This window comes from Lolium rigidum, chromosome 3 (genome assembly GCF_022539505.1).
Source record: "Lolium rigidum isolate FL_2022 chromosome 3, APGP_CSIRO_Lrig_0.1, whole genome shotgun sequence".
NCBI classification, from domain to species: Eukaryota; Viridiplantae; Streptophyta; class Magnoliopsida; order Poales; family Poaceae; genus Lolium; species Lolium rigidum.
In genome coordinates this window covers 46,636,414-46,705,248 of record NC_061510.1, presented here as the reverse complement: position 1 = coordinate 46,705,248, position 68,835 = coordinate 46,636,414, and the positions used below count along the sequence as shown (strand labels likewise).

The 68,835-nt window shown below is 45.3% G+C and overlaps 9 protein-coding genes across 12 annotated transcripts in view; 6 read left to right on the top strand and 3 right to left on the bottom strand.

Annotated features, from left to right (window-relative positions):
• LOC124694778 overlaps window positions 1–3,591 on the top strand; it is a gene marked incomplete at its 3' end in the record, with an annotated part of 4,395 nt that extends 804 nt beyond the window's left edge. Inside the window, exons 2-3 of the mRNA XM_047227728.1 lie at window positions 106–192; window positions 2,812–3,591. Coding sequence (XP_047083684.1) covers window positions 106–192; window positions 2,812–3,591 — 867 coding nt within the window. The remainder of the gene's footprint in view (window positions 1–105; window positions 193–2,811) is intronic.
• A 3-nt stretch (window positions 3,592–3,594) lies between these two features.
• On the top strand, window positions 3,595–6,545 carry LOC124694777. Its single transcript, XM_047227727.1, has 3 exons — window positions 3,595–4,093; window positions 5,709–6,167; window positions 6,538–6,545. Exons 1-3 carry the CDS (start codon window positions 3,595–3,597, stop codon window positions 6,543–6,545), a joined length of 966 nt encoding a protein of 321 aa, XP_047083683.1.
• An 11,132-nt stretch (window positions 6,546–17,677) lies between these two features.
• Window positions 17,678–22,000, top strand: LOC124701537 (pentatricopeptide repeat-containing protein At5g15280, mitochondrial-like). 3 transcript variants are annotated; one of them, XM_047233617.1, is made up of 3 exons: window positions 17,678–17,872; window positions 17,956–18,990; window positions 19,347–22,000. In XM_047233617.1, exon 3 carries the CDS (start codon window positions 19,397–19,399, stop codon window positions 21,737–21,739), a length of 2,343 nt encoding a protein of 780 aa, XP_047089573.1. In that variant the 5' UTR covers window positions 17,678–17,872; window positions 17,956–18,990; window positions 19,347–19,396; the 3' UTR covers window positions 21,740–22,000. The 3 variants fall into 3 exon arrangements, with proteins under 3 accessions (XP_047089573.1, XP_047089572.1, XP_047089574.1); XM_047233616.1 differs by having other exon boundaries at window positions 19,239–22,000; XM_047233618.1 differs by having other exon boundaries at window positions 19,239–19,458.
• Window positions 22,001–22,014: 14 nt separating this feature from the next.
• LOC124701540 lies at window positions 22,015–27,201 on the top strand. Of its 2 annotated transcripts, none has more exons than XM_047233619.1 (7): window positions 22,015–22,119; window positions 22,766–23,075; window positions 23,211–24,698; window positions 24,825–24,909; window positions 24,994–25,156; window positions 26,032–26,448; window positions 26,557–27,201. In XM_047233619.1, exons 3-6 carry the CDS (start codon window positions 23,224–23,226, stop codon window positions 26,391–26,393), a joined length of 2,085 nt encoding a protein of 694 aa, XP_047089575.1. In that variant the 5' UTR covers window positions 22,015–22,119; window positions 22,766–23,075; window positions 23,211–23,223; the 3' UTR covers window positions 26,394–26,448; window positions 26,557–27,201. The 2 variants fall into 2 exon arrangements, with proteins under 2 accessions (XP_047089575.1, XP_047089576.1); XM_047233620.1 differs by having other exon boundaries at window positions 26,032–26,460.
• A 1,475-nt stretch (window positions 27,202–28,676) lies between these two features.
• LOC124695945 (pentatricopeptide repeat-containing protein At5g15300-like) lies at window positions 28,677–30,375 on the bottom strand. The gene has a single exon (XM_047228746.1). It carries the CDS (start codon window positions 30,373–30,375, stop codon window positions 28,780–28,782), a length of 1,596 nt encoding a protein of 531 aa, XP_047084702.1. The 3' UTR covers window positions 28,677–28,779.
• Window positions 30,376–38,570: 8,195 nt separating this feature from the next.
• LOC124695926 lies at window positions 38,571–40,130 on the top strand. The gene is made up of 3 exons (XM_047228729.1): window positions 38,571–38,908; window positions 39,025–39,111; window positions 39,404–40,130. The coding sequence occupies exons 1-3, from the start codon at window positions 38,642–38,644 to the stop codon at window positions 39,857–39,859; spliced, it is 810 nt and encodes a 269-aa protein (XP_047084685.1). The 5' UTR covers window positions 38,571–38,641; the 3' UTR covers window positions 39,860–40,130.
• A 201-nt stretch (window positions 40,131–40,331) lies between these two features.
• Window positions 40,332–42,840, bottom strand: LOC124695924. The gene is made up of 5 exons (XM_047228727.1): window positions 42,498–42,840; window positions 41,734–41,833; window positions 41,520–41,643; window positions 40,819–40,902; window positions 40,332–40,741 (listed from the first exon to the last, which is right to left on the bottom strand). The coding sequence occupies exons 1-5, from the start codon at window positions 42,838–42,840 to the stop codon at window positions 40,619–40,621; spliced, it is 774 nt and encodes a 257-aa protein (XP_047084683.1). The 3' UTR covers window positions 40,332–40,618.
• Window positions 42,841–52,016: 9,176 nt separating this feature from the next.
• LOC124695923 (embryonic protein DC-8-like) lies at window positions 52,017–53,412 on the top strand. The gene is made up of 2 exons (XM_047228724.1): window positions 52,017–52,284; window positions 52,375–53,412. The coding sequence occupies exons 1-2, from the start codon at window positions 52,017–52,019 to the stop codon at window positions 53,271–53,273; spliced, it is 1,167 nt and encodes a 388-aa protein (XP_047084680.1). The 3' UTR covers window positions 53,274–53,412.
• Window positions 53,400–57,110, bottom strand: LOC124695922 (major facilitator superfamily domain-containing protein 12-like). Its single transcript, XM_047228723.1, has 9 exons — window positions 56,950–57,110; window positions 56,799–56,868; window positions 56,482–56,678; window positions 56,325–56,400; window positions 55,847–55,930; window positions 54,726–54,805; window positions 54,509–54,635; window positions 54,304–54,363; window positions 53,400–54,194 (listed from the first exon to the last, which is right to left on the bottom strand). Exons 1-9 carry the CDS (start codon window positions 57,108–57,110, stop codon window positions 53,676–53,678), a joined length of 1,374 nt encoding a protein of 457 aa, XP_047084679.1. The 3' UTR covers window positions 53,400–53,675.
• Window positions 57,111–68,835: the final 11,725 nt, after the last annotated feature.

The following is a 68,835-nucleotide window of genomic DNA, read 5'->3' as shown; positions in this document are numbered from 1 at the left end:
GTCACGTACAGATCAAGCCCTGGACGTTGGTCCAGTGGGCCCATCCCTTTAACGTTAAGTTTTGACTTTTCTCTGTTAACTGAAAATGACTGTCGAACCTGACAGATCAACCAACAAGTCCTATTGGTTGGTTCACCTAGTGTGAACTTTGCTGATCAGGCCCTAGCATTGCCAGAGCAGTTTGCGAACCAGGTAATCAGAGATTTGTTGTGAGCCAAGAGGCCTTGGGCACCAAACCCCTCTTGCTTAACTAGGTAATTTAATCCCTTGCAGGCCACTAAGTACTTTGCCCGGGGAAGTAGTTCCAGATCAACTAATGTTTTGATGAAGCTGCTTCCAGCTTTTACTTGTTTGATTTGGATTGCTAGAAATGAAATGTTTGATTTGGATTTCTAAGTTGACTTGTATTCGCATTAACACATACGAGTATGTTCGAGAATAAGTTAGTTTCTTTTTGTTTGGAGCAAAGAAGTTAGAGAAATTGATGGGTTATCGTGAGTATTAAAATTTCTAGTTTACCAACCATCATATTTTACCATGTCTACTATATTTGTTTCTACAATTTCTAGTTTTTTTTTGCATCTTTTACCAGTTCTATTTTCTTTAGGGGAATCTTTTACCAGTTCTGGTTTGCACAAAGTAATCTTTCACCTCTTCTGCTTGATTCTGTTGAGACGTTTATGTAACACATGAAGTCATGAACACTAAACACACAATTGACTATGTTGATAGGTATGTAGAGTTTTTCTTTCCATTTCCCTGCCTAACTAGACAGCCATTATATATATAGTTCCCTGTAGTTGTGTGATGATGTATGTTTTGCCGGCTGCTTATGTGTTGCAAATCAGCCCTCACAGGTAGGAATTAGGGCAACCTAGTTAGAGCTTTATTGATCAGGCCCTACCATTGTCAAGGGAAGGTGGCAAAGTAGTAAGGGATCAGAGCTTTGGTGTGAGCCAAGAGGTATCGTGTATCCAAACCTCCTTGTGGTGTTTTTGGTAGAGTAAGAATAAACTACTCCCATGCAGGCCACTAAACACTTACCCAAGGGAAAGGGATGATTTCGTTGCTGTGTCTCCAATACTGTAGTAGTTTCAGACCGAGATCATGTTCTCAACTTTTCATGTGGATGGTTCCTATTATTGCTTAGTTGATTTGGGCATCTACAATTGAAATATTATCTTCTACTTATCAGATCATCTTATGAAGCGTTGTCTTGTTATGGTGCAGCATGGGGGCGGTTGTCGACCTCGGAGTAAGCTTCACACCCAGGCGTTAGTGCTAAAACAATATAATCAAATGGTGTCAAGATGATGGATCTGATTATTTTTACTTCCCAGATAGAATGTGAATGAATTTCGGTGTCTTCTGTTGCTGCTTGTGTTGGACAGTTTGGTTAGGGTGGATGTGCTATTGTTCTACTTATCTTTGTGCCAAAACTTGAGTCTGTTCATCTCACCGTGTGCAACTCAAACTTACAGTCAGCAGAAACTTTAATGATCAGTTGATGGTTTGGTGGCATTAATTGGTGCAAATGTTGGGGTTACAGTGTACCATCTCTGTGTGCATTATGCTTACACTATTATGAGGTGTTTCCAGGTTATGAACATGCCGCTAAATGCTGGCGCAACCATAACAAGAATACCGTTGACAATATGCTTTTTTAAGCAGCTGTTTCGTGGAACTCAAACTGTCTTTCGGGACCGGTTGATGGTTTTGTGACACAATGCAAATCGCTTCTATATCCTTTGCTGATAGAGTGGATGCTCTTGTTTGGAAACTGCATTTTTTCTGAGGTTTACCATATACAATGTTCATAATCGCATAGGCTTCACTTTCAAGAAAACGGAGCATGATTTAGGTATCAAGTGTGAGTCTAAGTCCCACTTCTTCTTTGAATGCTATGTGGCCAAGTTGTGCTGGCCCGAACTTTTCTAAAATATTTCACATTAATTTTGCAAAAGAGTATGAACATGTTGCTAAACGCTGGCTCAGCAATAACAAGAATACTACTGTTGTTATGGTGCAGCATGGGGGCAGTTGCTGACCTTGGAGTAAGCTTCATTCGCAGTAGTTGGTTCTAAGAATGATGGGATCTCTTTACTTTTTTTTGCAGGTAAAATAACCGTCCTATTTTTTGTGGGTAGATCTCCTTACTTCTGATGCCCAGGAAGAATTTGAAGCAAACTTTGGTGTGTTCCTATGCTGCTTGTGGTGGTAGTAAGATTATGTTGATTCCGCTTTTGTTCTATTAACTTGAGTTTGTTCGTCTGAGTTGGGTGCAACTCAAAACTGTCATTCTGGAGAAACGTTTATTTACTTGAGGCGGCTAGTCTTGTGAAGGCGGATGCACACTTTTTGTAATTGTGTTTGCGGTAGAACTCCAGTTCGTCCGTCTGAATTTTGTGCAAGTGAAACTGTCTGTTGGGAGAAATCACGATAATCGGTTGATGGTTTGCTGGCATTGATTGGTGAAAATTGCTCATGTTCAATACGTTTGCCGATAAAAGTGGATGCTATCCTCTTTAATACACAATCTTCTGGGATTTAAAAAGTAAAATTTCTCTATAGAGTAATACATTTTGTGGCAATCTATAATCCTCACCAAGTTTCATGTGTTTCGGTGGCTCCTAGCACAATTTGATAGGGTTGCAAGGAAGAGCCCGCATACAGGTATTCTAAAATTCAACCTAGTAGAATTTTATTTGAGATTATTACATGTTTGATTTTTGATATACCTATACACGGTTTGCGGGGTGTCCGCTTTGCAACCTTACACAATAAGCATGTGCATGTGTTTCCCCGGCCCAGCCCAGCCCATTCGTGTGGGCCATAGTTGGCGACTGGCTCATCACTCCAAAACTCCACCACGCCGCGGCGGCGCTCCTCCTCGACTTCCAACTCGCCCCCAAATCCCTCGACCAAATCCCCAATTCCAGCGACGCCGGCCGAATCCTGCTCGCCATGTGCCTGCCGCCTCCGCCGCAAAGCAGCCCCGGCTCGCCGCCGGAGCTGGTCGACGACGTCATGCGAGATATCTTCCTGCTCATACCGGCGGACGACCCCAAGAGCCTCGTCCGCGCCGCCGCCGTCTGCACGCGCTGGCAAAGCATCCTATCCGACGTCGTCTTCACCCGTGAGTACCGCACGCTCCACGGGACGCCGCCCATGCTGGGCTTCCTCCACAACACGATCCATACGAGGAGAGACGAGAGGAACAAACAGTACTTCGTTCCCACCACCTCCTTCCGCCCGCCGGCCTGCCACGAGCGCCGCCGTCTGCGCGCCCTCGACTCCCGGCACGGCCTTGTCCTCTTCCACACCTCTAAAAGCGGAGAGGACTTCGTTATCTGGGACCCCGTCACCAAAGACTGGTGGAGAATCAAGGCCAGCGACGAGTGCTCCCACATCATTTCGCATGAGCATGACCAGGATGACGAGGGCATGCAGTGGAACGCTGCGGTGCTCTGTGCCAAGGACCAATGTGACCACGTCTACTGCCATGGCGGCCCTTTCCGAGTGGCTCTTGTGGGCTCCGACGAGGAACACACCTTTGCTTCCGTCTACTCATCCGAGACTCAGAAGTGGGGCCATATGATCTCCATTGAGGAACCGAATGCCATCATGAAGTCGGGGCACATTGCTGTTCTGGGGGATAAGGTCTATTTCCAATGCCAGTATGAAGATATTATTGCGGAGTACAACATCGGCGAGCAAATAATATCAGTGTTTGATCAGCCGGATGAAGACGAGGATAAGCACCTGCCGTATGCTCCCCTCGTGGGGGTGGAGGACGGCATGCTGCTATTTTCGTATGTTCTGGAGCCTAGACTCTACCTATGGTCAATGGAGGCTGGCCCCAACAGAGCTGAGAACTGGGCAAGACGTAGTGTCATCGAGCTCGATCCGTTGCTCCCGCCTCCCGCGCTCTTGGATGTGTCGGTAGTTGGTTTTGCAGAAGGTGTTGGTGCCATCTTTCTGGATACCAAGGCCGGGTTGTACACAATTGAGCTCAATTCAGGCCAAAGCAAGAAGGTACACAGAAAGACATCTGGCGAAAAAGTCATGCCCTACATGAGCTTCTACACTAGAGGTACCATCTAGCATCGTACTGCTTTTAAATATGCATATGAAACATGAACGCTAAACACACCATTGACTGCCTTTGACTATAAGTATGTAAAGTTTTTATTTTCATTTTTCTGCATAAACAGATATATATGTATAGTTCCCAGTAACTGTGTGGTGCTGTATGTTTTGCTGGCTGTTCTAGTATATATATATGCTCTGCTAATTAGGCCTCACAGACAGTTTAACCTAGTCAGAGCTTTGCTGATCAGGACCTACTATTGTCAACAACAGTTAAAGTAGTTAAGTGATCAGAGCTTTGGTGTGAAGCAAGAGGTATCCGGCATCCAAACCTTCTTGTGGTGTTTTGGGTAGAATAAGAATAGCCTAGTCCCATGCAGGCTAGTAACACTTACCCAAGCGAAAGAGATGATTTCATTGCTGTCTTTCCCAACACTCTAGTACTAGTTCCAGATTGAATCATGTTGTCATGTGCATGCTTCCTGTTATTGCTTAGTTGATTTGGACATCTTTTCTAGGGCAAAGTGTGCCCCTCTTCTACTTATCAGATCATCTTATGAAGCATTGTCTTACTACGGTGCAGCATGAAGGCGGTTGCCGACCTTGGAGTAAGCTTAACGCGCTGGTGTTAGTGCTACGACTATGCAATCAAATGCTGTCAAGACCGATGGATCTGGTTACTTTTGCTGCCCAGGTAGAATGTGAAGTGAACTTTGGTGTCTTTTGGTTCTGATTGTGTTGGACAGTTTGGTTTGGGTGGATGTGATTTTCGTATGCTTCTCCTTGTACAAAGATTTTGTGTCCGTTTGGCTGAACTGCGAGCAACTGGAAATAACATTTTCGTATGCTTCTCCTTATACAAAGGTTTTGTTTCATGAATTGGTGAAAATTGCTAGTTCTATATATTTTGCTGATAGAGAGGATGCTATTGTTTGGAAATGCACTTTTATGGGGTTTACAATGTACAATCTCTCTGTGCAGCAATAAATTTCAGGGCGGTTTGACAGGTTTACAGTAGGGACAATGTGGCTAAGAGACAGGCCATTAGTCATCAAACATGCTTTTTTGTGATGAGCCTGCGCCTGTGGTCAAGCTGTGATGGTCCAGAGAACCAACATGTTGCAGGCAGTCTGGCCCAACGATAACAAGAATACTGTTGCTAATATGTTTTGGCAGCTCTTTTGTGGAACTCTCTCGTAGTGATCATGTCTTTAGTAAAACAACCTGGAGTGGAATGAAGGGCTTGTGGCAAGAACTGGCTTATTCACCTGAACCGCGCTCAATTCGAACTGGCTTTCATGAGACTTTTCTTTACCCTTCTTTCAGGAGACATTTTAATGATCAGGTCATGGTTTTGTTGCATGAATTGCTACAAATTACTTGTTTTGTATATTTTGCGGATAGAGGGGATGCTATTGTCTGGAAAATGCACTTTTCTGGGGTTTACAATGTACAATCTCTTTGTGCGGTAATAAATATCTGGTGGGGTCTGACATGTTAACAATAGAGACAATGTGGCTAAGAAACAGAGCACCCACCGTGAACCACCCTACCCTACGGAGATCACTCAATCTCCCATTTCATCTCTACCGCGTCCTCCTGCCCGCTTGCATTTGAAGACCGCAGCTACTGTCACATTCTCGACTCCTGGCATGGACTCGGCCTCTTTTACACCCCCAAGGAGCACGCGGACTTCACTATCTACAACCTCGTCACCAACCGCGAGTGGGAAATTCAAGCAGACCACAAGTTCTCGGACATCATACGGTCAAATGAGTCGAAGTACTGGTATGAATTGGACGAGGGCTTATCCTGGAATGCCGCAGTGCTCTGCGCCAAGGACCGGTGTGACCACCTCGACTGCCATGGCGGCCCTTTCCTAGTGGCCTTTGTGGGCTCCGACTTGAAACGCGGGTTAACCATCGCATCTGTCTACTCGTCAGAGACTGGCAAGTGGAGCGACATGATTTCCGTTAAGCAACAAGATGTCATCAAGCCAACAGGGCACAGTGCTGTTGTGGGAAATAAGGTCTATTTCCTCTGTAAGCAGGACTTCAAAATCATTGAATATGACCTGGGTGAGCGAGAACTATCGGTGATCTGTGTACCATGTTGGCCCAATGCAGACGTTGTGGGGGTGGACGATGGAATGCTGCTGTTTGCGACTGTGCTCAAGCATAGACTCTACCTATTATCGGTGGAGGCTAGTCCCAACAGAGTTGGGAGATGGGCACGACGCAGGGCCATCAAGCATAGTGTAGAAGAGTTATTGGAGATTGCACAGCACCAATAGGGCCAGCTGCTCATATATATATATAGGCGGACACATGTACAATTACAGGTACAACCCTGAGAAAACACGGGGACCTATATCTATACAATATGCTACTCAACACATAGATTCAAGTCTGCTCGTTTTTTCTTCTTTTATTTTTCTATTTTATGCAGAGATGTAGGCCCGAGGCCCCCATCATTTAAGCCTTATATTATTCAGATGTTGAGCCATGCTCTAGTCCTGGATAATTGTAGGCATCCATGAATAGCTGGGTATGTTCCTGCTATATTGTCTTTGGTATTTGATGAAAGCTAGATTTTTGTTAAAGTAGTGTAGAGTTTGCTTTAGGCATATTAACTAGGCAGCTAACCAGGTAACTTCATGGTGTTAATGTAGCTCGCACTATATGTTTGACTGGCTGCTCTAGCATATATACTGTGACGATCAGGTTTTGTTGTACCCGGTCGGAGTTTTGCTGATCAGGCCCTAGTATTACTAGGCTTATAGTTTTTTTTCGAGAAAACGCAAAGAAGATTTTTGCGTTTCATTTCATTGAAGAGATAGTACTAGGCTAATAGTATCGCCTAAAGCAGTCCACTAAGGCACTAAACCACTTACCCAAATGGAAGAAATGTTTTTGTTGGTGTGTCCCTCCGACATGGATGCTTCCTGCCATTTCTTGGTTGATTTGGACTGCTAGAACTAAAATTATTTCGAACTCACTATATCATCTCATGAAGCCTTCTTTTGGGTAGGAAAACCTAGTCCAAATGGAAAGAGATGTTTTTGTTGTTTTGTACCTCAACATGGATGCGCTTCCTATTGCTCAGTTGATTTGGACAGCTAGAAGTTGAATGATTCGGAACTCGGTCATATTATCTTATGAAGCCTTGTCTCTTATGGTGCAGCATGGGGGCGGTTGCCAGCTGGTGATGAAGCTTCACACCAAGTTGTTGGTACTACAACGATATAACCTGATGGGTCTGTCTACTTTTGCTGTCCAGGAAGAAGAATTTGAAGTGAACCTCTGTCTGTGTTGATAGTTTGGCGGATGCGCTGCTGTTCTATGTGACTAAATTTGAGTTCGTTTGTCTGAACTGTGTGTACTGTAAGTCTGTAAACCAGTAGAGCATTTTTGTTTCACCTGGCAACACGAGATGGGCAACACATAAGGTTGCGTGCATTTGCGTAGCTGAGATGGCTAAAGCGTCATGTCACGTCGATATCGATTGGCAGGGAGTTGTTGTTCAGAAAAAACTCAAACAAAGCAAATAAATGTCTCTCATTTGATCACCGTGGCATGTATGTTCCTATGGGTGTCATGTCGAACTAATTGTCAATGAACAAGTGGTCATTTGTAGTTTGGTACCGTGACAGGACTGAAAGAGTGCAGAAGCAAGGCACTCACTGTGTTTTGTATTCATTTTCAGTTGCTGTGCTTCATTTTTTTCCCATTTGTATGTTCCTATGTGTTTTATATTCTGTTGGTACTGAGACAAGATCATCCATGAGAATAATAATAGTTCTGAGACAACACACTATCAGTACCTACTAGCATAATAATAATAGTGTGTTGCTGCTACTGAGACAAGATCATCCATGATAAACACATGCGCAATAGGAACAGACACTTTCATAGTGTGTTCGACGACAATTATGTGCGCTAGGTGTTTGTGTCCCAGCTGAGGATGATGATTAGAAGCCCCAACCATCTCTCTCACAACTTTCTCGTATGACGACTGGCCCTCCGTGGCACCTTGATGCGTGCAGTTGACACACGTCCGTTGGGAACCCCAAGAGGAAGGTGTGATGCAGACAGTAGCAAGTTTTCCCTCAGAAAGAAACCAAGGTTTATCGAACCAGGAGGAGCCAAGAAGCACGTTGAAGGTTGATGGCGGCGAAGTGTAGTGCGGCGCAACACCGGTGATTCCGGCGCCAACGTGGAACCTCGCACAACACAACCAAAGTACTTTGCCCCAACATAACGGTGGAGGTTGTCAATCTCACCGGCTTGCTTGTGAACAAAGGATTAACCGTATTGTGTGGAAGATGATTGTTTGCGAAGAACAGTAAAGAACAAGTATTGCGATAGATTGTATTTCAGATGTAAAGAATAGACCGGGGTCCACGAGTTCACTAGCGGTGTCTCTCCCATAAGATAAATAGCATGTTGGGTGAACAAATTACAGTTGGGCAATTGACAAATAAAGAAGGCATAACAATGCACATACAAATATCATGATGAGTACTATGAGATTTAATCGGGGCATTACGACAAAGTACATAGACCGCCATCCGACATGCATCTATGCCTAAAAAGTCCACTTTCGGGTTATCATCCGAACCCCTTCCGGTATTAAGTTGCAAGCAACGGATAATTGCATTAAGTATGGTGCGTAATGTAATCAACACAAATATCCTTAGACAAAGCATCGATGTTTTATCCCTAGTGGCAACGAGCACATCCACAACCTTAGAACTTTACGTCACATCGTCCCAGATTTAATGGAGGCATGAACCCACTATCGAGCATAAATACTCCCTCTTGGAGTCACAAGTATCAACATGGCCAGAGCCTCTACTAGCAACGGAGAGCATGCAAGAACATAAACAACATATATGATAGATTGATAATCAACTTGACATAGTATTCAATATCCATCGGATCCCAACAAACACAACATGTAGGATTACAAAGAAACGATCTTGATCATGATAGGCAGCTCACAAGATCGAGCATGATAGCACAATTAGGAGAAGACGACCATCTAGCTACTGCTATGGACCCATGGTCCAGGGGTGAACTACTCACACATCAATCCGGAGGCGATCATGGCGATGAAGAGTCCTCCGGGAGATGATTCCCCTCTCCGGCGGGGTGCCGGAGGCGATCTCCTCGAATCCCCCGAGATGGGATTGGCGGCGGCTGCATCTCCGGAAGGTTTTCCGTATCGTGGCTCTCGGTGCATCGGGGTTTCGCGACGAAGGCTTTAAGTAGGCGGAAGGGTAGGTCGGGGGCGTCACGAGGGACCCACACAATAGGCCGGCGCGGCCGCGGGCTGGGCCGCACCGCCCTAGCGTGTGGCCGCCTCGTGGCCCCACTTCTTATCCTCTTCGGTCTTCCGGAAGCTTCGTGTGAAAATAGGACCCCGGGCGTTGATTTCGTCCAATTCCGAGAATATTTCCTTACTAGGATTTCTGAAACCAAAAACAGCGAGAAAACAACAAGCGGCTCTTCGGTATCTTGTCAATAGGTTAGTGCCGGAAAATGCATAATAATGACATATAATGTGTATAAAACATGTGAGTATCATCATAAAAATAGCATGGAACATAAGAAATTATAGATACGTTTGGGACGTATCAAGCATCCCCAAGCTTAGTTCCTACTCGCCCTCGAGTAGGTAAACGATAACAAAGATAATTTCTGAAGTGACATGCTATCATAATCTTGATCAATACTATTGTAAAGCACATGAGATGAATGCAGCGATTCGAAGCAAGATGAAGATAATGAGTAAACAAATGAATCATATAGCAAAGACTTTTCATGAATAGTACTTTCAAGACAAGCATCAATAAGTCTTGCATAACAGTTAACTCATAAGCAATAAGTTCAAAGTAAAGGCATTGAAGCAACACAAAGGAAGATATAAGTTTCAGTGGTTGCTTTCAACTTCAACATGTATATCTCATGGATAATTGTCAACACAAAGTAATATAACAAGTGCAATAGGTAAACATGTAAGAATCAATGCACACAGTTGATACAAGTGTTTGCTTCTAGGATAGAAAGAATAGGTAAACTGACTCAACAATAAAGTAGAAGATAGGCCCTTCGCAGAGGGAAGCATTGATTACTATTTTTGTGCTAGAGCTTTTTATTTTGAAAACAAGAAACAATTTTGTCAACGGTAGTAATAAATCATATGAGTTATGTATAAGACATCTTATAAGTTGCAAGCCTCATGCATAGTATACTAATAGTGCTCGCACCTTGTCCTAATTAGCTTGGGTTAACACGAATTATCATTGCATAACATATGTTTCAACCAAGTGTCACAAAGGGGTACCTCTATGCCGCCTGTACAAGGGTCTAAGGAGAAGGTTCGCATTGGATTTCTCGCTTTTGATCATTCTCAACTTAGACACCCATACCGGGACAACATAGACAACAGATAATGGACTCCTCTTTAATGCTTAAGCATTCAACAACAGTTAATATTCTCATAAGAGATTGAGGTTTTATGTCCAAACTAAAACTTCCACCATGAATCATGGCTTTAGTTAGCGGCCCAATATTCTTCTCTAACAGTATGCATACTCAAACCATTTGATCATGATAAATCACCCTTACTTCAGACAAGACGAACATGCATAGCAACTCACATGATATTCAACAAAGGAGAAATAGTTGATGGCGTCCCCAGGAACATGGTTATCGCTCAACAAGCAACTTATAAGAAATAAGATACATAAGTACATATTCAATACCACAATAGTTTTTAAGCTATTTTTCTCATGAGCTATATATTGCAAAGACAAAGAATGAAATTTTAAAGGTAGCACTCAAGCAATTTACTTTGGAATGGCGGAGAAATACCATGTAGTAGGTAGGTATGGTGGACATAAATGGCATAGTTTTTGGCTCAAGGATTTTGGATGCACGAGAAGTAATCCCTCTCAATACAAGGCTTAGGCTAGCAAGGTTGTTTGGAGCAAACACAAGTATGAACCGGCACAGCAAAACTTACATAAGAACATATTGCAAGCATTATAAGACTCTACACTGTCTTCCTTGTTGTTCAAACCCTCACCAGAAAATATCTAGACTTTAGAGAGACCAATCATGGAAACCAAATGTCAACAAGCTCTACGGTATTTCTTCATTAATAGGTGCAAAGTACATGATGCAAGAGCTTAAACATGATCTATATGAGCACAACAATTGCCAATTATCAAATTATTCAAGACATTATACCAATTACCACATGTAGCATTTTCTGTTTCCAACCATATAACAATTAACGAAGCAGTTTCAACCTTCGCCATGAACATTAAGAATAAAGCTAAGAACATATGTGTTCATATGCAACAGCGGAGTGTGTCTCTCTCCCACACAATGAATGCTAGGATCCAATTTTATTCAAACAAAACAAAAACAAGAACATAAAGACGCTCCAAGTAAAGCACATAAGATGTGACGGAATAAAAATATAGTTTCACTAGAGGTGACCTGATAATTTGTCGATGAAGAAGGGGATTCCTTGGGCATCCCCAAGCTTAGATGCTTGAGTCTTCTTGAAATATGCAGGGATGAACCACGGGGGCATCCCCAAGCTTAGAGTTTTCACTCTCCTTGATCATATTGTATCATCCTCCTCTCTTGATCCTTGAAAACTTCCTCCACATCAAACTCAAAACAAACTCATTAGAGGATTAGTGCATAATCAAAAATTCACATATTCAGAGGTGAAATAATCATTCTTAACACTTCTGGACATTGCACAAAGCTACTGAAAGTTAATGTAATAAAGAAATCCATCAAACATAGCAAAACATGCAATGCCAAATAAAAGGCAGAATATGTCAAAACAGAACAGTCTGTAAAGACGAATTTTTCTGGGGCACTAAACTTGCTCAGATGAAAATGCTCAAATTGAATGAAAGTTGCGTACATATCTGAGGATCACTCACGTAAATTGGCAGATTTTTCTGAGTTACCTACAGAGAATACTACTCAAATTCGTGATAGCAAGAAATCTGTTTCTGCGCAGTAATCCAAATCTAGTATGAACCTTACTATCAAAGACTTTACTTGGCACAACAACACAATAAAATAAAGATAAGGAGAGGTTGCTACAGTAGTAACAACTTTCAAGACTCAAATATAAAACAAAAGTGCAGAAGTAAAATAATGGGTTGTCTCCCATAAGCGCTTTTATTTAACGCCTTTCAGCTAGGCGCAGAAAGTGTGAATCAAGTATTATCAAGAGACGAAGCATCAACATCATAATTTGTTCTAATGATAGAATCAAAAGGTAACTTCATTCTCTTTCTAGAGAAGTGTTCCATACCTTTCTTGAGAGGAAATTGATATTTAATATTACCTTCCTTCATATCAATAATAGCACCAACAGTTCGAAGAAAAGGTCTTCCCAAAATAATGGGACAAGATGCATTGCATTCAATATCCAAGACAACAAAATCAACGGGGACAAGGTTATTGTTAACCATAATGCGAACATTATCAATCCTCCCCAAAGGTTTCTTTGTAGAATTATCAGCAAGATTAACATCCAAATAACAATTTTTCAATGGTGGCAAGTCAAGCATATCATAGATTTTCTTAGGCATAACAGAAATACTTGCACCAAGATCACATAAAGAATTACAATCAAAATCATTGACCTTCATCTTATGATGGGCTCCCAGCCATCTTCTAACTTCCTAGGAATAGAAGTTTCAAGTTTTAATTTATCTTCTCTAGCTTTTATGATAGCATTTGTAATATGTTTTTATAGCACTAGCATTAGGACTTCTAGCAAGTTTTTGTAAGAAATTTATAACTTCAGAGATGTGACAATCATCAAAATCTAAACCATTATGATCTAAAGCAATGGGATCATTGTCCCCAATATTTTGAAAAATTTCAGCAGTTTTATCACAAGCAATTTCACCAGTTTTAGCAGTTTCAGGCAGTTTTTCACACTTTGCATTAGGAGTAGAAACATTGCCAACACCAATTATTTTACCATTGATAGTAGGAGGTGTAGCAACATGTGAGGCATTAGCATTACTAGTGGTGGTAATAGTCCAAACTTTAGCTACATTATTCTCTTTAGCATTTTCTTCCTTTTCCCACCTAGCACGCAATTCGGCCATCAATCTAATATTCTCATTAATTCTAACTTGGATGGCGTTTGCTGTAGCAAATGACTTAATATCTTTATTTTCATTAGGCATAACTTTCGATTTCAAAAGATCAACATCAGCAACAAGACTATCAACCTTAGAAGCAAGAATATCAATTTTACCAAGCTTTTCTTCAATAGATTTGTTAAAAGCAGTTTGTGTACTAATAAATTCTTTAAGCATGGCTTCAAGACCAGAGGGTGCATTCCTATTATTGTTGTAAGAATTGCCATAAAAATTACCATAACCATTACTATTATTAGAAGGATATGGCCTATAGTTGTTACTAGAATTATTCCTATAAGCATTGTTGTTGAAATTATTATTTTTAATGAAGTTCACATCAACATGTTCTTCTTGAGCAACCAATGAAGCCAAAGGAATACTATTAGGATCAACATTAGATCTACCATTCACAAGCATAGACATAATAGCATCAATCTTATCACTCAAGGAGGAGGTTTCTTCAACGGAGTTTACCTTCTTACCTTGTGGAGCTCTTTCCGTGTGCCATTCAGAGTAATTAATCATCATATCATCAAGAAGCTTTGTTGCGGCGCCTAGAGTGATGGACATAAAAGTACCTCCAGCAGCTGAATCCAATAGGTTCCGCGAAGAAAAATTCAATCCTGCATAAAAGGTTTGGATGATCATCCAAGTAGTCAGTCCATGGGTAGGACAATTTTTAACCAAAGATTTCATTCTTTCCCATGCTTGAGCAACATGCTCATTATCCAATTTCTTAAAATTCATTATGCTACTTCTCAAAGATATAATTTTAGCAGGAGGATAATATCTACCAATGAAAGCATCCTTACATTTAGTCCATGAATCAATACTATTCTTAGGCAAAGATAGCAACCAATCTTTAGCTCTTCCTCTTAAGGAGAAAGGAAACAATTTTAATTTTATAATGTCACCATCTACATCCTTATATTTTTGCATTCAAAGTTCAACAAAATTATTAAGATGGGCAGCAGCATCATCAGAACTAACACCAGAAAATTGCTCTCTCATAACAAGATTCAGTAAAGCAGGTTTAATTTCAAAGAATTCTGCTGTAGTAGCAGGTGGAGCAATAAGTGTGCATAGGAAATCATTATGATTTGTGCTAGTGAAGTCACACAACTTAGTATTCTCAGGGTACCCATTTTAGCAATAGTAAATAAAACAAACTAGATAAAATAAATGCGAGTAACTAATTTTTTTGTGTTTTTAATATGGAGAACGCAAACAAGATAGTAAATAAAGTAATGCAAGTAACTAATTTTGTTTTGTTTTTTGATATAAGAAAGCAAACAAAGCAGAAAATAAAATAAAGTAAAGCAAGACAAAAACAAAGTAAAGAGATTGGAAGTGAGAGACGCCCCTTGCAGCGTGTCTTGATCTCCCCGGCAACGGCGCCAGAAAACGTGCTTGATACGCGTACATCACGCGTCCGTTGGGAACCCCAAGAGGAAGGTGTGATGCGTACAACAGCAAGTTTTCCCTCAGTAAGAAACCAAGGTTATCGAACCAGTAGGAGTCAAGAAGCACGTGAAGGTTGTTGGTGGCGGAATGTAGTGCGGCGCAACACCAGGGATTCCGGCGCCAACGTGGAACCTGCACAACACAATCAAAGTACTTTGCCCCAACGTAACAGTGAGGTTATCAATCTCACCGGCTTGCTGTAAACAAAGGATTAGATGTATAGTGTGGAAGATGATGTTTGCGAAGAACAGTAGAACAAGTATTGCAGTAGATTGTATTCGATGTAAAAGAATGGACCGGGGTCCACAGTTCACTAGTGGTGTCTCTCCAATAAGAATAAGCATGTTGGGTGAACAAATTACAGTTGGGCAATTGACAAATAAGGAGGGCATGACAATGCACATACATATCATGATGAGTAGTGTGAAATTCAATTGGGCATTACGACAAAGTACATAGACCGCTATCCAGCATGCATCTATGCCTAAAAAGTCCACCTTCGGGTTAGCATCCGCACCCCTTCCAGTATTAAGTTGCAAACAACAGACAATTGCATTAAGTATGGTGTGTAATGTAATCAAAACAAATATCCTTAGACAAAGCATTGATGTTTTATCCCTAGTGGCAACAGTACATCCACAACCTTAGAACTTTCTGTCACTGTCCCAGATTAAATGGAGGCATGAACCCACTATCGAGCATAAATACTCCCTCTTGGAGTTACAAGTATCAACTTGGCCAGAGCCTCTACTAGCAACGGAGAGCATGCAAGATCATAAACAACACATAGATGATAGATTGATAATCAACATAACATAGTATTCCATATTCATCGGATCCCAACAAACGCAACATGTAGCATTACAAATAGATGATCTTGATCATGTTAGGCAGCTCACAAGATCCAACAATGATAGCACATGAGGAGAAGACGACCATCTAGCTACTGCTATGGACCCATAGTCCAGGGGTGAACTACTCACACATCAATCCGGAGGCGATCATGGCGATGAAGAGTCCTCCGGGAGATGATTCCCCTCTCCGGCAGGGTGCCGGAGGCGATCTCCTGAATCCCCCGAGATGGGATTGGCGGCGGCGGCGTCTCTGGAAGGTTTTCCGTATCGTGGCTCTCGGTACTGGGGCATTCGCGACGAAGGCTTTAAGTAGGCGGAAGGGTAGGTCAGGAGGCGACGCGAGGGCCCCACACAACAGGGCGGCGCGACCCCACCCTTGGCCGCGCGGCCCTGGCGTGGCGTCACCTCGTCGCCCCACTTCGTAATCCTTTCGATCTTCTGGAAGCTTCGTGGAAAAATAAGACCCTGGGCGTTGATTTCGTCCAATTCCGAGAATATTTCCTTTGTAGGATTTCTGAAACCAAAAACAGCAGAAAACAACAAGCGGCTCTTCGGCATCTTGTCAATAGGTTAGTGCTTGGAAAATGCACAAATATGACATAAAGTGTGTATAAAACATGTGAGTATCATCATAAAAGTAGCATGGAACATAAGAAATTATAGATACGTTTGAGACGTATCATGACCTCAACATCTTCTCATCTAGGAATGCCACGTGGACCACCGGGACTTGGACCTGTTCATTGTATCTCACAAGATGATCGCGCTTCGAGGAGGCATGGGAGGATGGCTTGACCTCTGGCGTGGTATCATCGTTAACAACATTCTTGAGGAGGACCTTTTTATCTATTTCATCTCACTATCCAAGCTTGAACACAACTTGGCTCGGAAGAGTGAGCCGAAGCCGATACGGGATATCACGTGCTACAAGCCTACAACGGTTTTACCAAGTTGTCTGAGATGGAGCATGTTTATAGAAGGTTGTTAATCAATCCGCATCCATACCGTAAAATGAGATGTCTAATTTTTTTCTAAAGTATAACTATATATATAATCTATTGAGAACTGTAACATTATATAGGTATAATTTAAAAAGTATGTCATGATGTTTCTAATGACATTGATTTGGCTTAGTAGATGTTCAGAGTTTTTTTCCATCTCAGCTAAGTGAGGGATCCAAGCCCCCCAAACTCTTTCTTTTGGGTGAATAGCCCCCAATCAGCTATATGGTATTTATTGTGACCCTCATAATTATCACATAGGAAGTGAACCATCTAAGAATTAATCAAATAAATAGCACATTTAGAAAATTTAATAACACTTAGAAAATATAGAGGGATACTTGCTAGCACACTTCTAACCAGCTCCAACTTGACAACATGGTTTAGAAGTCTACCTCTACATCTAGAGGCTTTTTTCATGACCTTGTCAATAATAGGTTGTAGATCTTCTTTTCTTAGCTTACTATGGTGCAAAGACACCCCTAAATATTGCAATGGGAAATTCCCCAGCTTGCAACTCAAAGTTTGAGCAAACATGTGAGCCTCTTCCTCCCCAACATTTATAGGGACCACATCACACATGTGGAAGTTTATGTGCATCCGAGATAATTGTTCAAAACGGGATAATATCCACTTTAGATTAATTGCAGAGTTGATATTGTTTTCCAAGAAAAGGAGTGTGTCATCAGCATATTTGCATCACTAATGAAGTAATGATCCCAGATATTTTTTTTGAGGGGATTTAAGGGGAAGTAATGATCCCAGATGTATTCATATTTTGCATTAATCCAGCAATCTGCGTGCGGGTTTTGTCAGTTTTGGATTGGGCTTTCCTGCTGGGCCTTGTTATCTGAATCCTCGCCTACCTAGGCCCAGCGGCTCGGGGGCATCCGGCAGCAGCTCACTGCCTACTCCGGCGAGGATCACCGCGCGCCTCCGCCGTCTTCTCACCCGCCCCACGTTCCCTCTTCCGGCTGCCCACGACTGAGACAAGCTCCGCTGGCCGGGCCCACCACTCGTTCCCGGGCGGCGCAATCGGCGCGCTGCCGTCAACCCTCTCCCCGGCGTCTCACCCCGCCCAATCTGACTTGCCTGCCCGTCTCCGGAGAATACGGAGTGAAGAGGAAGGAGACGCGCTAATGGGTTCGCCTTCCAGCGCCGGTGGGTGAGCGATGCGGCAGACCCAACCGCGCGCGACGTATAGGTAGGGATCACATGTGGAAGGCATGCCAGTTACGCCGAGCAATCCATCTATGGTGCCGTCCAAGGTGCGTGAGACAGAGCTTCTAGCTCCAGAAATGCATTGATGTTTATGCTTGAATACTAACTTTGTTTTGTTAACCAATTCCAGTGCGAACGTGGGGCGAGAGTCCAGGATTGGAGACAGAGGTTACACCAATAATGTTCCTGAACTGAACTCCGACAAAAGGAGCTTGTTGAAAGGTGAATGCTACTACACATTGGGGAAGAAGGAAGGTACCTCTCTGTGCAATTCAGCCATCGCCGGCGCTTCAGAGGAAGCTGGATTTAATGTTGAGCGTGAAACTGGGGAAAAGTGTGAAGCTGATGTACATTCGGCAGCGAAATTGTTCTCGGGTATTGGGAAATTAGTTATATCCAAGTGCTCATTCATTTTTGACAGTGGAAGAGACACCTTTGATGGGAATTGTAGCTTGCAAGATGTTCTTAAGCATGGTCTCTGGCTCTCACCGGAGACCCTCCGCAGGTTCTGGCGTGCTTCACAGCTGAAGCCTGAAGATTTTCTTGACATTTTGGTCGGTTTTGGACATGGTGCTGCAGAAGTTAGAAACTCGAGATTTCTATGGAACTTGTACAGGTGGGCTTCGTGGCAGAGTAAGGACTTCCGGCATCTTCCAAGGTCCAATGACATGATGGTGTCAATACTTGCGCATGCTCAGATGCTCAGCCAAGCTGAATCATTGCTTCTCTTGCTGGACGAGAACAAGGCTCTGACCGATGCGAGCGATCTGTTCAGTCAGGTCATCCAGGCGTTTTCAGAAGCTGGCCACCTCGACAAATCAGTGGCACTTTTTGATCATGCAAGGCATAAGTGTTTGATACCTTCAGCCTCGTGCTATCAAGTACTTCTAAATCTTATGGTCAGAAGGTCAAAACAGGAGCTAGTTGTAAGAGTATATTTGGACATGCTTGAAGTTGGATTAGGTTCTTGTACGGAAAGAGATATTCTTGATTTTGCTATCAGTGCTTTAGTCAAGAGAGACAAATTCTTACAAGCTATTGGTATAATTCGGCAGTTAAAGAGTTTGAACATCGAAATAAGCAAGGGATCATTGTTAACTGTTGCAAAAGAATTTTGCAAGAAAAAGGACACTGGAGATATGATGAATTTCTTGGAAGAATGGAGGTATTTACCTGAGCCGCGTCTTTGCAATAGAATGCTTGCGTCTGTTTGCAAAAATCTTGGTACTGATGAGGCATGGTTTGTCTTCCAGAGACTAGAAGCTTTAGGATTTACCCCAGATGCTACAACCTTTGGAATTTTCATATGCCATAGCTGTAGAGAAATGAAACTCAAAGCTGCATTCCTCTATTTATCTGAGTGCTTTTCTAGACATATTGAACCTAAAGTTTGTGCTTATAATGCTATTATAGGTGGTGTTTTCACAGAGGGACTGTACAGACATGCAAATTATATCCTTGAAGACATGATCGAAAGAAAAATAATGCCCGAACTTCTAACATATAAGATAATTCTGGCAGGATATTGCAAGTATAGGCAATTCGATGATATAGAAGAAATCTTGAGAATTATGAAAGTCAATGGTGTAAATGGTCTTCCCTCTGGAAACTGTGCACTCTCTAAAGCCTTATTCTTTCTGGGGCTGGACCACTTAGGAGTGAAGGTCAAGAGAGATAATGCCACTGGCTTTCCGAAAGCTGAGTTTTTTGATTCAGTAGGCAATGGTCTGTATTTAGACACCGACTCTAAAAGGTTTGAGACTTCGTTGGCGCAGATTCTTGATAATGCTTTTTACTCAGATATTAGCCCAGAGATAGTCAGTGCTTGTCAGCAAGGTGATGTTGCAAGTGCTCTTCTGGTGAAAGATGAAGCTTTTCAACAGGGACATGAAATTTCACCAGCTAGCTGCTCAGAACTAATAAAGTCCTTGTGCGTTAGCCCTGCACATGTTATGGATGTTATTGACCTAATGGAGGAAATGCCTTATACATTTGATAAACTGGATGCTCAAACTCTAAATTTAGTCATCCAAACATTGAGTACGAATGATATGTCAGCTTGTGCAAGATTGGTTTTGGACAGGTTATTCAGAAGAGGCTTGCCAGTTAATCAAGATACTTATACTTATTTGCTTACAGGCTTCTGCACAGAAAGGAACATAATGGGGTTTTGGGAATGTTGGAATGTTGCAACAAAGTTTAATTGGTCACCAGACAGCAAGGATGTGATGCCCCTTATTAGCCACTTGTGCAAATGGGGAGTAATTGAGGAAGCTTTGGAGCTTATAAGCTTGTTGCCTGATTGCTATCCTAATTTGTTCCTAAGTGCATATTGTGCACTTCTCAAAGAGTTATGCAGAACTGGTTACACTACCATTGGATGTGCGATGCTGGAGGCACTCCTAGAGAAGGATGTCGTTGTGGGTCGCTCACTAATTTATAGTGTGACAGAGGGCTTCCTAAAGGAGCAGAAGACTGCTGAATCTATTGGACTGTATGACATGTGCCTTAACAAAATCAAAATGTCAGATGTGTTTACCCGCCAATTTCCATTCTCTTCGCTAGCATGCTTTGATGCAGAACGATGCATGGACTTGGTACAGTCTATGATGAAAATGGAACGTTCTGATGTCTCAGCTTGCAGTTGCATTGTGAACGAATTACTGCATACAGGAAAAGTAAGTCAGGCAATGTCGGTTGTTCAAGCCTCCACTTTGGGAAAGAAATTAAGTGACAAATTGCTAAATTCCACCCTTCAATCATATTGTTGTCTAAACAGTTGGAGAAAGGTTGATGCAGTTATTTCTATAATGCTAAAGATACACGCTAGCATTTCTATTTCTAGCTACCGCTTTCTTGTCCGCAGAATGTGTGAGCAAAGTCAGTTTTCTAGTGCGTTATGCCTTAAGGAGCTAATCCAACAGAATGACAAGTCAACGGAACTTATTTTATACAATATTCTGATGTTCTGCCTTTTTCAGAGAAGAAACAGCTTGCAGGTTCATGATTTATTGAAGGATATGAAACGTAACGGTATTTCTCCAGACAAAATCACATATGACTTTCTTGTCTATGGGTTTAACAAGTCTGGAGACACCGATCGTTCAGTTAGTGTGCTTGATGCTTGCATTGCGCAGGGATTAACACCAAGCAACCGCAGTCTCAGAATAGTACTGAATCACTATTGCAAGTTAGGGAACCTTGAGAAATCAATAGAATTGTTTCATCTGATTGAGGGGAGGGGATGGAAGCATGGTTTAGTGATTGAGATGACTGTCATTTCAGCACTTCTTTCGTCTGGAAGATACTCTGAAGCAAAATCATATCTGAACAAACTGAGCAGAAGTGCACTAATTATATCTGACATCACTTTTGATGCCCTAATCAAGGAATTCTGTGGACAGGGAGACTTGGAAATGTCTGTTAATCTGATAAATAAAACGTTAAAGAATGGTAGACTTCCAAGTGAAGCTAGTTACAGCTCTGTTATATACAGGCTCTGTGTATTGAAAGAATTTGATCAGGCTCTTGATTTTCTTGCTGAGATGCAGTTGGAAAATCTAAAACCAAGTGAGATCTCATGTGATGTGCTCATGCGTGGCCTGTGTGCCATGGGAAGAACAACTGATGCTAAGAAGATTTTGGAAATACTAATGACCTTTGGTTCCGCACCATCCTTTGGCATGTATAGAACTGTTTTTGATAACTACTCTAGGTGTAACAATACACTGGAAGCCGCAAAACTTCTGCATGACATGCAGCAAGCAGGACACACACCGAAGTTTGAGATGCAATGGTCTGTGATAAGCAATTTAAGCAGCACTGGTAGGAAGACTGAAGGATATGAACAACCTATTTTATCAAACCTTATTTCTTCCAGTGAGTTCCCCATTAAGAATAATAGGAGGAAATGATTCTTGTATGCAAATATATATCCAATGCTGATTGGAAGGAGATGATTAATGACAGCCATCCTACGAAGAACCCCAAGGCAGCAGTGGCACTGCTCCTGCGACCGCACAGCGTCTACCATCTCGTGCGGTTTGGCTGGTGTAGCCGCTGCTTCTTGCAGTAGTAACCACTGGCCCTGGCCATCTGTTTTTTGCAGAAAAATTCTACCAATTTGTGTGCAGTATAACCTTGTTGGCTTCCTGAATGATAAATGGGTTAGATTATCCAAGTCTACAGCAAATGACACAAAGTTCTTTCTGTTCATCTCAGTTGACCCTAAGAAATTGAGTCCTGGATGCACCCCGACCATTTGACATTACCTTTGTTGACAATACACAAAAAGGTATGATCACACACAGTCAATGTGTTGTTTGAGTGAAGTTTAAGATTTATTTGTCTCAGTGTGTATTTTGCAGTAGTTTTTGATATGCAATGCACTATCATAAGAAAATTATGCTAGTTTCTTACATAATATTGCTGACCAAGCAACAAATTCTCTTAAACAAATCTGCCTCATGAGGTAGTCTCCTTTCCAAAATAATGGGGTTTATGTACCTTATTCATTATTAAGCTAGAAAATGATCAATACTGTGTATCTTAACCAAAATGAATACTGCCATAAGTGTGTTATCAATCATAAAACAAAGGAAATTGGTGCCTCCCTTGGGATTTAAATAACAAACCGGACATGGGATCTTTCAGACACTTGGCAATATAGAAACATGTAGCTAGTGGGTTTTAATCGGTACACCTTGAAACAATGGTCTCCGTCCTCGACAAACTACTCTGGATTACTCTGACATCAAAAGGACTTTATCATTTTCCTACCAGTATAATCTTTCCAGACATCATTATTTTTTGTAGTTTAACCATCTCAAAGAAAGTAAAAGTTCCACCATTTTATCTTGCAACTTCTAAATAACAACAAAAGCTCACATGCTAATCAATTACTGAGTGGTAAATTACATTGATTGCCTTTTCTGGTACAGCTTCGGTTCTCTGCCGACTAGTTGAAGCAACTATTTCTGGGAGGAAGTGTTTTCCTTTGATCACATTGTGGGTTCCACGCACGTGGCCTGGAGCCTGCAAGATACACTGGTTGCAATTTCGTCCAAGCAGAATCAGATCCTTCTGAAAGTCGTTCAAGTTTGTTTCAACGAAAATCAAGTGTGGAATTAGCCAACCCCAACTTGCTTGGAAAAATGTTTTGTTGTTGTTCTTGTTGTTGAAGATGGAGTGTGGAATGAAGCGGCAGCTATGTACGCAGATTGTTTTGCTACAACAGCGATGATTGGAAAGGTTTGTAATCTAAAGATGCTCCACCTTTTTTTTTTCCAAACTATTCTGGGTTATGTAATAACTATTATTTATTTGAGTTTAAGTATTTCGTAAAAAAAAGTGGCTCTAATAGTTCTTGGTTTTTCATGATCGTAGGCTGGCGACGGTTATGGTGAAGCTATGGAGGGTTCTGTACGTGAAAACCTATATAGTACAGTATTTATCAATTTCCTGTGTCCTCGGAAGAAAAAAGTCCCCAGATCCGATCTCCAACGAAGCAACTATCATGGAGGGTTCCATCCAGCCCCCTACCGTTGATGCCGAAGCAACCAGCGCCGCCACACCCAACCCCGCCGTCGATGCCGCCCCCCTCTATCCCGGCTGGGTTCTCCTCGAGAAGGAGGCCTACGACGACAAGTGCGAGAACGGCACAACCGCTGAAGCCAAAACGATCGCCGGCCTCACGGTCAAAGTTACCTTCTTCCTCGCGGACCCGCCGGCTGTCTCCCGCTTTTGCGTCTATGGCCCCGAACTCGAGCACGAGGATTACCGCTTCCTGCCAAGGGTTGTTTTCTCGGAGAAACATCTCCTTCTCCTCCACATCCAATTCGGCCGCCGCCCTGGTAGCGCCGTCCGCGAGCCTCCTCCTCATCCCGCCCAATACTTCGTCTATTGGGCTGCACATGGCCAGCCGTCCCTTACACCGATCCCGGCTACTCGTCGGCCTGCTGGCAGCATTGCATCGTTTCCCATTGTCTTGCCGTTCAACAAAGAACACGAACACGGGGATTTCCTTGTCGCTGATCTAGCTATCACGCCGACCCGTGGGCACTATGTCCTCCACACCTTCTCGTCCAAGAACAACCAGTGGACCACCACGCCGTTGCAGTTGCAGGCACCTCCTCCCATGACAGACGACCTGCCCAGTCTACCCCACAAGGCGATCGCGCTCGGAGCGGGCGCCATAGGCTGGATCGACCTCTCGCGAGGCATCCTCGTCTGCAACGTGTTTGACCCGGACCCTGTTCTCCGTTTCATCCCGCTGCCAAAGCCTGAATTTGACCTGCGCCGGAGAGGTGACCCGCAGCGCATCCGTGACGTCACCTGCTGCAATGGGTTTATAAAGTTCGTCGAGATGGAGCAATATCCCAGACCCGATTGCAATATCGAGAGGAACTTCAAGACGACCAAGGATCTCGACACCCAACACGTCCTCTATGATTCGGACCTCTTCTTACGAAGCTTTCAGGATCTAACGGAGGAGCCCATCATCCCCCTCACCTGGAAGATCCGGACATGTTTCAGGCACATGTCTTGGAACCTTTGGTGCAAAGCGCACCCTACTCTCCATGTTGATGACATCTCGGTCAACGACCCCAGTTACTACATGGATTTGCCTGAGCTGTGGGATTTCAGCGCTGCAAAATTCACGCTGAGGAATCTCACAGCAGTTCGCCCAACGCTCAGCGTTCACGGTGGCGAGCTTGTCTACCTTGTGTTGAAGAAGGTAGGGGCTGATGATAACAAGGCATGGGTGGCTGGTGTTGATCTTCGGAACAAGACGCTGGAAGTACTGTCTTCTAGTTTCTGCGGGAGGCCCTTCCTTGCATGTACATTCTCTGGATATCTGAATACAACTCCAAGGTATCTCTACACGATGACATGAATCTCTCAAACTAACTGTATTTTTTTTTCTAAACTTCTGCTAGTTTTTTTTTTAACCTAATAATGGCATTTCACATCGTTGCTTTCTCGTTACTTTTCCTCAAGGTCATGTGCCCCAGAAGATGGCTGTGGCCAGAATTGTCCACTGAATCGTTATCTTAGGCAGGGGAATATTATTCAAAACAACCCGGTAAGCGGTAGTCATCTTTATGCGACAATTTTCAGTATCTATTCTAAATGATTTAATTTAACTATGTCTGTACGGCGACTCCAGCTGACAATGCAGACCAAGGGTGGCTACTCTAGGAGTTCCATTGATGAACACGACAATGGCGTGCACCCAGTCAACAGCTACATATTCCAGCCACAGCTCGTTGTACCGCTGCCGCACGGTTTTCCACAAACACAGCAAAACAATTGCACCCCATCAAGATCAGGTAATAACATTTTCCACGCTCGTGACATGCTGCTTTCCTTTTCTTTACCCTTTCGTTTACTGAAGATATTTAACCCAAAAATATCAGAAGTTATCAAACATTAGTCTTTTATAGTTTGATGTCATCATTTAGGAAAATGTGCAAAAGATTTTACCACCATGGTGGCACGCATGGATTACAGCTGCCAATGTTACCATTAAGATACTAAGCTGATCAAAATTGCATGTACATATAATGTTTCACACTCTTGGAGAGCTCCTCTTGTTGTTGAGGCCTGAAATTTAACAGAACTTCCAGTAAAGGGTTGTGTGTAATGATAGAGGACCATTTCTTCAAGTTGTGACTTATGTAGCCCTCTTCAAGTTGTTAGTTATAAACGGTCCTGTAAACTTAAAAATTATTCACCAGTCAAATCTGTAACAGGTAGGAGCTTCTCTTTAGCATCATTATCGAAAGGGATAGAATTGAAGCAACTATATGCGTTAGAAACTGCATCCTTTTTTTGACATGCACAACAAATAAGATATACCGTCCTATAAACTAAAAAGAACGCTGGGAATGTGGGAAAAATTATTGAACTTAAAAATATAGCTAATCAAAAGTTTGTTTCAGCTCTTCTTGAAAGCGAAAGATAAACCCTTCGTTCCATAATTCTTATCGTGGTTTTAGTTCGAACGTAAACTACGATAAGAATTATGGAACGGTGGGAGTATTAAAGGAGAGAGTGGAAACTGTAAATTAAGTCCATGTGGTAAAGCTGAATTTAACCTTCTGCAAACGTGAGGAACAGGTCACCAGCTGGTGATTTCCAGAGCGTTACTTTGGTTCTATTGGATGTAGTATACATTCTTGATTAATAACATTGTTTGGTGAAGGATATGTTGGCCAACCATGGCTGGTAATGCCGATGGGCAATCGCTTCCAGCCGCAGATGCCTCCGGAGTTGACGTCCCCGGATGTGCCCTTCAACACACTGATGCCTCGGATGCCGATGGATGACCGCTTCCTGTCACAGATGCCTCCGACGCCAGTGTCCCTGGCTGTGCCCTTCAACACACTGATGCCTCGGGTGCCGATGGATGCCCGCTTTCTGTCACAGATGCCTCCTGTGCCATCGTCCATGGCTGTGCCCTTCAACACACTGATGCCTCGGGTGCTGATGGATAACCCCTTCCTGTCACAGATGCCTCCGGTGCCAACTTACCAGGCTGCTCATCATAGTCCCATAAGATATTAGGTCCTGGATGCATCCGAGCCAATTGACATCACCTTTGTGGACATTACACAAAAAGGTACATAAAAAGGTACATATATGTTTGCTTACAACATATTTTTGCTTCTATCGATTCTACCATGGAGCAAGTAAATGATATGCATGCGTGTGCTCTTTTACCTTGCAGTGTAGGGTCTTACAAGCTCTGCTGCTAGGGGTAAAGAAGTGCAGCAAGAGTACTTCCACGCCAGCACCTTGAAGGAACCATCAGGACCATTGCTCTTGGATCAGTGATGAGACAAACCAGCACCAACCCAATGGTTCTTCAGAGCCGTCGACATCCTTCATCTGGAAAAGACAGAAACAAATGAACAAAATCAGCATCTTCATCGAATGCTGAAGAACTGGATCATTTGAAAAGAAAACATACATAACCTAGTGTGCACAAGCTTTTCAAGAGCTTGGCATCTTTGTGCCATGAAATGGCAATGGCTCATGATAATGTGTTTATTTATAGCTAAAGAAACATTGTTACACAAGCATAAGGTACCTCAGCCTACCTACACAGCCCCTTTCATCTCCCTCATTGTTCAAAGGTCAATCCAAAGTGCCCATAGGGAAAGCCAGATGTGTCGTTCCTTGTGACAATTTCTGGACATGCTAGGAGCTTTATTCCCCTAGTTGCCAATATTTAGGCTATAGTTTGGTGTTTCTTACACTCGATGCCTTTTTTTCTTGAGGTGGTGGGGTTTTTCTTCAAGGTGGGGAAGCTGGTGTTTATCTGGATATCAAGTGGCCTTCTGTTAACTAGACTCTGCACCTTTTGTGTCAGACTGAAATACTGTGTATGTGTAAATCATGTTTTTTTACATTTTCTGCAATTCTACTTTTCCAGATTCCTTTAACCTCTGCTGCTTCTATCTATCCATCTCTTGGAATTTGTCATGGGACGAGTATGGCCTGGTCTGCATCATGGTGCTTGATTTCAATTCGCATAGGTACCTAAACATCGGTTTTTGCCTGACTGACAGCATGTACTTTCAGATTTTGCATATGAACTAACCAGCAAATGTAGATGTAGTACCATTTACTGTAAGCAACCTGAGTGTAAGAGAAATAAGGGATCCATGATGAAAATTTCTACATATATGAATGATGTCTAAGTCAACATAAATTTTGTTCTCCATTAAGGAACTAAATACTCCCTCCGTCTCAGGGCTTGCGCGTATCACTAAATCGTAAATTTAAACATGGTAATACAAGATATACATTATGAAACAAATATCATTAGAAAGCTCACATGTTCTACTTTCTAATACGGAGTAACATAATTTTAATGTTACAATTGATATTATGTTGACCAAATTAACAACCTTGAAATACGTGCAATCCCTATGAATTGGGATGGAGTCACGGAGGTAGTAATTGCTTTATCATACCCTTTTTATAGTCGTAGCTGGGATGTGGCGGAGGAAGGAGAGTGGCTTGGCTGTGGCCATGAGCACCAATTTTATTTTTCAATATATAAAATAAGAACATTTTAAGTTAAAACATAGCAAATGACAACTACTTCCATTCCATATTAGTTGTCGCTGATTTAGTTCAACTTTATAGAGGGAGTAACCATACTTCTAGTACTAAAGGAAATAAAGTTATGAATAGTTAACAGTTCTGTGATAAATGTAGAGCGCAAAATTGCTCGAGAATAACTACTGCCAAAAAGATTATTTGCAATTTGCTTCAGCCCATCGCAGTTGTTTCTCTCAACTGAGCAGATGGATAATGCATGCATGATCCTTGCCCCAATTTGGTTCAGCTCGCTCAAGAATTAATCGTTCCTTGCAGAAGCACCAATTGTTCACAACCCAGTGCAGGGATCTGTGGCAGCTCTTCCTTTGTATTGCTCAGGATGTCATTTTCGATATCATATCAACACGGCTAAGTTGAATTCAAGGTATGCAAGCTGATGCCTGAATTTGTTTTGGTCATGATACAAACAGATGACAACGCGAAGGATCTGTAGCCGATAGCCAGTGGAGCACGTATTGTCTTTACCGTGTCATCTCCATGTGTTGAGGTCCATGAAATAATTGTTTTTCGGAGTGTTAACACCACTCCGGTGAAAATTAAGTACATCATCCACTTAGAAGTCACTGTCCAACATTGTTTTGCATTGAATTGATAGTTTCAGCTAGCCTTTTCAGCTGCATATAAGCAAAGGCAACCTTCAGTAACGTCTTGGAAGGCTCTAGCCAATTTGCTAATTTAGCATGACAATAACATTCAAGTTAGCATCTTTCCTGTCACCTGCAGATGCATCCACATCTCAAATTTTATCAGTGCTCGATGCTCAGTTTCTGACACAGAAGCTGGGAGCTAAAAATCCTTTCAGTCAGCGATGTGATTCCAACTACCGGAAGGACTGCATTGCATCCTTGGCGCTGCCATCTACAACCGTGCGGCCAGCCTCCTTGTTGACACCGCTGTCATCCATTAACTTCCTCATCTTCTCCGACTCTAGCCATTCCCCGGCTGAAGCATAGATGTTCGAGAGGAGCACATAATCCCCACTGTCATCACTCCTTGCCTTCAGCAATTGTCTGTTTGCGTGCTCAGCCAGTTCGATCTCACCATGAACCCTACAAGCCCCAAGAAGAGTCCTCCATATGACAGAATTAGGCTCGACCTTCATGGTGTCAATGAACTCAAATGCTTCTTTCAGAAGCCCCGCGCGACCCAGCATGTCAACCATGCAACCGTAGTGCTTGACATTGGGCTCAATCCTGTACTGCTGTTGCATCAAGTTGAAGTACTCACGTCCCTTGTCAACCATCCCACCGTGGCTGCATGCTATAAGGACAGCGACAAAGGTGATCTCATCAGGCCTGACTTTCTCTTTCAACATTTTCTTGAATAGATCTATGGACTCAGGGACATGGCCATGCAGTGCCAATCCTCCTATGATCGAGTTCCAAGTTGAGACATCCTTATCTCGCATCACCCAGAACACCTCCAGTGCACTCTTCATGCTTCCGCATTTTGCGTACATGTCAATCAGCGCATTTCCCAGGACGACAGTAAAACCAGTTCTGGAAAACTTGTCTGAAAGAGAGGAATGCAACCTTCGGCCAACATCTAGATCACCTGAGTTGGCACAAGCTGACAGCAGGCTGAGCATTGTGACGACATCAGGCTTTTCGCCCATACTTTGCATCTGCTCAAACAGTTCCATGGCATTCATGTGCGAGCCACAGCCCACATACCCAGAAATCATGGCGTTCCAGGACACGACATCACGGTCAGGTACCCGGTCGAACAGCTCCCTTGCTTGTGCCATCTCCCCCCGCTTTGCATAGGCGGTAATCATCACGTTCCAAGACACAAGGTCCTTCACAGAACACTCTTCGAACAGCTCCCGGGCAGCACTGATGTTCCCTCTCCTAGCACAGCCGGTAATCATCGCCGACCAGGCCACGGCATCCTCGCGCGCCCTGCGGTCAAACAGAGCACCCGCAATTTCCAGCTCTCCACAACTGGCGTGCATGCCGATGAGCGCGTTCTTGACGAACGCGTCGGACTGGCATCCGAGCTTCACAACGTGGGCGTGCAACTGCGCCCCGGTGCCACCGGCGCCCATGGCAGTGCACGCCCGGAGCACGAAGGGGAACGTGATCTTGTCTGGCCTCACGCCGTCGCCGCCGCGCCGGTTCATACGCGCGAAGAGGGAGACAGCGTCTCGGGGCGCGGCAGTGTGCGCGGCGCCGCGGATGAGGGTGTTGTACATGAAGAGGTCCGGGTGAGGGATTTGGTCGAACACGAGGTAGGCGTGGGCGATGGCACCGCGAACAGCGACGGCGGACGCGAAGATGAGCTCACGGAGCGCGGAGGGGTCCGAGAGGAAGCCCCGGAGGACCAGGAGGGCGTGGACCTGCTTGATTTGCCGGAGGCTGCGGCAGCGCCGCCAGAGCGGCGGCTGCCGGCGCTGAGTGCTCGACTTCCGCAGCATCTGCGTGTCAAAGCGCGACAGAGCGCGGCGAGAAGAGTGCACTTTTCCCTAAGCTAGCTGGTACCTACTGTACCTCCGATAGATTAGGACTTATAAATTTGCTCAAAAGTCAAAACTTACAAAGTTTGACCAAGTATAAATAAGAAAATATAAATAAACTTCTAAATACAACGTAAACAAATATGTAACTTATAAATTTTAAAGTGAACCTGCCGCTATCTATCTGGTATCGTAAATTTCTAGTTTTATCTAGTACCAAACTTAGAGAATGTTTTAGCTCTTCGCATATTCACCTACAGTACATGTATCTAGTCCACTCTTTTTTTTTTTGAAATATGTAAGTGCTTAGATTTACTAATTATAATGTGTATCTAACTCACTTTGAAATGACCAAAACATCTTATATTTGTGAACGCACGGAGTAGTTATGTTCATATTAACAAAAGGTTGGATCACTTATTTCTCAATGGAGAGAATAATTGTTCGTTGGTGGAAATGTTAGCGTTCATGCATCAATAGGAACAGAAATGCAAGGTTGCTGGCTCTCTCCTCACGTTAGCATCAGGACGAGCGAGATGTGGAGGGCACCCGCGCGAGTGTTTTTTTTTTGAGAAACACAATACAAACACATTTATATAGACTTCTTTTTGAAATAGGGAAAGCCCTAGCCTCTGCATCAATCGATGCATACAACTTTTTATTATATTGTTATAAAACTAAGTTGCACAAAGCGTTACAAATCATGGATCACTCAAAGTCTTTAAAAAAACAAGCCAAAGAAATGAACGAGAGCACTAGACAAGATCTTCATGTGAGTCACCTCTCAAAACGCCAGCCGCACCGGTTGAATAAATCCTGTACTACCGTCGCTAAACGGTTGCACACAATATCTATGTCCCAACGCACATCCTCCGGCTGGAGATAGGACCACGTATGGATTCAGTAGGTAGCCAAAGGAATAACCTGCATAAAATATGAGAAACTTTTTTTTGTTAATGCTAACATCGTTGCGGACCGTCCATACAACCCATAACAAGGTGCGCACACCAACTCTAATGTGTCCCTTATCTTTCTTTGCAACTCCATTTAACCAATTACCAAACAAATTTGTGACATTTGTTGGTGGAGGAATATTAAAAGTCATGTATACAAACGCCACACTATTTTAACAAAAGGACACAAAAAGAAAAGATGGCGTATTGTCTCATCTTGATCACAAAAACAACATTTAGAGCAATCCTGCCAATTTCGTTTTTTCAGATTATCCTTAGTAAGAATCACCTTCTTATTAAAATTCTGATTTTAAGTGGGATATTAACTTTCCAAATGTATTTCTTAAAAAAAAGCGGTATGACCATCAAGTAGGTGAAGATACATGGACTTGACAGTAAAAATGTCAGATGAAGTAAGTTTCCATCAAAATTTATCAGAGCTGAACCCTCATAAGTCTCAAAACTAGATGAACCCATCTATCCCATTGATCACCCAATAAAACCCTCCTAAAACATATGTTTAACGGAGTTGAACCGATAACATTAGCCACCGACACGTTAGGATGATTAACTATACAATATAACGATGGGTATTGATCACAAATCGGCCTATCCCCTAGCCAATTATCTTCCCAAAAGCGAGTATTCTGACCATTACCTAATTTCACCGAGCCTCTCATGAAAAAAAAAATCATATTTTACATTCATCAACCCTTTCCAAAATGTGGAATCCGTCGGTTTTGCTGAAACCTGGGATAAATTTTTCAATCTTAAGTACTTATTTTGTAGGAGTTCTTGCCAGACACCTTGTTCATTCATATAAGTTTAAATAGCCATTTTCTAAGCAGGCTCTTATTTTTTAATTCCAACACCTCAATTCCAATACCACCTTGATCCTTTTGTCTAGATTATATCCCATTCGTGAGTCTATACTTTTTCTTATGGCCATCACTTTGCCAAAAAAAGGGGATTTTAAAAAAGCTAGTTTTTTCCTAACCCCACTGGAATCTCTAAGAACGATAAGATAAACATTGGCAAACTCATAAGAATAGAATTTATGAGAATTAAACGATCTCCATCTCTTTAGCTTTTCCAAAACAAAAAAATTCACTCTTATGAAAATTTATTTTGAGCCCGGATAACTGCTAAAAAATGGCTCCTTATTAAGAGCTTTATCTAAATCACGCTCCATGAAAAGAATGGTATCATCAACATATTGTAAAACAGAAACGCATACACCACATGCATAGGCGTACACTCTACCCTGACGAAATCATCATAGCCGCCTCGCTATCAATGAGAACGTCGCCTTCCACTAAAAAATATTTATCAAACCTAGGATATAAGCTGTGAGTCTGTGATGGACTCAAGGTACAATCACCCTCGTAACCAGCCCAATCTCAGGTTGATTCTCTGGCCCCGCGCTAGCTCGTCAGTCCCGTCATGCACTGGCGGAGAAGATGACCAGAGTTGGGCAGTTTCCCCGGTCGGCCTGGCACGATCAGAAACTTTCCGGATATACACTACGTTTCAGATAACAAGACCCAGGAAGGAAGCCCGATAGGAATCAAATCCAAACTCCTATCGCATCGATCGCGCACCGCCATCCCTGACCCATAAAATCGCTTCGATCGAATCTACAGAAGCGCCCGCCCGTCGGCAGCACCGATCGCCATGGCGTCTCCTCTTCTTCCCGCGGCCACACGCGCTCGCTATCCATCCTGGGTTCTCCTCGACACGAACGCCTACTTCGACGAAGGAGTCAACTCCACCACCGCCCACGCCGTCACGCGCGCCGGCAACGCCGTCCGGGTCACCTTCTGCCTCGCATCCCCGCCGTTCGTCTCCCACATCTGCCTTTCCAGGTACTACTGCCCCGGGCTGGTGGGAGCCAAGGTTGTATCCTCGGCCAAGGATCTCGTCCTCCTCCGCTTCGGCTCCGCCGAGTACTTCGTCTACCAGGCCACGGGCAACAACCCGTCGTCGCTCAGACCGATCCCATCCATTCATCCGGGTGTCGACTCTCCCCCCTGCATTTTACCGTGCGACGACGACGACGGAGAATTCTTCGTCGCCGATCTCTCCGATGAGCTGGGCCCCGAGCGCTACGTCCTCGACGTCTTCTCGTCCAAGACCAACAAATGGGTCACCAGGCCGTTGCAGCTGCAGGCGTCTCCAGCCATGACAGAGAACATTCCAAGGCAACACGACAAGGTGGTCGCGCTTGGGGGAGGCGCGGTGGGCTGGATCGACCTCTGGCGGGGCATCATCGTGTGCGACGACGTGCTCGACGAGAACCCTGTTCTCCGCGTCGTCCCGCTTCCGAAGCCTGGATTCGGTTTCGACCGGCGCCGAGGGACAGGGACGGGTCACAAGGAGGAGGTACGGGATGTTACCTTCTGCGGCGGTTTCATCAAGCTCGTCGAGGTAGACTACCGTTTCAAAGAAGTTCTTGTTAATGGCAATGCCAATAAGAACAGTTTCAAGACTACGTATGATCTTGACGCTCTAGACACTATCTATGATTCAGAGCTCCTTCTCCAGGAGGGAGAGTTTGCGCCCACTGAGGATGAGGAATACGCAGTCCTTGATGGTTGGAAGATTCGAACGTGTTATAGACATATCTCGTGGGACTACTGGCGCAAGGGCCACGTTGTGGACGCTGATGACATCACCGTCTGCAACCCAGAGCATTGTAAGATGTTGCCTCAGTTGTGGGATCTTAGTGCTGGAAGATCGGCATTGAGGAACCTGGTGGTATCCTACCCGACGCTCAGCACTCGGGGGGATGATGTAGTCTACTTGATGTCTAAGTTAAAGATTAATGATCAGAGCGCTTGGATGGTTGGTGTTGACCTTGGGAAGAAGACGGTGGAAGTAGTGGAGAATATTGTCGATTATTTCCAACCTCCATTCCTCTCATGTTCATTCTCTGAATATCTGAATACAACCCCAAGGAATGTGTTGTAATAACTTGTAAAGGATGCTCGGCACTTCATGCAGAGGAGTGAAATTTATCAGATATCATGAATTAAGTAATTAACCTTAATTATAATTTCCTTATAGAGAAAACAAATTTCATTTATACTCATGACTCAAGTTGGCTAATTTTGACTGACAGACTTCAAAGACTAAATCCTTCCAATTTTTTTGAGTAGTCTCTAAACTCTTTTGTTTGCCTCATTTCGAGCTAATTGAATTTGATCCATTATTTTGATTCAGTTTTGTTGTTGAGATAATTAAAAATTGTGTATCCAACATTGTATATCAAATTGTATGTGTGTTGAAAAATCTAGATGCGTACATTTATTTGACCATCAATTTTATGAGAATAACTTGTTTTCACTGCGATAGAAAATAAAGTTACCGTCGGGGCAACGGCCAATCTCTTCCAATCCAATGTCGATGCTGCTCAACATCGACGATCTCCTCCAGCCTCTCTCCACCGAGGCTGGCCCCACCAACTACGAGGCCTCTACCTCGCAGCGCGCTCCACTCATACCCTTCTCGCCCCTCGTCCAGTGGCGCCCCTAGCACCCGGGAAGTACTACAACCACATTGGCTTTCACACAACATAACCCACTCACCACGAGCTTACCTCGCCCCGTACTTCGCCACCCTCCTTCTGCCAGGGCCGGTCCAATTTAAATTTGGACCGTGTGCAAGTTCAATAAATAAAATTTATATTAAAAATGTATACTATTCTATAACTTGTTTTATTATACTACAATTTTAATAATCTAGTGACTTCATTACACATTTAGCACACATAATTAAATATAAAATGTTAATAATATTAATTGTGTTGTTTTTTATTGCAATTACATTTATTATTCTACTTTCATCAGGCTAAACATATGTATTTTGTATGAAAAACTTTGTTATTTGTGGTATATAAACATTGACAAATTAAATTGTATGCATCCTTCTTTTTTTCATCTACATTAGTATTTATATAAATATCTTTAATAGTGTGGTGGATAATATATTGGGTAAGTCCTAACAAATATTTTAATAGGTACTAGTGGATTTTTAGTGTACAATTTTGTTAGAAAATGTACAGAAATTTCTAGATTATAAATTGGACCGTTTTCTTACTGTCTATCGGGTTTTTGTGATTCGACTTTTTTTATAAGGTTCAATTATAATCTAACAATGCATGCATTATATATACCAATATTAAAAATTTCTAATCCTCAACTATCATAAAAAATATTATAAGTTCTCCAAATTTCTCGTACATAAGACTTGAATTGCTAGGATCGTCATGATGCATTCCGTATACTCCGTCCATGCCAAAACGTAGTGCGTACAAAAAAAATTAAAAAGTCAAATGATATAAAGTTTGACCATTTATATAGGAAAAAATATTAACATCTAGAATACCAAATCAATACCATTAGATTCGTCACGGTGTATATTTTTATTTGGTATATATTTGGTATGGTAGACATAGATAGTTTTCTTAATAAAGTTGGTCAAAATTAGCATCATTTAACTTTTTTAAAAAGGTATATGCACTACATTATAGCATGGAGGGAGTACCCAACTGCTAGTCATGTCGTTTATGCAAAAAAATAAATGCATAATATTTTAAATAAAAATGTAATTACCATTGTTTTAATTACAACGAGGCGAGTTTCCATTGGAAAGACTAACGATACAACTAATATCAGGTTTGCTCCAATATGATACAAGGTTTGTTGTGCGGACTTACTTCTACAAACAAACAAATCATTTTCATATATTAATATCACTCCGATCCATAATGTAAGCCACTTTATCAAATTGAGCTGAAATAGTTTGCTAAGACGGCTTACATTATGAAACAAGGGAATAGGTTGTTGGAGACGATAGATATAATAGTATAATGATAATAATTATGAGAATACTTTACTTGGGATTTAGCCATGAGTCTGGCTGAATCTTGGCTGGACGTCCATATGTTCACTATAATTCACTATAGTAAAGTTGAGCATATCAAACTTCATGCACTAGCCAATGCAGCTAAAAGTCGAAACTGATGAAAAGGGTTAGGTAATCCACTTATACATATCAACACCCCTTCTTACTTGTGACTGGGAGAAGATAAGAGAAAGTCATCACGTGGAAAGAAGAATAGCACACATATAAATAATCGTATAAGTGGTAAACATAGGGGTTGGCAAATAATGCGAAAGCGAGGACTCGAACTTGAGACCCTGGGCTCTGATACCATGTTAAGCTTCATGCACTAGCCAACACAACAAAAAGTCTAAACTTATGTAAAGGGCTAGGCAATCCACTTATACATAACAAAAGAGTGTAAGCTCCTCTTCAATGTGTTGACACTATATGTGATAAAAGAAGAGGATCACACTACTAGGAAAAAGGTTATAGGCCCCGAGCTACCACCAATGCGCCCAAAAAGTGGTCCGTCGGCGCTATATATATTACCGCAGGGGCACCAATATTTAGGGTGTCGATGCTGTTGAAATGCCATCGGCGGATCAAAAAACTGGTGCGCCGGGGGTAAGGATCGTCCAGATCCGAGCTAGGAAAAAAATTTGGGCCTCACATACCAACCGGCGCACCACTATCTTTGTGCGCCGACGATAATTGAATATCACCAGCGCACTACTATGTTGGTGCGCTAGCAGTAAGTAAGGCCCAGATTTTGCACCCCCTCTGTATGGATCGCCTTTTCTGTTTTGAAAAAAAAAGAAAAATGATAGAAATTTCAAATTTCAAAATCATGTCCATGTGTTATGTGTTCTACTTGTTACGAAAATTAACAAATATGAATTTAGATTTTTTTTGCAAAATAGCACCATATTTTGCAAAATTTTGCATACGGCCTCTGATAAAAAAGATTATATAAAAATGTATCTACGATTGTTTACTGATTGTTTTGATTCCTCAAAATCAGAAAGAAAACTGAGTTTTCTCAAGTTTTAGATTTTGCTGCGACTTTTTTTTGAAAAAGGAGGCACTTACCGCCGGAGCATCACCAAAATGATGCGTCGGTGGTAACCATCGCTTTGTAACCAGCCGGCGCACCCCTTCTCCTCCTCCTTTTCCACTTCCCCCTTCTCCTCTTCCAACTCCTCCTTCCTCTTCCTCCCTCCGGCGACCACCTTCTCGAACCCCCTCCGGCGACCACCTACACCTCCATCCCTCTGGCAAGCTACTCCGGGGACCGCGTGAAAAGGCAACAACTCGTATATAGTCCAATTTGGTGTATTATGGCTAGCATGTACAGCAGAGAAGCTGACCATGATAGTTGTGTCTCAGATATTGTTGGGCATGGTCTGTAACTCTGTATCAGTAGGATGCAGCAACATCAAAATCCGCTGGAGTCTTTCTTTGGATATTTTCTGAACTCAACAGTAAACTAGGCACTTGGATGAAAAGTTGCATACCATTTCCAGCGGAGTCATCCGATGAATTATGACAGCTCACCCGCAGCGCTACATACTCCTTCCGATCTGTTTCAATCGACGCGGATACCACATACTACTGCACAACCCTGCGTCGATTTAATCGGATCAAAGGTAGGAGTAGAACGTATTGACTGTAGACGAGATGCTTGTTTGTTACTACTAGCAATTTTACCGTATAGATTTTCTAAGAAAAGAAATAGCTTTACTATAGACTTGTACTGGCGTAGAAAGAATACCGAGCACAGACGTGTATTTTGGGTCGATGCTTGCTCGGCCGTGGCGTGCGTGTCTATTTTGTGCGGCTGTCCTGTTGTTGCTTACGTGCACGCTTCTCAGCTTTGGTTTCGCCTTGTCTAGCTACCCCCGTTTATACCTCCAAAAAAGAGGTCAATTTTATGTGAAAATACGAGACGCGAAGATTGTACTGAACCTCTGCAAGTTGCTAGAGCATAGTTACACAGTTAAATATTCACGTAGTTCCAATTGAAATGGAAAACGTAGCCCTTTCCTTCTTTCTTTCTTTCTTTCTTAATTAATTGAAATAGGAGCAAAGTCTTTGACCTCGTTTCAAAAGAAAAAAATGAAATGGAAACTAAAGCCCAGGAGTTGAATCCTCTTTGCTGTAACAAACAGCCGAGAGAAACTTGGGAAACTCTTTTGCCTGGAAGAAACGGCCGGGCCGAGCCTGTAGGGCCTACCCGGACTCTGTTGCCCTTACTTGCAAGACTGCTCAACTCCGCTTCATGCCTCGTGGAGTCGTTTACTTATTGGCACGGCGATCTGAAAATGCAGTAAAGCTCACACAAGTAACACAACTCCCAGGCCTGAAAAAAGGAGCAGAAGAGCCAGGGGATGACTTCGCTAAGCATCGCAGGCTGCAGTGGCATCAAGGTGACACCACTCAGATCAGTAGGGGAGCGATCAAGGCCAAGATCAGGAAATGGTTTTCTCCTGAATGTCTCCTCCTCCTCCACGTCGTCGTCACGAGCGATCACAACTTGCTCTCTGAAGCCTCCACCTTCCTACGGCGGCAAGGCGAAGGGGAAGATCAATCCCAGAGATCTCTTCACCTTCTCCTACAGGTTCAACACCGACATCCCCATGGGCGAAACTCCAGGGGTAAGTTGCTTGTGTGGTCGAAGCTTTGGACATTTAGTTTTATAAGTGCTACGCTTTGGAAGTTTGGTACGCCCTTTTTGCCAGGTGATCTGATTCCCTTGACGTTCTTTGTGCAGGCGTCCATCGATGAGTACCTCATGAACAGGCCCAGGATCGTCGGAGCCGTGTTCCCCGATAAGCGGAAGCGAACCAAACTTAACGATGTGAGTCATCTCACCATTTCTCCCCCCTGATTTTGTTTCTGAAGCTGTGAACTGAAACGAGCAAGAACATTATTCCGACGTCAGAATTTTTTCAGTGATCCACTGTTATACTAGTTTGCTTTTAATTGCCGGTGCTGAAGCGTGTAATTTTCAGTGACAACAACCTGTCACCCTTCTTTTGCCGGCAACTACCTAGGAGAACAGTTTCAGTGCACGATCCACGTGAACGTTGAACACCAATATTACACGCAACTCTAACGCACAACTGTTACACTGATCATCCTTTTCACAGGAGGAGTGGAGCGTGCAGCTGATCCCCATCCAGTTCCTCTTCCTGTCAGCCTGTCCGGTGATCGCCATCCGCTTCGTGAGCAGGTCCGGCGGGAAGGGGTACCCGCCGCACGTCCCCGTCCGCGCCACCAGCCTCCTCCTCATGGAGGTCACGGACTACAGGCTGGAGGGGCTGCAGAGGGACGCCATGCCGTCGCACATGGCGGTGACGGTGCGGGGCACGCTGTACCCGCAGCCGGAGGGGCGCCGGAGCCTCAAGGGCCACGTCGAGATGAGCGTCGGCTTCAACCTGCCCCCCGTCCTCGCGCTCGTCCCGGAGCCCATCATCCGCGGCGTCGCCGACACCGTGCTCAGGCAGCTCGCGCAGCAGATGAAGCACGACTTCGACACCGGACTCGCTGCGGACTTCAAGAAGTACCGTAGGGAGAAGCTCACCGAGAAGAGGACCGAACACTGATTCATGAACTTTCTTTCTGCATTTTCTTTCCTTTTGGGTGCCGTTGGCTGCCCGGTAACAAGTACAGTAGTGAATTGATGTTGATGGCAGTAGTTCATGCAAAAGATTCTTTGGAGCTCGCCGCATGATCAACGGACTGCGGAAGCATCTTGTTAGTCGTTCGGAGCGATGGCATGATCGAGAAGATAATAACTTAGGATCCAAGTGCTGTAAATTAGTATGTACATAATGATGTATAACATGAATATTCAGTTATACAAAGATTTGCTGGTCTCAGGCTAAGTTCCGTGTTTACTGTCAAACTTGTCATCATTCCTTCCTGGCTAACCGGGAAGCCTAGTTCACACAAATTTATTTTTTCAAAGTAGAAACTTCAGTCATCACACGTTTTTCCGAATCTATCTAGTCATCAAGACAGTTGCAACATCAGTGTATTGTACTGTAACCAGCACGACGACAACAGGATGAGGAGTATAGTAACTTGGTATCCTCATTTATTCACTGTAAACAATTTAAATAGTTACAAGAATATTCAGTATTACAGAGATTGCTAATCTCAGGCTAATGTATGTTCTTACTGTCAGACTTGACTTCCACACCCTCTTGGCTATGAATAAATCTATGTACCAATCTTTTTTATATCTCTCATTTTTTGAATTGAATCTATGTACCATGTAGTATATACAATGCCTAGGGCATTTGTTTCAACAGCTAGATTGAATACAATTAACATATATACACCATATGTATCCAAATATCCTAGTCTTCCAGTGACCGGTTTCTCGCCCTCAAGTCACGCTCAAGGCTTTGAGGCGTTGGAGGAGTCCTTCCACGACGGAAAAGGACAGCAAGAGCTTTCATTTGACGGCAGAGATTGAAGACCTACAAACAAGTACAGGTATGATTAGTTGTCAACCACATTATGGTATTTATGAAGATCATATCGTTTGTTATCTTACTGATGAAGCCTCTATTTCTGCAATTCCCTCGCATCCCTGTAGAAGGTCACAGTAGTTTACAGCATCATCCTCGTCTTCAAACACCTGTAAGAAAAGAGGGTCATGGGTCAGAAAAATATACAAAGGAGACAGTTATGTGAGAATTTGCAGAAAGCTGGTCATCAACAAGATAGAAACAGAAGAGCAAACTATTCAGAATGCACCATAAGCAGTAGAAAAATAGAACCATCCAATGCAAATCAACACCCCCCCTATGGTCTTCATTACTTGATCAGAGACGCCGCAATTAGGATTTCAATGCAACATTTATCGGTATGGTACATAGTATAGTATGGTAGGCTGGAATCATTAACAGAGTCTGTAAGAAAATGATTGCCAATGCTATAGTCCTTTTTAGACTGCTCAATTTTGCTTTGCCCTTTTGGTCCTTCAAATAGATTAATTGTACTAAGGTATATCAATAGAGATCCTTGCAGTCATGAACGGTATGCATACAGGCACCCTTCGTTGGAATATATATATACATATAGTGATGCACTATGGTTATCCTAATCTACTTGGGCAGTCCTTTGTCCTGATTCATTGCCCACATTTACTTGTTCAGAAGTTACACTCTCCCATTAACCATAGGAATTAAAAAAGAAAGACACTTGGCTGACTCTCAAGAATATGTGCACGCAATGTTTACTAACTATACTCACCAGTACTCCCTCTGTAACATCTTCAACAAGCATACTAAACTTGGAGCCAGAGTACTTTGATTTAGTCCCAACTCCTGAACTCCCTCCCTTTGAGAAAAGCATTCCAAGTTCCTGTTCGACTTCACTGCAGAAAATAAAGAAATGAAGAGACCATGTACACAATAATCACAACTGCCCAATTATACCTGTTATGTTAGCAGAAAAAAATTCTGACCTGCGGTTCCTGCGTGTTTTCATTGTCCATAGTTGGTTGTCTCTTCTCGCCAGCACATAGACAGGCTTGGGTTGTTCTCTCCAAGGGTTTGTCTCCAACACTGAGCCATCATGAGAACAGTTACTTAAGTTTTGAACTTGCGTATCCAAAGGGGCATTTACAGTTAGATCATCACAAGAATGACTTCGAAAATCATAAGAACCAGGCCATTTCCAGTGGACCTTATAGTGTTATTATTAGTGGGCATGAGTGCATCATAACCTTTCAGTTATATAGCCATTTAACCACTGAGTCTAGTTTGCAGGCTCCAGAAAGCAGAATAAGCACAACCCTAGGATGCAAGGCCTATACGAAACTGCACCCATCTAAGCCAAAACATGAGGATACAGTTGATAATCGCGTATACACATGGACATGGTCATACTTATTCCCACTCAATCCCCCTCCCACGTAAAACTGCACATCGCCCGAAACACGGCAGGCGTGAGCGTACAAGCCTCACACAGCAGTTGCTTTGCTGACCTTGAGCTCATTCCTACACGCAATTGTCCCGTACACACAAAGATCGCACCCTTGGACACTCGGGTGTTTAGACTAGGCATTCCATCGAACACTACGCGCGCTCGCGCTTAGGAATCTAAACCTCCAATCACCATTCACCTGGTATTCATTTAGGACGCTAAAGCTAAACCCTAAGCAAATCAAGCCAAGATGAACACGATCCAGTGTTCCAGGAACAGGACCAAGGTGTAAAGGACTTTTACCGTCGTAGGCGAGGGCGTCGAGCGACTCCATGAGGTGGCGCCGCATGCCGTAGGCGCGGGAGGAGACTTGGCGCAGCAGCTCGCCCGAGGTCCCGGGGATGCCGCCGTCCATCCCCATGGCCCTCTCCACCTCCTGCTCCTCCTCGTCCTCGTCCTCGTCGCCTCCCTCCGGAGACGGCGGAGGCGGAGGCCTGGACGAGGCGGCGGCCACGACCGCGCGGCGGTGCGTGGCGGCGAGGCGGGGCCGGGGGGCAGGGAAGGAGAGGAGGTTGCTCCCCAGGGTTGTGGCCGCCGGCGCCGGCGTCGGCGGCAGCGGCGGGAGCGACGGCAAGGTAGCTGCCATTTTTACGGCCTACCGGAGCAGAGGACGGTGAGAGAGGTTCGGGAGAAAGCAAGTGGAACGTGGAGACGGCACGGCAGCTCCGGAGTCTTCGTGTTGTGTTGTGGAGATTTTTCTACCGCGGTGGCTGTGTCCGGCACGTTGTTGGGTCGGGGTGGTGACGTGCCACGACTTGCGACCGGCCGCGGCTGTGTGATGGCTACGATCCAGCCGTCCACGTTGTCTTGGACCAATTTTTTGGTTGGACGTGCGCGGCCGCACGAGGGGTTTAACCGGAGTTGGTTGTGTTTTCCATAGGTTTAGCGTGTGCGGCACTATTTGGTCAATTTCTATTTTTACAATTAGCACGTACCATATATATTACACTTCTATTGATCTTCAAAATTTGAAAGAGTCATGTTTTTTTTTTGACCAAGAGTCATGTTGTATTCTACGATAGAAAATAAAAAAACTATGCCGTCTAACACTCGTACTGTATTGTTCACTATGTTAATTTCCAAGGTTTGAGGAGTCGCTACACGGTGAGAGATGGATAGGTCACAATGCTCACAAATCAAGCTCTCGAATAACCATTTTAATGTGCAACTATCGACAACAAGACAAAGAGATATATAATTGCAGAGCATGAAAACCATTAACTAAAACGAACTGTGTACAACCAACATCACCAAGTATATTAGTTCCGGCATGATACAACAATCTTCTCCAGGCATCACCCACGTGGAGAAGCACCGTCGCGTTTGGGAGGAGAAACACGGAACTCATCTGGTAATACACATACAAGGTTAATACAAAATTGAAAAATGTTTTCGTTAAAAAATATAGTGCCTAGTTTTATACAGCAACTGATTGGTGAATGTAATCATGCTCATGCTGCAGTAACACAACTAGTGTAGCACTTTGCATCTGTTTAGAAATTAGACGCCAAAAATATCATTATCACAATGTGTAATAATTTGTCACTAACTCGCGGAGTTGGTAGCAATAGGTCGAAGGCTGAATCTGGCTATTGTTAGTAGTCAATTGGCATATACAATGGAACAAGTTCTTTGGATGCTATGTATGATGAATGCTTACACATAGGCTTATGTTTTGAAAAGATAAATCGAGTTATGGTGTTTATGAGCTCTAAAAATGGATATTAATGATCCTCCAAACATAAACGGGTTAGCTACTTCTACGGTTCCTATCCATTCGATGATTTTCTATCTAAAAGGTAGTCGTCCACCGAATAACAGAATTTGCTCAGTTAGCGAGTTGATGTTAAGTCCAACCAGTACACCTAAATTCAAAGTATGTCGCAATTGTTGGTGTCCAAGTAATAAATACCATATTATTACTCATATTTTGTTATTTCTGGGATTCTCCAAAGCCTCTTGATCAGAAACTTAGTACCCTTGTACGATTTTCCGAGCAATGGGGACCATGGAGGTTTTGATGTAGATGTTGTGAGAACTACTTTTTGGAGATGAAGTATGTAGGGCCCCAAATTTTGCAGGTTCCATTGAGCCTGCAATTGGGGTGATGACTTTGCTTCTTGGTCCTACTAAAAAATTAGAGTTCACACAGATCAAACTACAATTTGGGGAGAACCTATATGATTGTATGCAAAGAAGAAGCATCTCGAGCATAGTGCTAGACTTATTCAAACCGGTTTAAAATAGATGGATGGTGACCAATTCTTCAATTCCGCAATGGCAGTTGCCACTGATAGGTATATGGTGTTTATTAGTGGTAATGTAGCTTTATTCTCTATTTCTTCCAAATTTTTGTGCGGATGACGTCATGATGGATCAAATGGGAGCGTGATTGGTTGATCCAGGCTGAAGCACTCCTTGTTGGGTCTGCATTGTCCCATGTGCCCAAGAATTAAGAGGAATTCAAAATATCATCCTCGCCTTAGACCCTCCTTATGTGATTTTTTTTGCATCAAATCCCCTTTCATGGACCATTTGGTGTCGTGGTGGTTCGGTACATGAAAGCTTTGGCAATAGAGCTTTCTTCTATGGTTTTTGATCATATTAATCGTTTGATCAATGATTCAATACATACGTGTTAGCGCGTAGAGCCAAATATTATGTTCTTATGGACATGGATTGTGAGACATATGGTACATGGGGTTAGAGATCAGTGAGTTCCATGTCCGACGGGCTCACATGTCAATGGCCCCACGGCAAGGTACCACATGTACAAAGAGTTGATTCATATTTTTTGCAATCTCGGCTCAGACAGTATCGAGGACACTCTTTGTAATGATTGAATTGATCAATAAATGCTGAATTATCTCAAAATAATGCAACTACACATCCTCCCTTTGAGACTAAAAATATCAGGAGTCACCACATAAAAAAGGACACATGGAAGCTTTTAGCTCAAAATAATTTGGCGAAGCCACACTTTACTTTTTATTTTTATTTTTAAGAGTAAATTACACCCGAAGTACACCATCTTGCGTCCAATGTGATAGTTTGGTACACCATCTTGCAAACCGTGAGACCGCCGTCCACCATCTTTCGAATTGCGTGATGGTTTGGTCCTGGCCAATCAGGAGGCGACGCGTGGATGCCAGGTGGTTTTTGTCGCTCGTGCATGGTTTTGCTAATACCCCCGGGAAATTGCTGCACCGTGTTTTGGTCCATCCCCTGTTGCTTCTCTGTTTCGTCCCCAACCAACCTAGGTCGTAGACGGCGGCAGCGGTGGCGATTTGCACGGCGACGGCGACGTAGTGCTGGGTGGCATACTGGCGGAGGCTGGGCGAGGGAGCGCTTGGAGGCGGAGCGGGGGAGTGTTGTCTGCAAGGTCACCGGAGGCGATGGCGCCGATAGGGGGCGCGTCGGCCGTCGATGCCGGCGGTGGCGGTGGCGGAAGCACGTGGGCGGAGGAGGAGTGGAAGGAGACCTCCGTCGTGTACTACCAGGCATCGCCGAGGAGGACGCCGTCGAGCACAAGGACGCTGGTAATTTCTCTCTGTTCGCCGAGAATCATCTGCATTGCTCTGTTTTGGGCACCTTCCAAATTATCTCACTTGTTGTCTGAAAATCTAGAGCAAATTGTTGTTTTGTAGGATAAAATAGAAGATGTAAACCAGATGCATCATAGAAGGTTGAATGTGAGGGAAATTGAGGAAGAAAATATGCTCCTTTTAATGAGATTGAATGAATTAGAGGATGAAGTAAGGAAGAGGAAGGCAGTGAAGAAGGCTATGCAAATAGAACATAGGGAGGAGCTTAGAAGTAGAGATAGGAGAGAGTTCTTGTTTCTCATAATTGTAGCTAGTTGTGTAGCTTTGTATGTTCTTTCTGCTTTGATGAAGGGCTTTCATTGAGTCAACTTGTACTGTTTATATGATGAAAAAAAAATTCCTTGAGGTTGGCTGCTTACTGAAATTGCATTGTTCAGTACATAAATGAAGCAATGGCATATGCATTGTTTAGTAAATAACCAGAAAACAAGTTCATCTCATGCTTTGTTCAGTACATAAATGAAGCATTGTCATATGCATGGTTCAGTAAATAACCAGAAAACAAGTTCATCTCATGCATTGTTCAGTACATAAATGAAGCAATGTCATGTGCTGCTAGTTGTCAGCTGTGGATGGTGCATTTTGACTCAAAGGCATCTCATGTGCATTGTCATCTGCACTGATTTGTTCATTCAAGTCTGGAAATGCATTGAGGTCAATCCTGTCATCACCAAAACACATGTAGTACACACTGCCAGGGCCTGTTGCATAGCCTCTTCTTGATCTTCCTCTGGCAACTTGGTGTGCAGTTCCACTTGTGCTTGCTTCAGCTGATCTTTTTCTGGTAGCACATGTAGATCTCCCCCTTCCTCTCCCTCTTTGTTCATCAGTTGATGTTCCCCTTCCCCTTGTTGCTCTTCATGTGTCAGCACTTCTCCCCCTTCCTCTTCCTCTTTCTTGCTGAGTTGATGCACCCCTTCCCCTTGTTGCAGCTTGCTCGCTCTTCCTCTTCTTGTTGCCGTAGTTAAATTGTGCCTTCCTATAGGGATGCTTTCTCTAGCTTCTACCACAAAATCACTCTGGTAGTGGTTGTTGCACTCGTAGCAGGTGGTACATTGTTTGCTGCCCGCATTTTCCATTTTACGCTTAATTAACTATCATGAATTATTCACTGGAGACAAGCTAGTAAAATTAATTTGTATACCTCTTGGTCCATCATATACACCATGTTGTCCAGTGTATTGGAAGGGTCTAGTCGTGGGTCAAGTGCTTGGGGGAATATGCTCTGCAGAGATTAAGACAAAATGGTAAGAGCTTGGCAAAGGCAACCTAGGAACCATAAAAAGCATGCAAGGCCAACCTGCTGAATGACTATGCAATGACAACCAAGTGAATGACCATGCAATGACACAAGGGTGATTTTAAATTGAAGTGAATCTCCTGCCAATGTTACTGTTAACTTGTGAATTTGGTTGTTTTCTACCTACCTAGTTTCCATATAAATAGCACCTCGCTATCGTGTTGTTAGCAATACAAGCAATGGATACCACGGAAGACATAGTGTACCATAGAAGAAGGTCGACTGGTAGCAGTACACAACCTAATGACATAGTCTACCATAGGAGAAGTGCTAGGGAGTGGGAGTTGGCACATGCTAGGACTAGAAGTGCTAGGGAGCAGGAAGCTGTTGTTGCTTTGGAGCAGCTTGGTGAGTGTGTGGTCAGAACACAAGTCATGGCTTTGCCAACTCCAAGCTTTCCGAGTCAAATTAGAAGGGCTTGTCGACTCGAACAGCCGTAAATGTCTGAGCTGCCAAGAAGAGTGCATGGCATGCATCCTAGGGATGCAAGGAACCAGAACATTTGTTCAGGTGACTTCCCTCCACTTGAACAACTGGAGAGGGCACTGGATGGGCAGTACCTGCATGCACTTGTTCCTCCAACAATAGAGAAGGAAGTTACTACTTCCATTGTGCTTTGCAAGGTGAGGAAGGCAGTGAAGAAATGGTTCAGGAAGGTCAAGAAGGCAGGGAAGAAGTAGACTGTAGCTTGTATAAGCATGTGTAATGAATTGTGTTCTGTAATTGTGTTATGCAATAAAGTGTGTTGTTGTTCCTAACCTGAATAATTTCTGGGATGTCATAGTCTTCATCTTCCCGGATAATTCCATCCCGTTGTTGTTGCACTTGATCTTGCACAAATTTCAGGTGCCCTCTCTTGTTGTGATCAGCTTTCCCACAGACAGAGCAATGGATTGTCACACCAGCTTTGGTAAATACTTTTACTCCTTTTTTCATCTTCTCTTCTGGTGCTTGCCTTCTGTTTTTCTTGGGTCTACCCATAACCTTTGTGAACAGAGGTGGATGCACAACTGGTGCACTGACTTTTTCCCAGAATACTCTTCCTCTAAGTGGGACCAAGTTGAAGCTATATGCTCTCTTGTATGTATCAACAGTGTAACAACCGTGCACAAGGGATTCGGGATTTTTCCTATCCGTTCCGCAACAAGCAATGGCATGATGACATGGTATACCCGTTAATTGTCATCTTCTACAATCACATGTTTTCCCTTCAGTGTCAACACAGTAACTTCTTTCCAACTCATGAGATTGGACAGAGAATAGGTGATTTCCTGCTGGTTTAACAATGCAGCTCAAACTCCATTCAGCTTAACTCTGTCCATTTTCTTCTTAATTTTAGGACAGATCATTCCATGCCATTTTGCCGCATCCATCTGTTTGGACAAGTTTCTCTCGCATCCGCTTGTGGAAAAGCATGTCAAGCATTGACAACACAGGATTTTCTCTAGCCGCCAATATATAGCTGTTGAAAACTTCGTAGTGGTTATTCAGATAAGCATGTCACACTTGCAAAAATCTGAGAAAAATGCTTTGATCCAAGTGTTTGGTTGAAGTTCTTCTACCCACTCATATGCTTGCTCACTGTCCACTTTCAGTTTGTCCATATTTGCTTGCCATTTTGGAATGTTGGTTGATCTAGCAATTGCCCACATGTCATTCTTAAGTGTCTCTCCTCTATGGCCTGCCTTCTGGAAATTTTGAATCATATGCCTAACACGTAATCTATGCTCGGCATCGTGGAAAACCTTCCGAACCGCATTAATCAATCCCTTCGCCTATCACTCATTATAGTCCAAAGAAGATGTGTTAGTAATGTTCAAGTCATCCCTCAAGGTTGTCAAAAACCACTCCCATGCACTTGTGCATTCTACCTCAACCATGCCCATAGCAATGGGGAAAATGCAGTCATTTGGGTCAATGCCAACTGCAGTTAACAGTACTCCCTTGTACCTTGTCTTAATGTGGCAACCATCAATGCAAATAAGTGGCCTGCATCCACTAAGAAAACCTCTTTTGCAGGCATCATAAGTCCAATACATTGTTGCCAAATGTTCCTTGACAATGCCACTGCTTGGATCTTTGACAGAATTAGTTGATAGAAAGAATGTGCTTCCTGGATTAGCTCTCTTTAGCTCTTGGCCATAATCCCTTAGTACACTGAATTGTGCTTCCTCATTGCCATGGATTTCCAAGCAGAGCTTCTTTTCTTGCTCTTCCAAGCTTCCACCGTCAGGGCACATGTTGAACTCTCTTTGCACCTTAGCAAGAAATGTTTGCAGATCCATTTTTTGGTTGTCCCTGAATTCATCAATGAACTTCTTGCATAGAAACCTAGCAGTAAGTGCCCTCATTTCATAGACTCTCTCACACCTGTGCTCATCTTCATAACCTGTTACCACAAAACCACCTGATCTCTGAAAATCAGTGCCAACCTTGAGAAACCATGGACACCCTTCATCACAAACTGCATGAACTCTTGCTCGTTATTTTTTATTTTCCTTATCTTCACTCTGTTCCCGATGCTGTATGCATTGACTGCTTGTCTAACCTCCTCTATGTCTGCAAACTTCATCCCTATTTTAAAAACAGGAGAATCCATGTCAACCTCTGGATTGAATTCCTTGAACTTTAGCTGCACCTGCTGCCTTTCATCATCTACCAAATGGAGGTCTCTATCATCTAGTGCATCTTCATTTTCAGTTTGTACAAACACAGCTCTCTTATTGTTGTCATTCACACCGCTGTCAACATTATCAATGAACAGATCATCATCTCCTTCCTCTGCATCATAGTCACTGTCATATATCTCAAAGTCACTTCCACTGTCAGAGTCATCATCCAAATCAGCCAGAGTTTCTTGCTCAACTGTCTCAACAGCTACAAGTGATGCCTCGGATAGAGCAGGTCTTGACCCGGATGAAGCTGGTCTAGCAACTGATGAAGCTGCTCTAGCAACTGATGAAGCTGGTCTAGCAAGTGATGGAGCTGGTCTAGCAACTGATGGAGCTGGTCTAGCAACTGATGGAGCTGGTCTAGCAACTGATGGAGTTGGACTAGCAACTGTTGGAGCTGGTCTTGTGATTGTTGCTCTTGCAACATTTTACCTCACAAGCTCAGCCCTAATAGTTCCAAGAAAATCTGTGTGATCCACAAATATGGCCAGAGTGTTATCGTAGCAGTACTGCTTTCCTCATCTCATTCATGTCCGCATCATCGACAATTGGCAGCAAACCATCTTTCGATTTTTTCCAGGAAACAACCAATACACATGTACTTTATGATCCCTCAAACAGCCAAGCATTCCCGTAATTTCATCAAGTACTATGTTGGACCAACTATGAGCACCGAGATAATCAAACACCGAAACCGTATCATCAACATACCGCAGCCTTTCTCCCAATCCACAGTAAAAATCCATTGTGGCATACTTCTAAAGAGAAGTACCCCGAACCAGCTTACATTATGCACCACCGAAAATCAAACAATGATAAATTAATGCTATCTCATGCACACACAAAGATTGGCAAACAAATACAATCGTACGTAGCATGTAACACTTGCAGTCATAAAATTCAGAGTTAAGGATTCTACAAACGAACCGAATTTTGAAACTTTTTGATTCTACTCCATGCACAGGGGTTAAACTAAGCTAAACAACACACAATATGCAGCAATGGTGCTTTTGATTATCATATTGAACGAAAACAATGACATGTTCTTCCGCAAAAACTCGGCTACAAATGGCCAATGCAACCCACGGATTTGACTCCTATCAGCTGCTCTTGAACAAGTCGACGATGGTTCTTATACGGGGCCCATGACGCAAGGATTTGACGGACCTCCGAATCCATGGCGTCGACGGGCGCTACGGTACAGGCGGCGAATACAAGGCACAGGGAGACAGAGGAGGGACTCGAGGAATAACATACCGTAGGGAGGTGGATCCTCGTTCCACATCCGCTCGCGCAGCTCCGGCGGCATGACGGCGGCGCGACAGCTTCTCACGGCGGCGCGGAGACGACAGGGAGCAGAACTGGACGCGCGGAGAAGACGCAGGCCGCCTAAATCAGCGCGCGGGGGCATCGGCGATGGTTCGGGCCGACCGGGGGCTAAGTGCAAAACCATCCACGCAGCAGCGTGCGTTTCCATTGGCCACCTGGCATCCACGCGTCGCCTCCTGATTGGCCAGGACCAAACCATCACGCAATTCGAAAGATGGTGGACGGCGGTCTCACGGTTTGCAAGATGGTGTACCAAACTATCACGTTGGATGCAAGATGGTGTACTTCGGGTGTAATTTACTCTATTTTTAATGAGGTTGGCCTTAATTTGGTGAGTGCTCGTGTGTGTGTTTCTGAAGGAGAAAAAAACAATCCGACATGCTATGGCCTATGGGCCTGTTGTACATTAGGCCGTCTGAGCGATTCCTCCAGAGGATTAAGCCCACTTTGCAAGGCCGCAACGGCTCGTCGTCTCCGTACACACGCGACGTACGCCTGGACCAAAAAGAATGCGCGGAAGCGACTAGAACGAACCAGCTTGTCATCGTGCGGTGCCCCGATTTTCAGAGCGATCACCTTCGCCTCTACAGACGCCGCGAGAGCGCCGACCGGACGACGTGTCGCCGCGAAGTGCCACCTTAGCCGGACACCCGTCGCCCCACCACCCGCCTCGCCCACACCAACTCCTACACGCGTCCAACCTCTCCTTCCCCATAAAACCCCGCGCCACAAAACCCAAACTCGATCACTCTACTCTGATTCCTCTCATCATCTTCATCCTCGCAGTCGCATTCGATATCTCCAGTTACACGCAAAGACTCATCATCGGTAGATTGAAGCGAAAAAGTTAGAGTTAATGGCGGTCATGTCGCGCTCCAACAGGCTCGCGGCGACGGCGCTGCTGGTGCTGCTCGCGCTGGCGGCGGGCGTGGCGGCGAAGAAGACGCAGGACGACGTGGCGGCGGAGGCGGCGGCTGGCAAGGAGGACGAGACGTGGACGGGGTGGGCCAAGGAGAAGATCTCCGAGGGGCTGGGGCTGAAGCACCTCGACGAGGAGGAGGCCGCGCGCAAGGCCGGCGAGACCGCCAAGTCCACGCGCGAGACCGCCCAGCACGCCGCCTCCGGTACGTACGCGCGCGCGCTCTCCAGAGTCTGGCGGCCCGCCGCACTGTTATTTTCCTTGTCTGACACTGACCCGCGTCATTTGATTGCAGAGACGGGGAGGCAGGTGAGCGGCAAGGCCGGGGACGCCAAGGAGGCGGCGGAGCAGGCGGCCACCGGGGCGGCGAACAAGGCCGGGCAGGCCAAGGACACGGCGAAGGAGGCGGTGAAGGGCACCGCCGGCGAGGCGTCCAAGAAGGCGGAGCAGGCCAAGCACAAGACCAAGGAGGCTGCGGACTCGGCCGCCAAGACGGGCGCTGAGACGCACGAGCGGTCGAAGCAGGGCAAGGCCAAGGTCGAGGAGACGGCCAAGGAGAAGGCCGGCCAGGGGTACGAGACGCTCAAGCAAACCACGGACGCGGCCGCCGAGAAGGCTGGCACTGCCAAGGACACCGCGGCTGAGAAGGCAGCGGCCGCCAAGGACACGGCGGCTGAGAAGGCCGCTGCCGCCAAGGACACTGCCGCCGAGAAGGCCGCTGCCGCCAAGGACACTGCCGCCGAGAAGGCCGCTGCCGCCAAGGACTCGACGTGGCAGGCGCAGGAGACGCTCAAGAAGTACAACGACGAAGCCGCCGCCAAGGGCAAGGCAGCGAAGGACACGGCCGCGGAGAAGGCCGCGGCCGCGAAGGACACTGCCGCAGAGAAGGCAGCTGCCGCGAAGGACGCGGCGGTGAAGAACGCCGAGGTGGCGAAGGACACTGCCGCGGAGAAGGCTGCAGCAGCGAAGGACGCAACCTTGGAGAAGACACAGTCCGCGAAGGACGCAGCGTGGGAGACGGCGGAGGCGGCGAAGCATAAGGCCGGCGAGGGGTACGAGAAGGCGAAGGAGAAGGCGTGGGAGACCGCAGAGGCGACCAAGGAGAAGCTCGGGGAGGTGAAGGACAAGGTCACCGGCGCGGCATCCGAGGCGGCCGGCAGGGACAAGAAGCAGCGGAGGGACGACGAGCTGTGAAGGAGCTTAAGCATGATCTACATTTCTGGCCGTAGTTCTTGAATCTTGGGGATGTTTACAGTGCTCGCGTTGCGTCGCTCTAGTTTTTTTTTACGTTGTTCCTTGTACAATAATGTGACCCCTCTGTAGAGAACCTTGCACGATCGAAACAACTTTCTTTTCAATCTTGTGTTCGCCTGAAACTTCACCCGAAATTAGAGCTGAACCGTGACAGTACATGACGAACAGGACCAACTAATACAGGCAAAGCATCTTCCCAAATCTAATTGAAAAGAGATGCATTACAACCTTTAATTATTTCCGGCATGACGACGATGATTACATCTTACCTGACCTTCCTCTTTCAAACCTAATTGAAAAGGATTTACATTTCCACAATCTCCCCCAACATACATGGACGCTTCAGACGAGCAGAGGAGCTTCCAGTGCGGCGGAAGCTCTCGCCCTCGGAGCGTCGTCGTGCAGCCTGAGGGTGGATGTAACGACGAGGACGAGCACGGCGAAGCAGGCTGGGATGAGGCCCGTGCCGTACCTGCTCATGGTGTTGAGCCCTCTGACCTCGCCGCAGCTGGGCGTCTCGTCGTAGGACTCGAGCACGAAGAGCGCGATCCCGCAGGACATCTTGTCGAGGAAGCTGAGGGAGCCGTAGACGAAGGCGCAGCCGTTGAGGTCCTCCCCGACCAGCGCGCTCTCCAGCCCGATCGTGGTCACCATCACCAGTGCGTTCGCGGCGCCGATCACCATCGCCAGCGGGTACATGAGGTTGTGCATCTGGCTCGGGAGGATGAAGACCGCCGCGCCGGAGACCACCCACAGTGTCGCCCCGACGGTGAGCAGCGACTTGAGACGACGGCTGTTCCACTTCATCTCCTGGAGGACCACGGACACGAGGAAGCTGCAGCAGAATATGATGGCTGGTATCTGCAGAAACGAGGCCAGAGATCAAACGGTGCGAGTGGAAGAAACAAAGCTGCTTCTCAACAGCTGCTGTTGCCTATCAGGCATCAGAAAATGGAGAACATCAACTTACAGTGGCTTTCGAGTATTCGTTCATTTTCAGATCTCTGGTGACGTAGAACGCGATGAGCGACTGCAAACAGCAACAAAAATAGTGTTACAATTCAAGTTATTCACCTTAATACTGAAGATACTTTGGTCTTTCAGAAATCATATCCCACACAGCATTTTTCAGCAAGGATCTCGAGTCTAGTTCTGTAAGAGAGCAAGATGCCAACCTGAGAGACGTTTGTGATCAATCTTGCGAGCATGTAGAGGAGAGCAACCTGGTAGTACAGGGTCTTCTTGAACCAGTAACCCCAGGCGATCCGAGCCCGCTTCTTGCAGTTAGGCTCACACTTCAAACTGCAAAACCACACAAGATTTCTTCAGCAAACTGCAATTATTTACAGTGCAACACATATCTGAATTGGCATTCTTTCTGTCTCAGCATACGTTGGTTCACTTGTTCCAACGTGGAACAGCACCAGGAAGCAGCATCCTACGAAGATGGACACGTAGGCGATCCACTTGTACTGCAGAAGAAGAGGAAGCCAGATCACTAACAGTTTAAGAGCAGGTCTAACAGACCCCTTAAAAGCCCCAACCCCGTAAAATAACCGCCGATATACGGGGTAGAGCTCTACCCGGCCGTCTAGCAGACCCCGTAAATCAGCCTCCGGTATCGAATTTTTACAGTTTTGGGTACGGGGCGGCTCCTCGCCCCTTACAAGTACAGGGTGGGAGGCTGAATACAGGGCGAACCCCCTAGTCGTGGCGGGCTGAATTTTCAGGAAATCAACTGTTCATCGCGCCGGTCGCGGCCGAGGCGGCGTCGCGTGACGGGGCCGTGGCGGCCGGAGGCCGGTGCATGGCATGGCGCGACGAGCAGCAGCAGGCCGGAGGGCGCGACGAGCAGCAGCAGGCCGTGGCGGGCGGGGGCGGCCGGAGGCCTGGCCGTGGCGGGCGAGGGCGGCCGGAGGCCTGGCCGTGGCGGGCGGGGGGCGGGGGTGGCCGGGCCGTGGCGAGCGGGGGCAGGGGCGTGGCGGGCGGGGCCAGGGCGCCGCGGGGGCGGCCGGAGCGGGAGACGAGGCGGCCGGGCCGTGGCGGGGGCGTGGCGAGCGGGGCAGGGGCGTGGCGGGCGGGGCCATGGCGGGCGGGGCGGCCGGCGGCCGGCGCGGGGCGGGGGCGGCCGGTGCGGGGGCGGCCGGAGCGGGGGCGGGGGCGGGCGGGGGCGGCCGGAGCGGGACGCGATTTGGCCATGGCTGCCCAGAGGTGGAAGAAGAAGAGAAGGAAGATGGGGAAAAAAAATTTAATTTGGCATATTTTTGGAATATGCTTTTTTACCGTTTAGGGATACGGGTTCTGCTAGCTCGTCCGAGTTTTCGGCCGGTGAAATCCGGATACAGGGCCCTCTACTCGGGTTTTACGGGGCGAAAAAATACGGGGCCTGTTAGACATGCTCTAAAAGTGCTTTCATCATATGCCTTGGTCAATCACAGAGATTTTTTTTCTTTTTGTAGTTAGCCGCTACTGCTAGAACTCAAGGCTGATTTGGCAAGGTTAGAGCATCTCACCTGAACAACAATGTCTGCACATGTTTTCGCCTTTACTGCACCAAACACAGCTAACGCGATCCCATATAAACCAAGATTAGCCACCTGCAATTTTGTCGTGCTCACTCATAGTTAGCATCTTCTCCTCATTTGAACAAAGCAGTCAATGGAACAAACAGACCGAGGTTGTAAAGTTAAATCAGGCAAGAATTATTCAGTTTCCAGGTCACGTTGTGATACGTAGGTATAACGGAGCTCATAGACAAGTATGCTAGTAGCACGAGATGAAGAGTGGTAGCGTGAAGCGAAGAATAAGAAAACGGCAAGTTTCTATTTTTTTGTTCAGATAAGTACCGTTTTTTCTGCAGAGGCCGGGTCTATTGCGCAAGTAATAAAGTGCCCATTTTCGAAAAAAAGTACCGTTTTTTCGGTTTCAAAATACATTTGGTTTACGGAGTTAACTCCAGTCAAGAAAGAACTAATGCACGCTAGTACTGACCATAGTGGAGGCATTTCTGCAGCTCGCCAAGGCCACCCGGCTTGTGGGGTTGGATGTCATGCAGTTCACCATCGCCCTGAAAGGAACAGAACAGTGTCAGACGAAATGTTCAGCCCAATGCCAAGAAGCAAATCAAGTGATGGGAATGTGCGTTTACATGTGGGAGACTTGTGTGGCGGCCCATCCGATGTTGAACACCGCGGCGAAGAAGCTGTAGCCGATGGTCCTGACGAGGTAGGAGTCGGTGCCGAGGACGGTGCAGAGCAGGCACCCGCCGAAGACGGAGGAGAAGGAGACGCCGACCAGCACCGATCCCCCGATGTGCCACAGCTTGAAACGGCCGAACCTGTCAATCTGACGATCACACGACACATTTTCCATCATAGATCAGTTAGTGCCACCGATGATTCACAGCTTTCACTGTCGGTAAAATTAAAAAACAGAGTTATGGTCGAGTTGGTTTGGTTTCAGTACCATTTCGCCGGCGACGATCGTCATAACACCGTCTGCGACCTGGCCTGAAAGCATCACGATGGATGCATCCCTGCAAGTGAATGATCAAGTCAGCTTCAGGCCATGCAACTTAAGCTTTATGCTGATGGAGATTGGTGCATTGGTTACATACCGTGGAGTGAGGCCGATTTCTTGCAGGAACATGAGGAGGTAGGTGAACCAGCAGGCGGAGGTGATGTCGTTGAGCATGTGGCCGACGCCGTACGACAGCACCGGCCACCGGCCGAGGGGCTCGGCCACGGCCAGCTCCTCGCCGCACTTGTCATCGGCCATGGATGGAGGGAGCTCGGTCGCAGAATCTCCTCCACGCAGGACTCTGAATCTGAATATACAAAGAATGAAACAGCGAGTGTGTCACGGACCAGGATTCGGGGCCGGCATTAATAGCATGCCCGATCGGGCGAGGTGAGGCTAGAACAGATTTGGAAGGGAATTCGGGTAGAGTAAGTATGAGCCCGACAGTCACGCGAAATCTGTCCACCCATGAAAGGATAAAATTCTGTCGACAGCAAATGCCGCTGCTCAAGAGGCAAGTAGTGGCAGTAACCGAAAAGGAAATTGGATGGATATTCGGCCCCCATCAACCAATCTCCCCAAAATCCCACCAGCAGCGAAAAAGCATCTTTCTCAAAAGAGAAGAGACAGAAGCAAGAACATTCATTCATGGAATCTAAGGAGGGAGTTGTCGGATGGCGAACCTGTGGAGATGACGGCGACCTGAGAGAGAGGGAGAGGTGTCCGACGAATGTGTGCACGCAGGAGCAGGATAGGTCGATCTGGTCAGGCGGTGGTATTTATAGGACGCAGGTAGCGAGGGCGGGCTCAGCTGGCGAGCAAGTGGGGAAGAGAGAGGCCGGGGGGCTCCCGGGCGCAGTCGACGCCGCCCGCGCCACGGGACAAAGACGACGACGATGATGTGATTTCTCTAGGTTTTTCCTCCTTTGTCTATTTTTTTTACTGGAAAACGGGTGCCCAGGCTCCACGCTGGCGTGTTTGGCCCTTTTTTCTCTTCTCTGTGGTGCGAGACGTTTGCGTGCTCTGAGACCGGTTATTCATTAATGCAAAAGATTTATTTTGTAGCGTCGCAAGATACAGTATCGTATATATTTGTGTCATGGATACTAGTAGGATATACGTTTCCTCTAAAGAAAAGACAGATGCGTCGGTGTGGAAGCCAGCATTAATATTGTACATCTCTTCTGGGCCATCAGGCTAGGAATGCAGCGAATGCTGGCCTAGCCGATCGAGCCGATCAACTTTGAATTCTGGTCTCTTTTGAACATGGCAGCAACTTTTTTCTTTTTTTAAACAGGGAAAGACCCAGAAGGGCCTAGTGCTGCATTGAACTGATCGTCGGTGGAGTTACAAGTTGTGAACAGGACACATAAAGAAACAAAATTACAACACAGTCCTGCAAATTAGCACTAAGGACCTTGAAAAGTATAGAAGAAAAGCAATCAGGTCCCTTATCTCCATCAACGGAACTGGGACTCCACCATCGGCCGCTCTCATCGCCACCGGGACTGGACCACTTGGGGCAAAAAGAACGTAGGACGCCGACAAGAATCCTTGGAGGGGCCTCCACATCGGAGGTTGAGCTGATGCCAACTTAGGCATCTGGAGAGGCCGCCTTATCGGCCGGAAATCATGGTGGCAAACCATGGCCACCATGTGTTGATCTCCAAATTGCAGCCATGACTTTCCCTGCAACCACCCAAGACCGACATCTGCTGCATCGTCGTGCGTCCTCCTCCAGTCGCCACCACGCCGACGAAGAGACGGAGACACAGCCACACCGCTGGGCCGACTCGGGTTGTCGCCAGCAGAGGCCTTATTAATGGTGTAGCTAGTCGCTCCTCTTCCTGGCGCTTCCGGCTCCAACCTCAGGAGCTCCGCGATGAGAAGAAGAACCACCAGCAAGCACTGGATCCGGCCAGAAGAATCCATCAACTGGCTATGCCATTTCCATTTATTCCTTAGAGCATCTCCAGCCGCGTCCCCCAAACCGCGCAGGATTGAGCGTTTGGGGGACGTGTTTCGTTCGTGCCGCGTTTGGGGGACGTCGCTCCCCAGTCGCGTCCCCCAAACAAAATTTCGCAAAATTTAAACTTAACTAGATTCGATTAGATTCGTCCAAACTTACATAGATTCGAACGAAATTTGACTAACTTTAAAACTAAACCTAATCTAGAACCACTTGCGGCGGCCGGAGGCGTCGTAGTACTGCTGGAAGTTGTACATCTCGTCGGTGACGACCTCCTGCTTGACGCGCTCGTCGACGGGTGACATAGGCATCCCAAATGGGCTTGCCGAAGATAGTACCCGGAGTTTACTGAAGGCCCACTACCCGAAGATTAAGAAGATTCGAGAGTCCAAGATATATTAAGGAAAGCTAGAGTTGTAATAGGAGGAGTTATTTGTAATCTGGCGGGATGAGTTAGAAACCGTCCCGGACTCTGTAACTTGTACAAAACGAAACCCTCGGCTCCACCTCCTATATAAGGGGGAGTCGAGGGACAAAGAAAGGATCGAATCTACCGTCAACATAACCCTAGTTTTCTTAATCGCCGAGTACTTTTCGCCTAAACCTTCGAGATCTACTTGCCCTCTACTTCTAGCAAAACCCTAGTCTACAATCCGTAGGCATTGACAAGTTAATCCTTTGTCAATTGGCGCCGTCTCGTGGGGATTAGAGGTTGCAAGGAGCTGATCTCGATGGCACGTTCAAGATCTTCGACATCGTCAACAAGCAAGCGCAGCGATGGATCGAGGTAACAAGGGAAAAACCGATCTATTCAATTTTATTCCTCACCCGCCCTCCCGTATGGATGCATGTGCCTATCCGGAGGAGCCCATCATCATGACGTTCGGAGAATTCCGATTTGGCGTCAACAAGGAAGGATCCTACCGTCTCGAAGTTCCGATCTCGTCGGAATTTTCAGCCGATCGATTCTAGCTTTTCGTCGAGTGACGAGGAGTCTTCGTCGCCATACTTCATCGACACCAAAGCGAAGGGAAAGCTCGCCAAGATCTTCAGCAACACATCCTTCGAGTCGTCTGCGGACTCCTTTATAAGCAGCGACTCCGAAAGCGTCGGCATCCTCAACTTCATCGACAAATCTTTCGCCATCGGGAAGGTCCTCACCACTCTGTATGATGGTGTCACCAACCTTGACAAAAATCAATACGCAAAATACCACCAGATCTGTGCAATAGAAGAAACGGGTACATCAGAACCACAAACGTCAGAGGCTTTCGACGATTTGGGAAATCCATACGTCGATCCCGCTGATCTCAGGATAGGTCTAGGCACTAAATATGCCGGATCTTCAACTCGTGCAAAAGTCCAACTCCCGCAAGCTGCGTGGGATAGGGCTGCGAGAGCCATGGATGGATCAGAACCAATGAATACTACTGCTACCGTACAAGAGTTACAGTGCATATCAATATAGACTTGCTCGAGTAAGCGGAGAGTTAGAAAAACAGACAAGCATCCCCGAACAGGAGGAAAGAAGCAAGCCTTCGCATCAGCGTACGCCGAGCAGAGCTAAGTCGCCTTTCGAGAACATCGGAAGATAGTCACAGAGAGGCTCGAAGGAGAGCAAGATCTCGGCTACAAAATATACCGGAAGGAGAAAGAGGAAACCTAATCCAAAATCTCGACATGTCCTTCATGACGATCGATGAAAGGGGAAATATCATCCCAAAAACACCGTAGCAGTGTTACATGGCAACACAGGCATACATCCTCGCGTCCAGACCACCTCCTGGGGACCCGAGAGAACCATTGTTCAATATGGCGACGGCTGGAGTAGGAGTTATGGGAACAGCGTTTGCAACAACGCCTCCCGAAGAAAATCCTAGGCAAAATAGTCCACGACCCACCGCAGCAGTTCAAGACCCACCAAGAACAAGTGGAGCAAGAGACACAGCAGTCCAAGTAAGGGTGGACAGAGCGCGACAAGAAAGAAGGGAGCGTCGGCACTCACCGAGGTTGCCGACGAAGATATGTGTGGGCTCCCGTGTTTTACGAGAAGAGTTCGAAAAACTCGAGTCCCAAAAGGGTTCAAGCTACCCGAAAATTTCAAGAAATTCGACGGCCCGCAAGACCCCGAGGATTGGCTCGTGGATTATCTCGAGATGGTGAAGCCGGTAGGAGGAACCGGAGCAACAGCTATGCAAAGTATCCAAGTTCATCCGAGCGGTGCCGCAAGATCTTGGATAAAGAAACTCCCCCAAGTTCCATCGACAACTGGGAGACCTTTGAGGATATCTTCGTGAAAAACTTCCGATCCACCTCGCAAAAAACCTGCGTCATTGGAGGAGTTGAGAGCGTGTCGACAAAAACACGACGAGTCGATGAGGAAATACATACAAGCGGTGGAACATCATAAAAAACTCAGCAGAAGATATATCCGACGAGAGGGCAATAGATGCGTTTGTGGCAGGAATCGGGCGAGGAGATTTCGTCGAGGACTTAGGGAGAACTAACCCTAAGACCATATCAAGCACTTATGGAGATAGCCAATAAATGGGCAGATGGAGAAGACGCAATATACAACAAGCGACATAGGTCGCCGTAAGAGGATCGTGGTCGAAATTATCAAAATAGAAGGCGATTTTCTCGCCGCTTCTACAATAACGATGCTCCCGGCCATATATCGGCTGGTTTTCGGGGAAATCCCGGAGGAAATAGTCGAGATGATTATCAAAGGAGCAACGAGCAACAAGGCGACAATAGAGGTGATTTTCGCGGCAACGAGCAAAATAGTGGACCAAGGATCCAAAGACCTTATGTGTCTCCCGAGGAAATGATGAACGGTCCGTGCCAAATGCACTTTTATCTCGACAACAATGGAAAGAGACAATCAGACATCTCCGTAAAGATCGCCGCAATTTTCAGGCAATGCCGCGAGCCGCAGGAATCGCAAATGCCCAAGCAAATAACGAAATCCTCGGGAGCCAAGGAGCGAGATTCACCTTCCACCTCCTCCCGCAATTACCGACGAAAATCGACACCACCTCGAATAGCGGCAGCACCACACCCACCTCCATATGTTGACCCCAACTCTAATGGTGCGGTTTCGATGATTCAGAAGGCTAGGCCATCAAACAGGGCGCAGAAAGTAATTTCGCGACAAGTGTTCATGGCAGAGAAGATGCCCCCACCAACAGTTGAGTACTTAAATTGGTCGGGCCAGGACATCGGCTTCACAATCGCAGACCATCCGCAGCAAGTTCCGCGACCAGGACAATCAGCACTTATCTTACCCGCAGTAATCGCTGGATTTGACGTGTCGAGAGTTTTCATAGATGGCGGCAGCAGCTTAAACCTCATGTATGCAGATACATTGAGGAAGATGAACATATCTCTAGCAAATTTGAAACCAACTGAAACACGTTTCCATGGGATCACACCAGAGAAGCCTAGTTACCCATTGGGCAAGATCAACCTCGACGTTCAGTTTGGAACCCGAGAAAACTACAGGATAGAGAATCTGGAGTTCGAAGTTGTCGATTTCCCATCGCAGTATCACGCTTTGTTGGGACGACCAGCGTATGCCAGATTCATGGCAGTGCCGCATTATACATATCTGTTGTGGAGGATGCCTGGGCCCAAGGGACCTATCACAATCAAAGGAAGTTTCGCGTTATCTGATAAATGCGACAAGGATTTTCATCGACTATCAGAAACTTTCGGGATGCAAGCAGAATATGCGGCGCCACGGTTCACTGATTATGATGTACTGCCAGAAGTAGGAAGATCTTCTAAGGAACCAACTTTCAACACAGCCAAGGATTCAAAGGAGGTACAGATCCACCCGACAGATCCAAAGAAAACGACGTCCATTGCCGCAAACATGGATGTCGCATAGGAAAGCGCGCTCGTCGAGTTCCTCCGTGAGCACTGGAAAATCTTCGCATGGTGTCCAGCCGACATGCCAGGAGTACCCAGGGAACTTGCCGAGCACCACCTCAATTTGGACCCTCTCGCACGACCAGTCAAGCAGCCTTTGCGGCGTTTTTCGGAACCTAGCCGCAAAGCCATGTTATCAGAAATAGATCGACTCAAAGATGCTGGATTCATCAGAGAAATATCTACAGAAGCCACATGGGTAGCTAACCCAGTGATGGTGCCGAAGAAACACACAATAGTCCTTCGCATGTGCGTCGACTTCACGTGTCTCAATAAACATTGTCCCAAGGATCACTTTCCCCTCCCAAGGATCGATCAAATCATCGACTCCACGGCAGGATGCGAACGTCTTTCCTTTCTGGACGCATACTCTGGTTATAACCAGATCAGATTAAAAGAAGAAGACGAAGTTAAAACAGCGTTCATCACACCTTACGGCGTGTTTTGCTACAAAACAATGCCCTTTGGTCCGAAAAACGCGGGAGCAACATATCAACGGATGATGCGTATGCCTAGCAACACAGATTGGAAAAAATGTACAAGTCTACATCGACGATGTCGTAATAACGTCAAAAAGGGGTCAACCTTGATCGAAGATTTGAAGGAAACCTTCGACAACCTCGACAAGTTCTCGCCTCAAACTGAACCCGACAAAGTGCTCTTTCGGAGTTCCCGCAGGAGAACTTCTCGGGTTCTTAGTATCAGCAAGGGGGATTGAAGCTAATCCCGAAAAAATACAGGCCATCGTTACTATGAGAAAGCCAACAAAGTTGAAAGAAATACAACAGCTAACGGGGCGAGTCGCAGCTTTAAGCAGATTCGTCGCCAGGCTAGGAGAAAAAGCGCTGCCGTTCTATGCACTGATCAAGCAAGGAGAAAAATTTCAATGGAACGAGGAAGCAGATAGAGCTTTCGAGAATCTCAAGCGAGCAATTTCGACACCACCGATATTGGTGGCGCCAAAAGAGAAAGAACCTCTCCTCTTGTATATTGCAGCTACACCTCAGGTGGTCAGCACGGCCCTAGTAGTCGAAAGGGAAGAAGAAGGCAAACTTCATGGAGTCCAAAGGCCAGTATATTTCATCAGCGAAGTACTGTCGCCATCAAAACAGCGGTACCCGCAATATCAAAAGCTAGCATATGGAGTATTCACGACAAAGAAGAAAATTGCGACACTATTTTTCGGCACACCCGATAATAGTGGTCAACGAGGCTCCCTTGTCAAATATACTCGAACAACCCGTAAGCTACGGGTCGTGTCTCCCTTTGGGGAATAGAACTTTCCCCTCGGGACATCACGTATGAAAAAGAAAAGCAATAAAATCGCAGGTCTTACCAGATTTCATTGCAGAGTGGATGGAGCTACAAAACACGGGACCCCCGGATTTATCAAGAACTTGGACCATGAACTTCGACGGGTCCAAAAGATTGGAAGGTGCTCGGAGCAGGCGTGATATTAGTATCACCCGAAGGCGACAAGTTGAAGTATGTTCTCGCGGATGACGTTCCCAAACGCATCTAACAATGAAGCAGAATATGAAGCTCTCATACACGGGATGAAGATGGCGAAAGCTTGCGGTGCAACCCGACTGAAAATTTTCGGCGACTCACAGTTGGTAGCACAGCAAGTCATGAACCAATGCGATGCAGTCAATGAAAGTATGATAGCATACAAAGAGGTGTACAATGAGCTGGAGAAGTTATTCGATGGTTGTGAGGTAAACCACATCAGCAGGATGAGCAACGATGAAGCCGACGTTCTCGCAAACATCGGGTCACAATGCCTCGCGATTCCTCCAGGTGTGTTCTGGGAAGAGATTAGCGAGAGATCAACAAAGCCAGCAAAAACAAAGGAGAAAAAAGAGAAACCCTCGAGTATCGCCAAAGACACAGCAGAAGAAGAAGAAGAAGAGCAAGAGCTAGTCATGATGGTGCAAATTCCATGGATGCAAGCTTATATATCATATATCCTAAGGAAAACCATACCCGACGATCCAGTCGAAGCAAGGCGAATAATTAGGCGATCAAAAGCTTTTACTGTGGTAAAAGGGGAGCTATACAAACGCAGCATCTCGGGTGTGCTACAACGGTGTGTTACACCCGAAGAAGGAAGGATTATCCTAAAGGACGTGCATGAAGGAATATGCGGGCACCACGCGAGTAGCAGAGCTATCGCGGCTAAGGTTTTCAGAGCAGGATTTTATTGGCTCACAGCAATCGAGGATGCAAAGGAAATAGTGCGCACTTGCGACGCGTGTCAAAGATTTGCGGCAAGACCTCACTCACCAGCCAGCGGAACTTATGCCAATCCCACTGTCTTGGCCCTTTGCTCAATGGGGTCTCGACATGGTGGGTAAATTGCACAAAGCTTCGCCAGAGGATATGAATACTTGCTGGTGGTCGTCGACAAATTTACTAAGTGGATAGAAGCAAAGCCGATAAATTCACCGTGACGAGCGCGTCGGCAATCAAATTCGTAAAGAGCATAGTCTTCGCATTTGGAGTTCCTCACAGTATTGTGACAGACAACGGCAGCAATTTCACGTCCAAGGAGTTCAAAGCGTACTGCGCAGAAGTGGGCATTAAATTGAGTTTTGCGTCTGTTGCGCATCCTCAGACCAATGGACAAGTCGAGAAGGCCAATGGCATCATTTGCAATGGCATCAAGAAGCGCCTGCTAGGACCATTGGAAAAAGCTAGGCATACTTGGCCAGAGGAGTTACCAAGTGTGTTGTGGAGTATCCGAACAACACCAAATACGGCGACACAAGAAACACCGTTTTTTCTAGTCCATGGAGCTGAAGCAGTCCTGCCAATAGAAATAGAGCATGATTCTCCAAGAGTCACGGAATATAATGAAGAAACCTCGAGGGAAGCCCTGGAGGACGACGTTGATGCACTTGACGAAGCTCGAGATGAAGTCCTGTCACGAGTCGCCAAATATCAACAGGACCTGAAGAATTAACACAGCCGACGATTGCGTCCAAGGTCTTTCCAAGTTGGCGACTTAGTTCTGCGGCTCAACCAAAAAAGTCACGAAAAACTCGAGTCACCATGGCTTGGACCCTACATCGTCACAGAAGTAATCGAAGGAGGAGCATACAGAATCAAGGACAAGAAGACAGGGATTGCCGAGCCAAATCCCTGGAATGTGGCACAGCTCAGGCGTTTTTACGCTTAGATGCCGAAATATAGTCTCCTTTGTAAAGCTACAATGTACTGAAACGCCCGCGAGTTTTCAGACGCACTCTTTTCCTTTTTCGGGGCACCGAGTGGGGCCGGAGAAGGTTTTTAATGAGGCGGGCTCGCGGTGCTGCAATATAATAAAGATAGTGGAAATATATATCTTCTTCTCGACAAGATCAGGGGTTTTCCCCTACATGATACAATATATATATATAAACACAGTGTCGATAAATGCAAAAGAAGCATCTCGCCTTGGTAAAAATACCTCGCCAAAAGAAAAAGAGATATAGACAAAATAGTGATCAATAAAAGACTCGGGGACTTGCACCAACAAAAATAGTACAGTGTATATTATCTTGCCTTGGTTTAAAAACCTCGCATTATACAAATACAACGAATAACCACCGAAAATACTCGGGGGCTAGACAAATATAGAAATATGCTGTTTGCTTCACAATAGAATCATAATCATGATTTACAAAGGAGAATTATTTACGTAAGGAAAATAATCAGCTCCGATTCAATATATCATCAAGAGTAACTCGTTTTCTTCAGGAGCAGCGCCAAGAAAATCAGCATAATGACCATCTGCAAAAAAGTCGGCATCCATCCGAAGAAGGTCTTCAATCATTTCCTCGGCTACAGGTGAAACCTTCGTGTTGATGCGGTCGATACCAACTCTTCGGCGCCGTACTTTCTCGTGCACCTTCTCAACAACTTGGTTTAGATCAAGCTTCGAGTGACGTATCTGAAGCATGATAAGGGCAAATCTAGCGCCAGCCACCAATTGAGCTCTGACAAAGTTGTGGACCCTATGAGCATCTTTAAATTTCTCCATTAACTCGGGAAGAGTTTTCGGTTGAATATTCCGAGGAAACATAGAGTTATAGACCATAGACAGGGTCTTGGTGCGAAGTCAAGATATTCGCGTACTTGGCAGTGCACGATCTTGAAACCCGACAATCCGCTGAGTTCGTTCGGGAGTGGCCCAAAATAAACAGCCATGATTTAGAGAAAGGTTGACAAGAAGATTTGTTCTCTCATTCACTCTCGCATCTTCGGCCGCAAGCATCAATAATCGAGCCTATTAAGACAAAAAGGCAATAAACTTTGAAGACAAGACAACAAAATAAAGAAAAGGCATTGGAAAATTGAGACACATACCCAAAGATATCCGAGCTAGCTTCCATCATCAGCTCGAGCATACTATTTTCACGGTCACTAGCTCCTTTTGCTTCCAACACAGCAGCTTCCTTAGCAGCCATAGCTTCTTCGGCTTGTCGACGAGCAAGTTGTTCCTGTTCAGATGCTTTCCGAGATTGTTCCATCATTGCCGTAGTTTGTTTCTTCGTGGACCGAAGCTCGTTGTCGAAGTTCTTGTAAATCCTCCGACAAGGGTGTGCCGGAAGAACCTTCAAGAAAATTGTCATCGGCTTTTATTTTCTTCGACAAGGAAGACGCGGGGGCGGCATCAGGAGAAGAAGGATTCGTCGAGTAATTATCAAATATCAATCGGAAAAGAAAATCTCCGAATCAAAGATAGAACCAAAAGGAATTTCATTGATTGCGTGAAAATTTACATGGCCATTACAAAAGAAGTTCTCCTAAGGGATCGGTAGGGAATTTGTCGCCAAGACTAGAATGGCAACAATAGCAAAAGAAATAAAGAAAGCAAAAACTAGACCTCCGGCCTTGAAGAGCTAGGAGTAGAAGCTGGCCTGATCCCGAGATATGCCAAGATTTTCTTCGTGTTGGGCTTTGGCCGCCTTGATCAAGGACCTCCACTTTGACTTGCTCTATTTGATTCGGTGTCGCCAACCTTCATCCAATCAATAGTTTGTTGGCTGTCAAGCAACTAGGGCAACAGTGCTTTCCACGGCAACCTTCATGTTCTCATGGCGCATCTTCAACCCAAGATCTTCGGGAGGATTAAAGCACTTGGCAAGGCCTAGGAAAGTTGCGGGCTCCTCTTTCTTTGGGAAAAAGTAAGGGAAAAGCCGCGACAACCCTGCTTTAGCCTGGTCAATGCCTTCGCGTGCCTCTGATCCATGAACCTCGAGGAATGAAAGGGCATCAAGAAGAGGATCATTGGCGGGTTCGTCAAGTTGAAACTCTTGAGCTGTTCTAGCTGTCAAAAAAGAAACTTATTGAGCAACAAATGAGTGCGTAGAGGGAAATACAAAAAATAATAAGTGGTATTTACCGACGAAGCGGCGACTTTGTGTCCTTAAGCGCTTAAGGATCGCCTCTTCGCGAGCAGATTGGGCAGCTATGTGATCGCTCAGTGAAGTTTCAGCAGTGTGAAGTCTTTTTCTAAGATCTTCGACACCAGCAGCGTCAGCCTTGGCCTTGTCGGTTTCTGCTCTAGCTTCAGTAGCATCCAATTCGGCCTTTTTGCGAGCCTTTTCACTATGCTCTAATTGTTGAGCAAGTGTGTTGGCACGTTCATTGGCCTCCGCCAGCTTTTTCCGGCAATGAAGAAAAATATAGTTAAATATCTCGACAACAAAGGAGCAAAAGAAAAGAAGCAAAAGGAGTAAAGCATTACCTTCAGCTTTACTAGCATATTCACTGGTACCCGACAAATTGGGTACCGATGCGAAGAAGATCCTTTATCAAAGGCTGTTAAAAAAAGAGGGGGATAGAAGGAAATGGCGGTATGAGGAAAAATATAATGGTACATAGAAATAAACAGAGAAAACATACACAATGACAAAAAAGTGATGAACTTACATCCTCCATGAGAAGGTTCGAGGAGCTACTCAATTGGAGAGTAGGTTCCGCGATAATCTCCGTCCTTGCCCTTTTCGGTGAAGAGGCTCGGGGGCTTGACGGAGGAGTAGCAGTGCCGATATTTTGTCGAGGAGGCGACGTTTCTTCCCCTTCGACTGGCGT

What these genes read in the sequence shown, in the direction of transcription:
- LOC124695926 (XM_047228729.1), top strand. Translation starts at nt 38,642, where the DNA reads ATGACTTCGCTAAGCATCGCAGGCTGCAGTGGCATCAAGGTGACACCA. An exon ending in CCATGGGCGAAACTCCAGGG is followed by an intron (nt 38,909 to 39,024) that starts GTAAGTTGCTTG and finishes TTCTTTGTGCAG; the next exon opens with GCGTCCATCGATGAGTACCT. An exon ending in AGCGAACCAAACTTAACGAT is followed by an intron (nt 39,112 to 39,403) that starts GTGAGTCATCTC and finishes TCCTTTTCACAG; the next exon opens with GAGGAGTGGAGCGTGCAGCT.
- LOC124695923 (XM_047228724.1), top strand. Translation starts at nt 52,017, where the DNA reads ATGGCGGTCATGTCGCGCTCCAACAGGCTCGCGGCGACGGCGCTGCTG. An exon ending in CGCCCAGCACGCCGCCTCCG is followed by an intron (nt 52,285 to 52,374) that starts GTACGTACGCGC and finishes ATTTGATTGCAG; the next exon opens with AGACGGGGAGGCAGGTGAGC.
- LOC124695945 (XM_047228746.1), bottom strand. Translation starts at nt 30,375, where the DNA reads ATGCTGCGGAAGTCGAGCACTCAGCGCCGGCAGCCGCCGCTCTGGCGG.
- LOC124695924 (XM_047228727.1), bottom strand. Translation starts at nt 42,840, where the DNA reads ATGGCAGCTACCTTGCCGTCGCTCCCGCCGCTGCCGCCGACGCCGGCG. An exon ending in CGACGCCCTCGCCTACGACG is followed by an intron (nt 41,834 to 42,497) that starts GTAAAAGTCCTT and finishes ATGATGGCTCAG; the next exon opens with TGTTGGAGACAAACCCTTGG. An exon ending in AAAACACGCAGGAACCGCAG is followed by an intron (nt 41,644 to 41,733) that starts GTCAGAATTTTT and finishes TATTTTCTGCAG; the next exon opens with TGAAGTCGAACAGGAACTTG.
- LOC124701540 (XM_047233619.1), top strand. Translation starts at nt 23,224, where the DNA reads ATGGTGAAGCTATGGAGGGTTCTGTACGTGAAAACCTATATAGTACAG. An exon ending in TATCTGAATACAACTCCAAG is followed by an intron (nt 24,699 to 24,824) that starts GTATCTCTACAC and finishes CTTTTCCTCAAG; the next exon opens with GTCATGTGCCCCAGAAGATG. An exon ending in TTGCACCCCATCAAGATCAG is followed by an intron (nt 25,157 to 26,031) that starts GTAATAACATTT and finishes TGTTTGGTGAAG; the next exon opens with GATATGTTGGCCAACCATGG.
- LOC124694777 (XM_047227727.1), top strand. Translation starts at nt 3,595, where the DNA reads ATGATCTCCATTGAGGAACCGAATGCCATCATGAAGTCGGGGCACATT. An exon ending in CATGAGCTTCTACACTAGAG is followed by an intron (nt 4,094 to 5,708) that starts GTACCATCTAGC and finishes TTGCATTTGAAG; the next exon opens with ACCGCAGCTACTGTCACATT.
- LOC124695922 (XM_047228723.1), bottom strand. Translation starts at nt 57,110, where the DNA reads ATGGCCGATGACAAGTGCGGCGAGGAGCTGGCCGTGGCCGAGCCCCTC. An exon ending in GAAATCGGCCTCACTCCACG is followed by an intron (nt 56,869 to 56,949) that starts GTATGTAACCAA and finishes ATTCACTTGCAG; the next exon opens with GGATGCATCCATCGTGATGC. An exon ending in GCCACACAAGTCTCCCACAT is followed by an intron (nt 56,401 to 56,481) that starts GTAAACGCACAT and finishes TGTTCCTTTCAG; the next exon opens with GGCGATGGTGAACTGCATGA.
- LOC124701537 (XM_047233616.1), top strand. Translation starts at nt 19,292, where the DNA reads ATGATCGAAAGAAAAATAATGCCCGAACTTCTAACATATAAGATAATT.